Below are 72089 nucleotides of genomic sequence, written 5' to 3' on the forward strand. Positions count from 1 at the left end.
CTGCAAACTGGCAGCCGAACCGGTCAAACCGGTTCAAGTCTGTCCGGTACTGCATGAGAATAATTAGAAACAGTAAAAAACCTCAAGAAAATATTATAAATTGAAATCCAGGCATTTATTTTAAAGGTTTGGCCCAAAGTTGGACCAAGTAAGATGAACCTTAGGTTGATTGGTTATGAATTATGTGTATATATAGCTTGAAGTTGTGATTATTGGCATTTACTTGGAGCTTGGAGATTAATTGATGGCTTGATTGAGTTTGAGAACTTGTGGAAGCTTGGTTGAGGTCAAATTGCTGATTTAGTACATATTAGAAATCGGTCAAGGTTTGATTTTGGTTTCTTCTATGTAATATATAATATTTCTGGACACTTAGGCTAGTGACCCATAGGATAGGTTTGGATTCACATGGTTGTTGAATTTGGTTGGTTGATGATGTATGATGAACTGATGTCGTTGACGTTGTTAAATAATGTTGTTGATGTATGGTGTATGATGAATTTGGATGAGTAATATTGTTGATGTTGATTAATAATGTTGATTATTTGTGTTGAGAATGAATGAGATTGATGTTGAAGATTGATGATAATAGAGTGACTATTGATGAGTTTGTGGGATGAGAAGGGGTTTAGTGTGCAACCATGGATAATTGGGAGTTGAGAATTATATGATATGGGTAGTAAATTATGAAACAAAGGGTAAAAATTTGATGTGGGATGGAGTTGATATGGTTTTAGTTTGGTTTTGGTTGTGAAAATAGAAAATTGAGAACCTTGTGAAATTTTGGTAAAAACAGATTTTTAGTGAACTTTGACGGATCATAACTTGAGCCTCAGTTTTCAAAATTTGTTGAAATTTACTTTAAATTAAAGTTCATTGAAAAATCTTTAAATGGATATAAAGTTGATAGGAAATGTATTTTTGTGGAGGAAATTATGATCATTCAAGTTTGGTGTCAAAATCTGAATTCTGTGCATGCTGCAAAATTTGTAATTTCTGGTTTGTGTGCGCACGCACACCCCTGAGTTTTTGAACCTGTGCGCATGCACAGTCTTGTGTGCCCGTACACACAAGGGAAGGCTTACTATTGATAGCGCTAGCATGACCTGTGCGCACACACAACCAATGAAGTTTTGCAAGCTGTGTGCACGCACAGCTGGGGTGCACAAATTCCCACACTTTCGTACTGTGAATAATCTTCTTCCATGGCAGGCTGTATGTGATCAAAGCCATTGCCCTTGGTCATTGATCTCCTCTGCTACAGATCAAACGCCATTGCCCGTGGTCATTCAATCTAACGGAGGGTGAAGCTCTAGCAGTTCACTCTCTTGGCGATCCTACTCAAAACGTCATAGACAAGGTCGAATCTTCCAGATCAGGGAATGCTACTTCTATGGATTCAAGCCTATACCACAGACACCCTAATCTTCCCAAAAATCATCTGAAATGGTGTCTCGAGAAGTCCCCAACGAAGTCGTGGATTAACCGTCTGAGAGATGTATAAACATAGCTGTTGGCTCGTGCTTTCCTGCCAAGTATTCCCACGAACTCAAGTACACGCGGGTGTTTGTCAGGCACGTCCGTCTTAATGTGATAAACAGAGCTAATTTTCCAGATCATCGTATTCACCACGATGAAGATTGGATATACATCTTAGAAGTAAATCAAACACGGATCGAAGAAGAAACAGTAATACTTTTATTAATTCATAGGACTGAGCAGGGCTCCTGCCCTCAACCTAAGAGGTTTAGAAACTCATATTGAAGTAAAAATACAATATAAAAATGAAAATAGGGCTTAATGATGGTAAAGATGTACGAATAACATGAATCTAATCCCTTAAATACTAAACAAATGACTAGTAAGGGTAAAACAATCTTTTTAGTGCTAAAATATACTTATGTGCTATGATGCTCCTTGGCGTGGAACACCAGCTAGGGGGTCCTCTCTGGGTGTTTAGATGCTGGGCTCTGCTCTTTGGGCGTTGGACGCCTAGAAGGGGGCAGGAAGCTGGCGTTGAATGCCAGTTTTGAGCCTTCTAATCCAAAGTAAAGTATAAACTATTATATATTTTTGGAAAGCTCTGGAAGTCAGCTTTCCATAGCTTTCAAGAGCACTTCATTTGGATCTCTGTAACTCCAAAAAAGCTCTACTGAGTCCAGGTAGGTCAGATCTGGACAGCATATGCAGTGCTTTCTCTGTCTCTAAATCAGACTTCTGCTCCAACTCCTCAATTTCAACCAGAAAATACCTAAAATTCTAAAAAAGCACAAAAACTCATAGTAGAATCCAAAAATGTGAATTTAACACTAAAACCTATAAAAACTCAATAAAAATTAAAACAAAACTACTAAAAACTATATGAAAGTGATGCCAAACGTATAAAATATCCGCTCATCACAACACCAAACTTAAACTGTTGCTTGTCCCCAAGCAACTAAAAACACTGTAGGATAAAAAATAAAATTAAGATACAATAAATTTCTAAGTTTCAAATGAAGCTTAGTAAAAGTCAGATGAGCAGGAATTAGTAGCTTTTTGCTTCTGAATAGTTTTTGCATCTCACTATCCATTGAAACTCCAAGATGTTCGTATCTTTAAGAACTTAGAATCCAGATGATATTATTGACACTCCTAGTTAAGCTTATTTTGATTCTTGAATATAGCTTTTTAAGTCTTGGCCGTGACCCTAAGCACTCTGTTTTCCAGTATTACCACCGGATACATTCACGCCACAGACACTTTACCTGGGTGAACCTTTTCAGATTGTGACTCAGCTTTGCTAGAGTCCCCAGATAGAGGTATCTAGAGTTCTTAAGCACACTCTTTTTGCTTTGGACCACGACTTTAACCTCTTAGTCTCAAGCATTTCACTTGACACCTTCACGCACAAGCACATAGTTAAGGACAGCTTGGTTCAGCCGCTTAGGCCATGATTTTATTCCTTTGGGCCCTCATAACCACTGATGCTCAAAGCCTTAGGTCCTTTTACCCTTACCTTTTGGTTTAAAGGTTTACTAACTTTTTCAATCAGTCCTCCTTTTCCTGCATTTTTGGGCAGTAATGGATTTTTCTGCTTTTTTTTTTATTTTTTTCACCATTTTTTTCTTGCTTGCATATATATATATATATATATATATATATATATATTCTTCTGCAACATGCTTTTTCTTTTTCTTTTTTTTGCTGCTTTTTTTTCTTTAAGAATCAATTTTTAAAATTTTCAAATTATTAATATTACTTTTCCTTTTTTCTTATTCTTTCAAGAGCCAACATTCTAAAGTTACAAATTCAAATATGCACTGTTTAATCATACATTCAGAAAACAAAAGCAAATGACACCACATCAAACTAATTAAACTAATCTTATTTTAAACTTGAAATTCATGCATCTCTTAGTTCTTTTCAAATAAAAATTTCTCATTTAAGCAAGGTGAGAGATATATGAAACATTTTACAATTTAAAGACATCAGTGCAAATGATCATGCAACTAGAACAAGAGAACAGATAATAAAACAGACAAAAAATAGAAAAATAACAGAGAAGGAGATAAAGAGAATGAATCCACCTTGATGATGATGGCTACTCCTCCTCCTTGAGGACCCAATGTGATGCTTGATCTCTTTAATGTCACTCCTTTGTCTTTGTTGAGGCGGCTGCACAGGTTCATGCACATGCTTTCTAGTTTGTTCCATCCTCTTCTTCTATATTTAAGAGTGGTAGAAGTCACAAAGTAAAGTTGTTGCAACACCAAACTTAAGAGTTTTGCTCATCCTCGAGCAAATATGATCAATAGGGAAGAAGAAGGTAGTGTAGGTGGAGCTTCTGTGGGACCCACTAGTCTTGAGAGGCTAGGGAATTCCAGATTCTCTTCTCTCTTACACTGACATTTGAACGCCCAGGGACTGCTCCCTGGCTGGCACTTAACGCCAGCAATGCTCCCCTATTAGGGCGTTGAATGCCTAGCAGGGATACCCTGGCTAGCATTCAACTTTGACAATCCATCTGGAGTATTCTATTTTCACTATTGCGAATTCTGTCTCTGTTCTGACTGCTGTATATGATCATGACCCTAAAAGAAAAACAAAATAAAATAAAAAGAAATAAATAATTAATTAAGGTTGGGTTTCCTCCCAACAAGCGTTTCTTTAATGTCATTAGCTTGACGGACAACTCCTTTCAAGGAGGAAGATAATAATAGAGGAATAAATCCCTACTCCTTACTGGGAGCTTCCTTCTTGTGCTCTCATGGAATAGCGTAATACGCTCAAGAGACAGGAGTTTGTTCACTGCCTAAGGCCGGGTTTTGGGCTTGCAGCAACATCCTAGTGTCCCTTTTTGTCACTTTCCTCTTCCATGGTGAATACCATGATGAGATAAGTGAATACCACCAAATTCCATGGTGAAAATCCCTCAGTAGGGATATTATTGTTTTTCCAGTCCCTAGGTATCTTCCTTTTGAGGCCTTCCTCCTTTGTGGATAGTGTATATCCAACACCAAACTTACGTTTGGTCTTAGGAGGGATTGAATTAGTTCCATCCAAGGGAGGAAACTTGGATGCTGAATCTTTTATGCAAGTGCCTCTCTTGTCAGGGATTAATAGAGGGTCAAGAACCTTGAATACCATCCAGTCCTTATGAAAGGTAATCCTTGTTTCCTCTTGGATTCTCGGCTTCTCCATTACTATACTTGACCCTAGGTCACACAGAGTCTTCTTAAAGGTCATGGTGCCTATGGTGCAAGGAATCAGAAAGCGTCCAGGATCTGGAAGCTTCTGAGGTAGCTTCTGCTGAACCAAAGTACTGAATTCTTTGGAAAGCAATGGAGGTTCTTCTTCCAAAGGCTTTTGTACCAAATTTATTGGCATTCAGCTTTATTAGAGCTCCTAGGAAACGAGCAACTTGCTCTTCCCTAGTGTCTTCATCCTCATCTGAGGATGAGTAGTCAATAGAACTCATACACTGTAAAAGTGCATTCAAGGGAACCTCAAAGGTCTTTATGGTTTTCTTTGGTTCTGGGCTAGAGGGTTCTTGCGTGGGATTTAGGCACTCAAAGGGTGTGCTTTCATTGGCGTTCAACGCCAGCTCTGTCAGCTTATTGGGCATTGAACGCCCTTGCAGGACCACCCTGACTGGCGTTAAATGCCACTCCCACTAGTGTTTTAGGCGTTGAACGCCCAACAGGGATGTCCTTGCTAGCATTCAATGCTAGCTTTCCTGGGTGAGTGGGCGTTAAATGCCCAGTGAGGGGTTTCTCAGTGGCATTCAGTGGCAGGCTTGCTGCCATTATGGACATTGAACGCCCAGTGAAGGCTTCCTCACTAGCGTTCAATGCTTTTCTAGTCTCTCCAGATTTGGCCTCTGCCTAAGTGTAAGGTATCAGATTTAAACTTAAGCCAAGATCATATAGGACTTTGTCAAAAATTATCTTTCCAATAGTCCATAGGATCTGAAAGCTCCTTGGATCTAGCATCTTCCTTGGGAGCTCATGCTGAATTAGGATACTGTATTTCTTAGTAAGTATCTCTATTTCATCTCCCCTTAGGTCCTTCTTTTAAAAAAGAATGTCTTTTAGACAGGTCGTATAGGAGGTCCTTTTCCCCAATACCTCTGTAAAAGAGACATTGACTTGTATCTCCTTAAAGGCTGCTGGGAAATGAGCTAACTGCTCATCTGTAAATTCTTTCTGCACGCCAAGGAAAGGTAGCTCTTGAGGCTCCTTCACTTTTGCAAAGGTGTGCTCTGTGGGAGTCACAGGCTCCTCTTGCATGCCCAGAGAAGAATCAACTTGAGGTTCCTTCTCCTCTGTAGGGGCGTGCTCAATGGCATTCTCAGAATCATTATTGTCCATGATCGCCTTAAGTCTCTCAGTAGCATGTTCCGGAGGTTCGGCCTCCTCGGTACTAATGTGGGCCAGACACTCTTCTCTTGGATTCACTTCTGTGGCTCTGAGATAAGTGTTAGGGTGTCTCTGCAGTTTCTGAGGAAAGTTTCTCTGAATGACTGCATTGTACTCCTTAACAAGAGCTATTATCTCTACTTCCCTCCAATCCCTCTTGTTTTTCAGTATTCCTTCATGAACTTATTGTATAAAGGCATTTGTTCAAGAGCCTCTGCAAAGGGGATTTTGATCTCCAGCTTTTTAAAAGATTTTAAGAATTCGGCAAATTGCCTATCCTTTTCTGCTTTCTAGAGTCGTTGAGGGTATGGTAACTTGGCCTTGTACTCATCAACCTTGGTTGATGAAGGTCGAGTACCTTGTGTATTGGATGGGGGTTACTAGCTTGCTTAGAAGGGCTGTTATCATTATGTGACTGACCTCCCTTGCTTAGGCATTCAATGCATATGCCGCTATCCCCTTAGGCATTTGAACACCCAACATCTGCCCTTTCCTGGCATTCAACGCCTAGAGGGATACCTTTTTGGGTGTTTGAACGCCCAGTCTCTACCCTTTCCTGGCGTTCAATACCAAGAGGGATGTCTCTCTGGGTGTTTAAATGCCTAGAGTCATTTTGTGCAGAGACCTGGGTATCCTCAATGGGCTTTTCGTTTTTATTGTACTGAGATTGGGTGCTTAAGGTTTTCCCACTCCTCAGTTGGATAGCCTGGCATTCATCTGTTATCTGTTTAGATATATAACTTCTACCTTGTTTGACTCAACTGGGCTTCTACTTTTCTGTTAGAAGCCCGAGTTTCTCACAAAGCCTCTTACAGTTCCGGCATTTGCTGGGCAAGGGCTTGCAGTTGCTGAGTCAATGGGCCATCCTGCTCTAGAGGGTTAAGTTCAGCAACTACTGCCTTAACCTCTCCTCTTATAAGGGTCTCAGGAAATGAGTACAGATGTTGATTAGTGGCAACTATCTCAATAAGCTCTCGAGCCTCTCCAATGGTCTTTCTCATGTGTATGGAACCACCAACAGAGTAGTCCAAGGACATTCTAGCCATGTCTGAAAGCCCATGGTAGAAGATGTCTAATTGTATCCATTCTGAAAATACTTCGGTGAGATATTTTCTTAGCATCCTCCTAAACCTCTCCCAGGCATCATAAAGAGATTCACCATCTCCTTGTTTGAAGCCTTAGATGTCCAGTCTCAGCTGGTTTATCTTTCTTGGGGGAAAGTATTGGTTTAAAAACTTGTCCACTAACTGTTTCCAAGTTTTTAAACTACCTTTAGGCTGGTTATCCAACCACCTTTTTGCTTGGTCCTTTACTGTAAAAGGAAAAAGTAATAATCTATAGACATCTTGCTCTACACCCTCACTGTGTAATGTGTCAGCAATCTTTAAGAAATCTGCCAGGAATTCTGTAGGTTCTTCCTGAGGAAGCACAGAATACTGGCAGTTTTGCTACACTAGAGTAATAAGTTGAGGGTTGAGTTCAAAGCTACTAGCTCTTATGTGAGGTATGCTAATACTTCTTTCATAGAAGTCAGCAGTGGGATTTGTATAAGATCCCAGAGTTCTCCTGAACTCTTCATTCCCACTTTGGTTCATGATTAAGAGAGGTAGAAGATGAAGAATGAAGAAAATAGAAAGAGTAGAAAAAGAGATAGAAGTAAAGAAGGTAAACAATAATTAAAATTTTTTTATTTTTATTTTATTTATTTAGTTAAACAGAAATTAAAATTAATTAATTAAAAAGAATTTAAAATTTTATTTCAAAAATAGAAGAAAGAGAAGAGAAAGAGAATTTTCGAAAATTAAAGAGAAGAAGTTAGTTAGGAAGTTTTGAAAAAAAGGAGAGATAAGATGAGTAGTTAATTAAGAAAAGATTTGATTTTAAAATAAGATAAGAGATAAGATAAGAGAAGATTTGAAATTAAAATTTAAAATTAGAAAAGAGATAAGAAAAGATAAAATAAGAAATTAAAAAGATTTGAAAAAGATTTGATTTTAAAATTTAAAGAAAGATATGATAGAAAAGATAAGGCAGAAAAGATAAGAAAGATAAGATAAAGAAGTTAAGAAAAGATAAGTTTTAAAAAAAATTTTGAATTTAAAATTTGAAATTTTAAAATTGAAATAAGATAAAATAAGATTTTGAAAAAGATATAATTTTTTATTTTGAAAAGATTTGATTTTTGAATTTTAAAGTTAAGATAAGATAAGATAAAAAATTTTTAAAATTAAAATCTGAATTTTTTTTGTGAAAATTTTGAAAATTAATAAAAAAATAGAAAAGATTTTTTTTATTTTTGGATTTATTGGTGAAAGAGAAAAACATAAAAAAGACACTAGACTTAAAATTTTTAGATCTAGCACTCTTGTTTTTTTGAAAATTTGGAGGGAAACACAAGGGGATACCAAACTTAAAAATTTTAAGATCAAAACACGTACAAGATTCAAGAGCACTTTGAAGACTCACAAGAACACAAAGAACAAAAATTCAAAGACTCAAAGAACACAAGAACATAAAAAGAACACCAAACTTAAAATTTTTAGAAAACCAAAAATAAATTTTCGAAAATTAATGAAAATAAATAAGAAAACACCAAACTTAAAAATTGAAATAAGATTTAACCAAAGAAAAATTATTTTTGAAAAATTTTTAGAAAGAAAGACTCAAAGGAACAATAGTTACGAAGAACAAAAGCTAATGCTGTAATCAATTGAGCAAAGAAAATAAAATATTTTTGAAACAACCCTTTTTAATTTTTTCGAAAATTAGAAGAGGAAGAAAACAAAAATAAAAGACTCAAATGAAGAACACAAATTAAATAAAGAAAAGAAAAATATTTTTTGAAAAGGTTTTTAATTTTTCGAAAATTTGAAGAAGAAAATAAAAATAAAAGACTCAAACAAACAAAAAAGATGACTTGATCTAGGGAACAAGACAATCCTTTAGTTTGTGCAAACTCAACAATCCCTAGCAACGGCGCTAAAAACTTGGTGCGCACGAATCCCCACACTTTCGTACTGTTGTACCAGCAAGTGCACTGGGTCGTCCAAGTAATAACTAAGCGAGTCAGGGTCAATCCCACGAGGATTGTGGTTTAAAGCAAGCTATGGTTATCTTGCAGGTCTTAGTCAGGCAGATCAGAAGGTTGTTGGATTATGGAGTTTAGGATTTTTATAACAGGGTGCTAATACTTTACGGATGAAGTTGCTTTGTCTTTCTGAATTAACTCTGATACTATTGTCTTCTTTGCTTGTGAATGATCTTCTTCCATGGTAGGCTGTATGTGATCAAAGCCATTTCCCGTGGTCATTGATCTCCTCTGCTACAGATCAAACAACATTGTCCGTGGTCATTTAATCTGACAGAGGGTGAAGCTCTAAGAGTTCATCCTCTTGGTGATCCTACTGGTGCACAAAATTGTGATCATCAATGGCGCCATCAACATGGTACGCGCAATTGCAATCTCAACTCTTTATCACAACTTCGCACAACTAACTAGCAAGTGCACTGGGTCGTCCAAGTAATAAACCTTACGCGAGTAAGGGTCGATCCCACGGAGATTGTTGGTATGAAGCAAGCTATGGTCATCTTGTAAATCTCAGTCAGGCGGATTCAAATGGTAATGGAGGATTAATGATTAAAAGATAAATAAAATATAAAAAAGATAGAGATACTTATGTAATTCATTAGTAAGAATTTCATATAAGCGTATGGAGATCCTTTGTCCCTTCTGTCTCTCTGCTTTTCTACTGTCTTCATCCAATCCTTCTTACTCCTTTCCATGGCAAGCTGTATGTTGCGCATCACCATTGTCAATGGCTACAGTCCCGTCCTCTCAGTGAAAATGTTCAACGCGCTCTGTTACAGCACGGCTAATCATCTGTCGGTTCTCAATCAGGTTGGAATAGAATCCAGTGATTCTTTTGCGTCTGTCACTAACGCCCAGCCTTCAGGAGTTTGAAGCTCATCATAGTCATTCAATCCTCGAATCCTACTCAGAATACCACAGACAAGGTTTAGACATTCCGGATTCTCTTGAATGCTACCATCAATTCTAGCTTATACCATGAAGATTCTGATTAAGGAATCCAAGAGATATCCACTCAATCTAAGGTAGAACGGAGGTGGTTATCAGGCATACGTTCATAGGTGAGAATGATGATGAGTGTCACGGATCATCACATTCATTAAGTTGAGGATCAAGTGATATATTAGAATAAGAATAAGCCGAATTGAATAGAAGAACAATAGTAATTGCATTAATACTCGAGGTACAGCAGAGCTCCACACCTTAATCTATGGTGTGTAGAAACTCTACCATTGAAAATACATAAGAACAAGGTCTAGGCATGGCCGAATGGCCAGCCTCCCATAATCTAAGAACTAGACGTCCAAAGATGATCTAAAGATCTAAAGTGATCAAAAGATGAAAATACAATAGTAAAAGGTCCTATTTGTAGAGAACTAGTAGCCTAGGGTTTACAAAAATGAGTAAATGACATAAAAATCCACTTCCGGGCCCACTTGGTGTGTGCTTGGGCTGAGCATTGAAGCTTTCATGTGTAGAGACTTTTCTTGGAGTTAAACGCCAGCTTTTGTGCCAGTTTGGGCGTTTAACTCCCATTCTTGTGCCAGTTCCGGCGTTTAACGCCAGAATTCTTGAGCTGATTTGGAACGCCGGTTTGGGCCATCAAATCTTAGACAAAGTATAGACTATTATATATTTCTGGAAAGCCCAGGATGTCTACTTTTCAACGCAATTGAGGGCGCGCCAATTAGGTTTCTTTAGCTCTAGAAAATCCACTTCGAGTGCAGGGAGGTCAGAATCCAATAGCATTTGCTGTCCTTTTCAGCCTCTAAATCAGATTTTTGCTCAGGTCCTTCAATTTCAGCCAGAAAATACCTGAAATCACAGAAAAACACATAAAATCATAGTAAAGTCCAGAAAAGTGAATTTTAACTAAAAACTAATAAAAATATAATAAAAACTAACTAAAACATACTAAAAATAATGCCAAAAAGCGTATAAATTATCCGCTCATCACAACACCAAACTTAAATTGTTGCTTGTCCCCAAGCAACTGAAAATCAAATAAGATAAAAAGAAGAGAATATGCAATAAATTCTAAAAACATCTATGAAGATCAGTATTAATTAGATGAGTGGGGCTTTTAGCTTTTTGCCTCTGAACAGTTTTGGCATCTCACTCTATCCTTTGAAATTCAGAATGATTGGCTTCTATAGGAACTCAGAATCCAGATAGTGTTATTGATTCTCCTAGTTAAGTATGATGATTCTTGAACACAGCTACTTTATGAGTCTTGGCTGTGGCCCAAAGCACTCTGTCTTCCAGTATTACCACCGGATACATACATGCCACAGACACATAACTGGGTAAACCTTTTCAGATTGTGACTCAGCTTTGCTAGAGTCCCCAATTAGAGGTGTCCAGGGTTCTTAAGCACACTCTTTTTGCCTTGGATCACGACTTTATTTTTACCCTTGCCTTTTGGCTTTTTTTCTGCTTGCTTTCTCTCTCTTTTTTTTTTCGCACATAATCTCTCTTTTTTTTTGTATTCACTGCTTTTTCTTGCTTCAAGAATCATTTTTATGATTTTTCAAATCCTCAGTAACATGTCTCCTTTTTCATCATTCTTTCAAGAGCTAACATTCATGAACAACGAATTCAAAAGACATATGCACTGTTCAAGCATACATTCAGAAGTCAAAGTATTGCCACCACATCAAAATAATTAATCTGTTATAAAATTCAAAATTCATGCAATTCTTCTCTTTTTCAATTAAGAACATTTTTCATTTAAGAAAGGTGATGGATTCATATGACATTCATAACTTTAAGGCACAGACACTAAGACACTAATGATCATAAGACACAAACATAGATAAACATAAGCATAAAAATTTGAAAAACAGAGAAATAAAGGACAAGGAGATTAAAGAACGGGTCCACCTTAGTGATGGCGGCTTGTTCTTCCTCTTGAAGATCTTATGGAGTGCTTGAGCTCCTCAATGTCTCTTCCTTGCCTTTGTTGCTCCTCTCTCATGATTCTTTGATCTTCTCTAATTTCATGGAGGAGGATAGAATGTTCTTGGTGCTCCACCCTTAGTTGTCCCATGTTGGAACTCAATTCTCCTAGGGAGGTGTTGATTTGCTCCCAATAGTTTTGTGGAGGAAAGTGCATCCCTTGAGGCATCTCAGGGATTTCATGATGAGGAATTTCCTCATGTCCATGAGTGGGATCTCTTGTTTGCTCTATCCTCTTCGTAGTGGTATCCATGAGGACTTGGTCCAACCTTTGATCAAAGTTGACCCTTTTTGAGTTTGAAAGGGACCTCGGGGGTCACCTTCTTCTTGGCCACAACATCATAGAAGTGGTCTTGATGCACCCTTGAGATGAATCTCTCTATCTCCCATGACTCGGAAGTGGAAGCTTTTGCCTTCCCTTTCCTCTTTCTAGAGGTTTCTCCAGCCTTAGGTGCCATAAATGGTTATGGAAAATCAAAAAGCAATGCTTTTACCACACCAAACTTAGAAGGTTTGCTCGTCCTCGAGCAAAAGAAGAAAGAAGAGAGTAGAAGAATAAGAAATAGAGGAGATGGAGGTGGCTTTGTTTTTCGACCAAGGGGGAGAAGTAGTGTGTAGGTTATGTGAAAATGAAGGAGTAAAGATGGGTTTATATAGGGGTGGAGAGAGGGGTAGGGTTCGGCCATTATGGGTGGAATTTGATAGGTGAGGGGCTTTTGGGGAAGAGGTATTGAGGTGATTGGTGAATGGGTGAAGAAGAGAGAGAGTGGTGGGGTAGGTGGGGATCCTATGGGGTCCACAGATCCTGAGGTGTCAAGGATAACTCATCTCTGCACCAAGTGGTGTGCAAAACGCCCCTTTCTGCCAATCCTGGTGTTAAACGCCAGAAAGGGGCACCAGACTGGCGTTTAATGCCAGCTTCTTGCCCATTCCTGGCGTTAAACGCCAGTCTGGTGCCCCTTTCTGGCGTTAAACGCCCAAAATAGTGCCAGACTGGGCGTTAAACGCCCATTTGCTGTCTTCACTGGCGTTTAAACGCCAGCAAGTTTTCCTCCAGGGTGTGCTGTTTTTCTTTCTATTTTTCATTCTGTTTTTGCTTATTTTTTCAATTGATTTTGTGACTTTCCATGATCATCAACCTATAGAAAACATAAAATAACAAAAGGAAAATAGATAAATATAACATTAGGTTGCCTCCCAACAAAGCGCTTCTTTAATGTCATTAGCTTGACAGTGGGCCCTCATGGAGCCTCACAGATACTCAGAGCAATGTTGGAACCTCCCAACACCAAACTTAGAGTTTGAATGTGGGGGTTCAACACCAAACTTAGAATTTGGTTGTGGCCTCCCAACACCAAACTTAGAGTTTAACTGTGGGGGCTCTGTTTGACTCTGTTTTGAGAGAAGCTCTTCATGCTTCCTCTCCATGGTTACAGAGGGATATCCTTGAGCCTTAAACACAAGGGATTCTTCATTCACTTGAATGATCAATTCTCCTCTGTCAACATCAATCATAGCCTTTGTTGTGGCTAGGAAGGGTCTGCCAAGGATGATGGATTCATCCATGCACTTCCCAGTCTCTAGGACTATGAAATCAGCAGGATGTAATGGTCTTCAATCTTTCCCAGAACATCCTCTACAAGTCTATAAGCTTGTTTTCTTGAATTGTCTGCCATCTCTAGTGAGATTCTTGCAGCTTGTACCTCAAAGATCCCTAGCTTCTCCATTACAGAGAGAGGCATGAGGTTTATGCTTGACCCTAGGTCACATAGAGCCTTCTTGAAGGTCATGGTACCTACTGTACAAGGTATTGAGAACTTCCCAGGGTCCTGTCTCTTTTGAGGTAATCTCTGCCTAGTCAAGTCATCCAGTTCTTTGGTGAGCAAAGGGAGTTCATCCTCCCAAGTCTCATTACCAAATAACTTATCATTTATCTTCATGATTGCTCCAAGGTACTTAGCAACTTGCTCTTCAGTGACATCTTCGTCCTCTTCAGAGGAAGAATACTCATCAGAGCTCATGAATGACAGAAGTAAATCCAATGGAATCTCTATGGTCTCAGTGTGAGCCTTAGATTCCCATGGTTCCTCATTAGGGAACTCATTGGAGGCCAGTGGTCGTCCATTGAGGTCTTCCTCAGTGGTGATCACTGCCTCTTCCTCCTCTCCAATTTTGGCCATGTTGATGGCCTTACACTCTTCTTTTGGATTCTCTTCTGTATTGCTTGGAAGAGTACTAAGAGGGAGTTCAGTAACTTTCTTACTCAGCTGACCCACTTATGCCTCCAAGTTTCTAATGGAGGACCTTGTTTCAGTCATGAAATTTTGAGTGGTTTTGATAAGATCAGAGACCATGGTTGCTAAGTCAGAGTGGCTCTGCATAGAATTCTCTGTCTGTTGCTGAGAAGATAATGGAAAAGGCTTGCCATTGCTAAGCCTGTTTCTTCCACCATTATTGTTGTTGAAACCTTGTTGAGATCTCTGTTGATCCTTCCATGAGAGATTTGGATGATTTCTCCATGAAGGATTATAGGTGTTTCCATAGGGTTCTCCCATGTAATTCACTTCTTCCATTGAATGGTTCTCAGGACATAAGCTTTTTCTTCAGATGAAGCGTCCTTAGTACTGCCTGGTGTAGCTTGCATTCCAGACAGACTTTAAGAAATCATATTGACTTGCTGAGTCAATATTTTGTTCTGAGCCGATATGGCATTCAGAGTATCAATCTTAAGAACTCATTTCTTTTGATTCGTCCCATTGTTCACAGGATTCCTTTCAGAAGTGTACATGAATTGGTTATTTGCAACCATTTCAATGAGTTCTTGAGCTTCTGCAGGCATCTTCTTCAGATGAAGAGATCCTTTAGCAGAGCTGTCCAATGACATCTTGGACAGTTCAGACAGATCATCATAGAAGATACCTATGATGCTCCATTCAAAAAGCATGTCAGACGGACACTTTCTGATCAATTATTTATATCTTTCCCAAGCTTCATAGAGGGATTCACCTTCCTTCTGTCTGAAGGTTTGGACTTCCACTCTAAGCTTACTCAATTTTTGAGGTGGAAAGAACTTTGCCAAGAACGCATTGACTAGCTTTTTCCAAGAGTTCAGGCTTTCTTTAGGTTGTGAGTCCAACCATATCCTAGCTCTGTCTCTTACAGCAAAAAGGAATAGCATAAGTCTGTAGACCTCAGGGTCAACCCCATTGGTCTTGATAGTGTCACAGATTTGCAAGAATTCAGCTAAAAACTGATGAGGATCTTCCAATGGAAGTCCATGGAACTTGCAATTCTGTTGCATTAGAGAAACTAATTGAGGCTTAAGCTGAAAGTTGTTTGCTCCAATGGCAGGGATAGAGATGCTTCTCCCATAGAAGTCGGGAGTAGGTGCAGTAAAGTCACCCAACACCTTCCTTGCATTGTTGGCATTATTGTTGTTTTCGGCTGCCATGTCTTCTTTTTTGAAGATTTCTGTTAGGTTCTCTATAGAGAATTGTGCTTTAGCTTCTCTTAGCTTTCACTTCAAGGTCCTTTCAGGTTCAGGGTCAGCTTCAACACGAATGCCTTTGTCTTTGTTCCTGTTCATATGAAAGAGAAGAGAACAAAAAAGTATAGAATCCTCTATGTCACAGTATAGAGATTCCTTGATGTGTCAGAGGAAAAGAAAAATAGAAGGAGAAGGTAGAAGAATTCGAACTTATCAAAAGAGATAGAGTTTGAATTATGCATTGAGGAGGAGTGTTAGTCCAATAAATAGAAGGATGTGAGAAGAGGGAAAGAAATTTTTGAAAATTAAAGTGAATTAATTAAAAGAAATTTTGAAAAATGGTGATTGATTTTTGAAAACTAAGATTGGGAAAGAAATTAAGTGAAATTTGAAAAAAATTTTGAAATTAGAAATCAAAAAGATATGATTGAAAACTATTTTGAAAAAGATATGATTAAGAAGATATGATTGAAAAGTTATGGTTTTAAAAAGATTTGATTGAAAAGATATGATTGAAAAACAATTTAAAAAGATTTGATTTTTTTAAAATTAATGACTTGGCTAACAAGAAAATATATGATTCAAACATTAAACCTTTCTCAACAGAAAAGGCAACATACTTGAAATGTTGAATCAAATCATTAATTGTTAGCAAGTATTTTTGAAAATGGAAAGAAATTGATTTTGAAAATATATGATTGAAAAGATATGATTTGGAAAAGATTTGATTTTGAAAAATTATGAAAACATGAAAAAAAATTGAATTAAAAACAGAATCTTCCCTCTTGTGCCATCCTGGCATTAAACGCCCAGAATGGTATCCATTCTGGCGTTTAACGCCCAAAATACTACCCTTTTGGGCGTTAAACGCCCAGCCAGGTACCCTGGCTGGCGTTTAAACGCCAGTTTTCCTTCTTCACTGGGCGTTTTGAACGCCCAGCTTTTTCTGTGTAGTTCCTCTGCTGAATGTTCTGAATCTTCAATTCTCTGTATTATTGACTTGAAAAGACACAAATTAAGATTTTTTTTTGAATTTTTAATGATGAGGAATAATCAAAATGCAACTAAAATCAAATAAACAATGCATGCAAGACACCAAACTTAGAAGTTTGTATACTACTTACACTAACAAATTGAGAATGCATATGAGAAACAACAAAATACTCAAGACAAGAGAATTTAAAGATCAGAGCAAGGAAATCATCAAGAACAACTTGAAGATCAATGAAGAACATAATGCATGTGATTTTCGAAAATTAGACACTAGACTCAAACAAGAAACATAAAATATTTTTTTGATTTTAAGATTTTATAATTTTTTTGTGCTTTTTCGAAAATTATATGGAAAAGAAAATAAAGAGATTCAAAATTTTTAATAAGAATTCCAAGAATCATGCAATGTTAGTCTAAAGCTTTAGTCTAAAAAGATTAGACATGGCTAGCCAAGCTTCAACAGGACATTACATTCAAGAGCTGAATTGATGAAAATCAATCAGCTTTGGTGATGATAAAAACATCACCTTGAAACTCTAGAATTCATTCTTAAAAATTCTGAAGAAAAGTACCTAATCTAAGCAACAAGATGAACTGTCAGTTGTCCAAACTCAAACAATCCCCGGCAATGGCGCCAAAAACTTGGTGCACGAAATTGTCATCAATGGCGCCATTAACATGGTACGCTCAATTGCAATCTCAACTCTTTATCTCAACTTCGCACAACTAACCAGCAAGTGCACTGGGTCGTCCAAGTAATAAACCTTACGCGAGTAAGGGTCGATCCCACGGAGATTGTTGGTATGAAGCAAGCTATGGTCATCTTGTAAATCTCAGTCAGGCGGATTCAAATGGTAATGGAGGACTAATGATTAAAAGATAAATAAAACATAAAATAAAGATAGAGATACTTATGTAATTCATTGGTGAGAATTTCATATAAGCGTATGGAGATCCTTTGTCCCTTCTGTCTCTCTGCTTTCCTACTGTCTTTATCCAATCCTTTTTACTCCTTTCCATGGCAAGATGTATGTTGCGCATCACCGTTGTCAATGGCTACAGTCCCGTCCTCTTAGTGAAAATGTTCAACGCGTTCTGTCACATCACGGCTAATCATCTGTCGGTTCTCAATCAGGTTGGAATAGAATCCAGTGATTCTTTTGCGTCTGTCACTAACGCCCAGCCTTCAGGAGTTTGAAGCTCGTCACAGTCATTCAATCCTCGAATCCTACTCAGAATACCACAAACAAGGTTTAGACCTTCCAGATTCTCTTGAATGCTGCCATCAATTCTAGCTTATACCATGAAGATTCTGATTAAGGAATCCAAGAGATATCCACTCAATCTAAGGTAGAACGGAGGTGGTTGTCAGGCACACGTTCATAGGTGAGAATGATGATGAGTGTCACGGATCATCACATTCATTAAGTTGAGGAACAAGTGATATATTAGAACAAGAATAAGCCGAATTGAATAGAAGAACAATAGTAATTGCATTAATACTCGAGGTACAGCAGAACTCCACACCTTAATCTATGGTGTGTAGAAACTCCACCGTTGAAAATACATAAGAACAAGGTCTAGGCATGGCCGAATGGCCAGCCTCCCATAATCTAAGAACTAGACGTCCAAAGATGATCCTCAGATCTAAAGTGATCAAAAGATTCCAGGATTTAAAATACAATAGTAAAATGTCCTATTTGTAGATAACTAGTAGCTTAGGGTTTACAAAAATGAGTAAATGACATAAAAATCCACTTCCGGGCCCACTTGGTGTGTGCTTGGGCTGAGCATTGAAGCTTTCATGTGTAGAGACTTTTCTTGGAGTTAAACGCCAGCTTTTGTGCCAGTTTGGGCGTTTAACTCCCATTCTTGTGCCAGTTCCGGCGTTTAACGCCAAAATTCTTGAGCTGATTTGGAATGCCGGTTTGGGCCATAAAATCTCGGGAAAATATGAACTATTATATATTTCTGGAAAGCCCAAGATGTCTACTTTCAAACGCAATTGAGAGCGTGCCAAGTGGGCTTCTGTAGCTCCAGAAAATCCACTTCGAGTGCAGGGAGGTCAGAATCCAACAGCATCTGCAGTCTTTTTCAGCCTCTAAATCAGATTTTTGCTCAGGTCCCTCAATTTCAGCCAGAAAATACCTGAAATCACAGAAAAACACACAAACTCATAGTAAAGTCCAGAAAAGTGAATTTTAACTAAAAACTAATAAAAATATAATAAAAACTAACTAAAACATACTAAAAACATACTAAAAACAATGCCAAAAAGCGTATAAATTATCCGCTCATCACCTACTTAAAACGCCAGAGACAAAGTCGAATCTTCTGGATCAGAGAATGCTATTTCTATGGATTCTAGCCGATACCAAGGAGACACTAATCTCTCCGGAAATTGGCTGAACTGGTGTCTCGAGAAGTCCCCAATGAAGTCTTGGATTAACCGTCTGAGAGATGTATAAACATAGCTGTTGGCTCGTGCTTTCCTGCCAAGTATTCACACGAACCCAGGTAGAGGCGGGTGTTTGTCAGGCACGTTTGTCTTAATGTGATAAACAGAGCTAATTTGTCAAATCATTTTATTCACCACAATGAAGATCGGATATACATCTTAGAAGTAAATCAAACACGGATAGAAGAAGAAACAGTAATACTTTTATTAATTCATAGGACTCAGCAGCGCTCCTTGGTGCACGAAATTGTGATCTCAATGGTGCCAACAACTTGGTACGCAGAATTGTAATATCACTCTTTTTTACAACTTCGCACAACTAACCAGCAAGCGCACTGGGTCGTCCAAGTAATAAACCTTACGTGAGTAAGGGTCGATCCCACAGAGATTGTTGGCTGGAAGCAAGCTATGGTCACCTTGTAAATCTCAGTCAGGAGGATTCAAATGGTTATGGAGTTTTAATAATTAAAAGATAAATAAAACGTAAAATAAAGATAGAGATACTTATGTAATTCATTGGTGGGAATTTCAAATAAGTGTGTGGAGATGTCTCATTCCTTTTGAATCTCTGCTTTCCTACTGTCTTCATCCAATCTTTCATACTCCTTTCTATGGCAAGCTGTTTGTAGGGGGATCACCGTTGTCAATGGCTACCGTCCATCCTCTCAGTGAAAATGGTCCAGCTACGGGTTACGTAGGACTAATCATCTGTTGGTTCTCGATCGTGTAGGAATAGGATTTTCTATCCTTTTGTGTCTATCACCACGCCCTACAGTCGCGAGTTTGAAGCTCGTCATAGTAATCCCATCCCAGATCCTACTCGGAATACCATAGACAAGGTTTAGACTTTCTGGATCTCAAGAATGCTGCCAATTGATTCTAGCTTATACCACGAAGACTCTAATCGCAAGGAATTGAAGGCTCTGTTGTCAGGAGAGGAAATCAAACACATGGACCAGGAATCCAGAAGATACACATTCTAACTTGTTTTCATGTATAACGGAAATGGTTGTCAATCACGCATTCATAAGTGAGAATGGTGATGAGCGTCACATAATCATCACATTCATCATGTTCTTGTGTGCGAATGAATATCTTAGAATAAGAATAAGCATGAATTGAATAAAAGAACAATATTACTTTGCATTAATACTCGAGGAACAGCAGAGCTCCACACCTTAATCTATGGTGTGTAGAAACTCCACTGTTGAAAAAATATAAGAACAAGGTCCAGCCATGGCCGAGAGGCCAGCCTCCAAAACGTGATCAAAGGATCAAAAGGTAATCCAAAGATGATCCAAAGATGTGAGTACAATAGTAAAAAGTTCTATTTATACTAAACTAGTTACTAGGGTTACAGAAATGAGTAAATGATGTAGAAATCCACCTCCCAACCCACTTGGTGTGTGCTTGGGCTGAGCATTGAAGCTTTCACGTGTAGAGGTCTTCCTTGGAGTTAAGCGCCAGTTTGTAACTTGTTTCTGGCGTTTAACTCTTCTTTGCAACTTGTTTCTGGCGTTTAACGCCAGAATAGGGCAGAAAGCTGGCGTTAAACGCCAATTTACGTCATCTTAACTCGAGTAAAGTATAAACTATTATATATTGCTGGAAAGCCCTAGATGTCTACTTTACAATGGAACGCTGATAGGCAAAATTGTGATTTAATCTTTTTATAACTTGAACAATTCTTAGCAATGGCTCCAAAAACTTGGTGCCCACTACTATGGTTCACTCACATTCTTCACAACTTCACACAACTAACCAGCAAGTGCACTGGGTCGTCCAAGTAACAAACCTTACGTGAGTAAGGGTCGATCCCACGGAGATTGTTAGTATGAAGCAAACTATGGTCATCTTGTAAATCTCAGTTAGGCGAATTCAAATGGTGGTAATGGTTTTCGAATATAAAGATAAATAAAGCATAAAATAAAGATAGAGATACTTATGTAATTCATTAGTGGGAATTTCAGATAAGCGCATGAAGATGCTGTGTTCCTTCTGAATCTCTGCTTTCCTCCTGCTTTCATCCAATCATTCTTACTCCTTTCTGTGGCAAGCTGTATGTAGGGCATCATCGTTGTCAATGGCTACTTCCCATCCTCTCAGTGAAAATGGTCCAAATGCTCTTATCACAGCACGACTAATCATCTGTCGGTTCTCGATCATGTCGGAATAGAATCCATTGATTCTTTTGCGTCTGTCACTAGACCCAACAATCGCGAGTTTGAATCTCATCACAGTCATTCAATCCCTGAATCCTACTCGGAATACCACAGACAAGGTTTAGACTTTCCGAATTCTGATTAAGGAATCCAACAGATACACGCTCGGTCTAAGGTAAAACGGAAGTGGTTGTCAAGCATGCGTTCATAAGGATGGATGATGATGAGTGTCACGGATCATCACATCCATTAGGTTGAAGTGCAACGAATATCTTAGAACAAGAATAAGCTCAAGTGAATAGAAAATAGTAGTAATTGCATTAAAACTCGAGGTACAGCAGAGCTCTACACCCTTAATCTATGGTGTGTAGAAACTCTACCATTGAAAATACATAAGTGATGGTCCAGGCATGGGCAAATGGCCAGCCCCCTTTGAAGGTCTAAAATCGCATACACTGATTAAAGATCAATCAAAAGACAAGACGCCTAGTACAATAGTAAAAAGTTCTATATATACTAAACTAGCTACTAGGGTTTATAGAAATAAGTCTAAGTGTAGAAATCCACTTCCGGGGCCTACTTTGGTGTGTGCTTGGGCTGAGCTTGAGCTTTACACGTGCAGAGGCTTCTCTTGGAGTTAAACGCCAAGTTGTAACGTCTGTTTGGCATTTAACTCTGGTTTGTGACGTGTTTCTGGCGTTTTACTCCAGAATGCAGCATGGAACTGGCATTGAACGCCAGTTTGCGTCATCTAAACTCGAAAAAAGTATGGACTATTATAAATTGCTGGAAACCCTGGATGTCTACTTTTCAACGCAGTTGAGAGCGTGCCATTTGGAGTTCTGTAGCTCCAGAAAATCCATTTCGAATGCAGGGAGGTCATAATCCAATAGCATCAGCAATCCTTTTTCAGCCTGAATAAGATTTTTGCTCAGGTCCCTCAATTTCAGCCAGAAAATACCTGAAATCACAGAAAAACACACAAACTCATAGTAAAGTCCAGAAATGTGAATTTTGCATAAAAACTAATGAAAACATCGCTAAAAGTAGCTAGATCCTACTAAAAACTACCTAAAAATAATGCCAAAAAGCGTATAAATTATCCGCTCATCACAGCACCAAACTTAAATTATTGCTTGTCCCCAAGCAACTGAAAATCAAATAGGATAAAAAGAAGAGAATATACTATAAATTTCAAAATATCAATGAATATTAGTTCTAACTAGATGAGCGGGGCTTGTATCTTTTTGCTTCTGAACAGTTTTGGCATCTCACTTTATCCTTTGAAGTTTAGAATGATTGGCATCCATAGGAACTCAGAGCTCAGATAGTGTTACTGATTATCCTTGTTAAGTATGTTGATTCTTGAACACAGCTACTTTATGAGTCTTGGCCGTGGCCCTAAGCACTTTGTTTTCCAGTATTACCACCGGATACATAAATGCCACAGACACATGACTGGGTGAACCTTTTCAGATTGTGACTCAGCTTTGCTAAAGTCCCAGTTAGAGGTGTCCAGAGCTCTTAAGCACACTCTTTTTGCTTTGGATCACGACTTTAACCACTCAGTCTCAAGCTTTTCAGTTGGACCTGCATGCCACAAGCACATGGTTAGGGACAGCTTGATTTTGCCGCTTAGGCCTGGATTTTATTTCCTTGGGCCCTCCTATCCATTGATGCTCAAAGCCTTGGATCCTTTTTACCCGTGCCTTTTGGTTTTAAGGGCTATTGGCTTTTTCTGCTTGCTTTTTCTTTTTTTCTTTTATATTTTCACCACTTCTTTTTTTTGCAAGCTTTTGTTCTTCACTGCTTTTTCTAGCTTTAAGAATCAATTTTTTTTTATTTTTCAGATTATCAATAACATTTCTCTTATTTATCATTCTTTCAAGAGCCAACAATTTTAACATTCATAAACAACAAGATAAAAAATATGCACTGTTCAAGCATCCATTCAGAAAACAAAAAGTATTGTCACCACATCAATATAATTAAACTAATTTCAAGGATGAATTCGAAACTCATGTACTTCTTGTTCTTTTGTATTAAAAACATTTTTCATTTAAGAAAGGTGAAGGATTCATGGAATTATTCATAGCCTTAAGACATAGTTACTAGACACTAATAATCATGTAATAAAGACACAAACATAGACAAACATAGAGCATAAAAACTGAAAAACAGAGAGATAAGAACAAGGAAGTTAAGGAATGAGTCCACCTTAGTGATGGTGGCGCCTTCTCCTTGAAGGACCAATGGTGTTCTTAAGCTCCTCTATGTCTCTTCCTTGCCTTTGTTGCTCCTCCCTCACAGCTCTTTGATCTTCTCTAATCTCATTGAGAATGATGGAGTGCTCTTGGTGTTCCATCCTTAATTGGTTCATATCATGACTCAATCCTTCTAGAGAAGTGTTGAGTTATTCCCAATAGTTGTTTGGAGGAAAATGCATCCCTTGAGGCATCTCAGGGATTTCTTGATGATGAGCTTCCTCATGCGTCTCTTGAGATCCATGAATGGGCTCTCTTGTTTGCTCTATCCTCTTCTTAGTGGTGGGCTTATCCTCTTCAATAAGGATGTCTCCTTCTATGTAACTTCAGCTGAGTAGCATAGATGGCAAATAAGATGAGGAAAAGCTAGCCTTGCCAAGGTGGAGGGCTTTTCGGCTATTTTGTAGAGTTCTAGAGGGATGACTTCATGAACTTCTACTTCCTCTCCAATCATGATGCTATGGATCATGATGGCCCGATCTACAGTTACTTCGGATCGGTTGCTAGTGGGAATGATGGAGCGTTGGATGAACTCCAACCATCCTCTACCCACAGGCTTAAGGTCCAGTCTTCTCAATTGAACTAGCTTGCCTTTTGAGTCTCTTTTCCATTGAGCTCCTTCCACACATATGTCCATGAGGACTTGGTCCAACCTTTGATCAAAGTTGACCCTTCTAGTGTAGGGGCATGTGTCTTCTTGCATCATGGGCAAGTTGAACGCCAACCTTACATTTTCCGGACTGAAATCTAAGCATTTCCCCCGAACCATTGTAAGATAATTCTTTGGATTCGGGTTCATACTTTGATCATGGTTCCTAGTGATCCATCCATTGGGATAGAACTCTTGAACCATTAAGATTCCGACTTGTTGAATGGGGTTGGTAAGAACTTCCCAACCTCTTCTTTGGATCTCATGTCGGATCTCCGGATACTCATTTTTCTTGAGCATGAAAGGGACCTCAGGGATCACCTTCTTCTTGGCCACAACTTCATAGAAGTGGTATTGATGGGCTTTTGAGATGAATCTCTCCATCTCCCACGACTCGGAGGTGGAAGCTTTTGTCTTTCCTTTCCTCTTTCTAGAGGTTTCTCCGGCCTTAGGTGCCATAAATGGTTATGAAAAAACAAAAAAAGCTATGCTTTTACCACACCAAACTTAGAATGTTGCTCATTCTCGAGCAAGAGAAGAAAGAATAGAAGAAGAAGAAGATATGGAGGAAAGGAAGAGATGTGTGGGTTTCGGCCAAGTGGGAGAGGAGAGGGTTGTGTTGTGTGAAAAATAAAGAAGGGTTGTGTTGTGTTGTGTTAGGTGGGAAAGAGATTTTGAATTTGAAGGTAGGTGGGGTTTAGGGGGAGGAGTGGATGGATGTTAGTGGTGAAGAGGTGATGGGGAAGAGAGATTGAGGTGATTGGTGAAGGGTGTTTGGAGAAGAGTGTTATTGGATTGTGTGAAGAAGAGAGAAAGTGAGTTGAGCTAGGTGGGGATCCTGTGGGGTCCACAGATCCTGAGGTGATCCTGTGGGGTCCACAAATCCTGAGGTGTTAAGGATTTACCATCTCTGCAACAATTAGGCGTGTAAAATGCTTTCTGTATGCAATCTTGGCGTTTAACGCCAGATTGATGCTTGTTTCTAGCATTAAACGCCCAAATGTAGCATGTTTCTGGCATTTAACGCCAGCCTGATGCTTGTTTCTGGCGTTAAACGCCAGCTTTCCGCAGGGTGCAATCCTGGCGTTTAAACGCCAAACTGCTGCTTGTTTATGGAGTTCAACGCCAGATTCATGCTCTGTTCTGGCGTTGAACGCCAGCCAGATGCTCCTTATTGGCGTTTAGACGCCAATAAACTCTTCCTCCAGGGTGTGATTTTTCTTCTGCTGTTTTTGGTTCTGTTTTTAATTTTTGCAATTATTTTTGTGACTCCACATGATCATGAACCTAATAAAACATAAAAGAACAATAGAAAATATAGATAAATAAAAATTGGGTTTCCTCCCAATAAGCACTTCTTTAATGTCAATAGCTTGACAGTAAGCTCTCATGGAGCTTCATAGATCATCAGAGCATTGTTGGGACCTCCCAACACCAAACTTAGAGTTTGAATGTGGGGGTTCAACACCAAACTTAGAGTTTGGTTGTGGCCTCCCAACACCAAACTTAGAGTTTGATTGTGGGGGCTTTGTTTGACTCTGTATTGAGAGAAGCTTTTTATACTTCCTCTCCATGTTTACAGAGGAAGATCCTTGAGCTTTAAATACAAGGTAGTCCCCATTCAATTGAAGGACTAACTCTCCTCTGTCAACATCAATCATAGCTCCTGCTGTGGCTAGGAAGGGTCTTCCAAGAATGATGGATTCATCCTCATCCTTCCCAGTATCTAAGATTATGAAATCAGCAGGGATGTAAAGGCCTTTAACCTTTTCCAACACGTCCTCTACCAATCTATAAGCTTGTTTTATTGACTTGTCTGCCATCTCTAATGAGATTCTTACAACTTGTACCTCAAAGATCTCCAGGTCACATAGAGCCTTCTCAAAGGTCATGGTGCCTATGGTACAGGATATTAAGAATTTACCAGAATCTTGTTTCTTTTGAGGTAGAGTTTGCTAAACCCATGTATTTAGTTCACTAACGAGCAAGGGAGGTTCATCTACCCAAGTCTCATTACCAAACAACTTAGCATTCAACTTCATGATGGCTCCTAGATATTGAGCAACTTGCTCTTCAGTTACATCTTCATCCTCTTCAGAGGAAGAATAGTTCTCAGAGCTCATGAATGGCAAAAGGAAGTTCAATGGAATCTCTATGGTCTCTAGGTGAGCCTTAGATTCCTTAGGTTCCTCAGTTTGGAACTCCTTTTTTTTCAGAGGACGTCTCAGGAGGTCTTCCTCACTGGGATTCACGTCCTTCTCCGCCTTTGTGCATTCGGCCATATTGATTATTGATGAGCGGATATTTTATACACTTTTTGGGGGTAATTTCATGTAGATTTTAGTGTGTTTTAGTTAGTTTTTAGTATATTTTTATTAGTTTTTAAGCAAAATTCATATTTCTGGACTTTAATATGAGTTTGTGTATTTTTCTGTAATTTCAGGTATTTTCTGGCTGAAATTGAGGGAGCTGAGCAAAAATCTGATTTAGGCTAAAAAAGGACTGCTGATGCTGTTGGATTCTAACCTCCCTGCACTTGGAATGGATTTTTTGGAGCTACATGAGTCCAATTGGCGCGCTCTCCATTGGGTTTGAAAGTAGACATCTAGGGTTTCCAGCAATATATAATAGTCCATATTTTGCACGAAGATAGATGACGTAAACTGGCATTCAACGCCAGTTCCATGTTGCAGTCTGGCGTTCAGCGCTAGAAACAGGTTGCAAGTTGGAGTTTAATGCCAGAAATAGGTTACAACCTGGCATTCGACTCCAGAAACAGCCCAGGCACGTGAGAAGCTTAAGTCTCAGCCCCAACACACACCAAGTGGGCCCCAAAAGTGGATTTCTGCACTATTCATCTTAGTTTACTCATTTTCTATAAACCTAGGCCACTAGTTTAGTATTTAAACAACTTTTAGATACTTATTTTGTATCTCATGACATTTTAGATATGAATTTTGTACTTTTTGACGGCATGAGTCTCTAAACTCCATTGTTGGGGGTGAGGAGCTCTGTAGCGTCTCGATGAATTAATGCAATGATTTCTGTTTTCCATTCAAACACGTTTGTTCCTATCTAAGATGTTCATTCGTGCTTCACTATGAAGAAGGTGATGATCTGTGACACTCATCACCTTCCTCAATCCATGAACGTGTGCCTGACAACCACATCCGTTCTACATTAGATTGAATGAGTATCTCTTAGATTCCTTAATCAGAATCTTCGTGGTATAAGTTAGAATCCATTGGCAGCATCCTTGAGAATCCAGAAAGTCTAAACCTTATTTGTGGTATTCCCAGTAGGATTCTGGGATTGGATGACTGTGACGGGCTTAAAACTCGTGAGTGTTGGGCGTAGTGACAGACGTAAAAGGATCAATGGATCTTATTCTAACATGATCGAGAACCGACAGATGATTAGCCGTGCTGTGACAGAGCATTTGGACCATTTTCACTGAGAGGATGGAAAGTAGCCATTGACAACGGCGATTCCCTACATACAGCTTGCCATGGAAGGAGCCTTGCATTTATGAAAGTGAGAAAGCATTATGTTGCAAGAATTCAGAGGATAAATGATGCGTGAAAACTTGTCTCTCAACAAATTTCCCTTCGGCAAGTATACCGAATTGTCGTCAAGTAAAACTCACAGTAGAGTGAGGTCGAATCCCACAGGGATTGATTGGTCAAGAAATTTTAGTTAGAAGAAAGTGCAAGTTGAGCTGAGCAGAAATTGGATTTGGAATTTACAGAAAATTAAATGACTGGAAAGTAAATAGCAGGAATTAAGGTGCAGAATCTTAAATAGGGAGTTGGGGTAATAAGCATGAAATTAAATGGCAGAAAGTAAAGAGAATGGGTAAGATAAGATATGGGGAAATCATTGGGTTCAGGAGATGTTGTATTCTTCGGATCAAGTTCATTCTCATCTCTTTTTCAATCAATGCATTCATTGATCTCCTTGGCAATCTTAAGTGATTGGATCCCAATTCCTTGGCAATCCAATCTCTATAAGCTTGAACAATTGCCCAATTCCTTGATTTAATTGCTCATGGGAAGAGATGAAGTGTGGTCACTGATTATACCACATGTATTCCCAAATCAAAGTGTTGGTAGGATTACATGTCACAATATCCATCCAAACCCCAATTTGGTCCAACATGATAAAGCATTTCTAGCATGATCTCCTCATCCCTTTTCCAAGGCTCAAAGGAGATCCAATTATGGAGAGTTTCTTTTCCAAGACAACTAACCAATTGAGTTAAGATTGAAAGCTTTCTAGTAAGATCAAGAGAAAAGAAAGAAGAAGAAGAATGAAAACTATAATTGATCCATCAAATTACAACAGAGTTCCCTAACCCAATGAAAGGGGTTTAGTTGTTCATAGCTCTAGAAATGAAAAATAGTAGAAAAGAAGAATCCATGCTAAAGTGCAGAAAAAGTAAATCTATAGAGAGTAGTGCCCAGAAGTGCCAAGTTGCTCTCTAGTTCAAAACTACTCCTATATATACTACTCCTCATGATCTTCTAGTGAGTTCTTCAAGTCTTGGATGTGGGCTCTGGACCTTGAGTTGAAGCAGTTCTCATCTTTAGTGGGCCCAGCTTGCAGAGAAATATGAGTTAGGCTTGGGCATTTAGTGGGATTAACATTGAGTCAAATTTTTGGGTGCGAGAACGTTAGTGGCATTCACTTTTTCCACTAACGTTCCACCCTTATATACCCACGTTAACTCCAACGTTAGTGATGAGCGGATATTTTATACGCTTTTTGGGGGTAATTTCATGTAGATTTTAGCATGTTTCAGTTAGTTTTTAGTAAAATAATATTAGTTTTTAGGCAAAAATCATATTTCTGGACTTTACTATGAGTTTGTGTGTTTTTCTGTGATTTCAGGTATTTGCTGGCTGAAATTGAGGGAGTTGAGCAAAAATCTGACTTAGGCTGAAAAAGGACTGCTGATGCTGTTGGATCCTGACCTCCCTGCACTTGAAATGGATTTTCTGGAGCTACAGGAGCCCAATTGGCGCGCTCTCAACGGCGTTGGAAAGTAGACATCCAGGGCTTTCCAGTAATATATAATAGTCCATACTTTGCGCAAGGATAGACGACGTAACTTGGCGTTAAACGCCAAGTTCATGCTGCTGTCTGGAGTTAAACGCCAGAAAAACGTCATTATCCGGAGTTGAACGCCCAAAACACGTCATAACCTGAAGTTTGACGCCAAGAAAGGCCTCTACACGTGGAAAGCTTTAGTCTCAGCCCCAGCACACACCAAGTGGGCCCCAGAAGTGGATTTCTGCACCAATTATCTTAGTTTATTCATTTTCTGTAAACCTAGGGTACTAGTTTACTATTTAAACAACTTTTACAGACATTTCTTGTACCGGATGACATTCTCAGATCTGAATTACATACTTTGTGACGGCATGAGTCTCTAAACTCCATTGTTGGGGGTGAGGAGCTCTGCAGCGTCTCGATGATTTAATACAATTCCTTTGTTTTCCATTCAAACACGCTTGTTCTTATCTAAGATGTTTATTCGCGCCTAACTGTGGAGAAGGTGATGATCCGTGACACTCATCACCTTCCTCAATCCATGAACGTGTGCCTGACAACCACCTCCGTTCTACATCAGACTGAATGAATATCTCTTAGATTCCCCAACAGAATCTTCGTGGTATAAGCTAGATGGATGGCGGCATTCATGAGAATCCGGAAAGTCTAAACCTTGTCTGTGGTATTCCGAGTAGGATTCTGGGATTGAATGACTGTGACGTGCTTCAAACTTTAACCTGCTGGGCGTTAGTGACAGACGCAAAAGAGTGATTCTATTCCAGTAGGAGCGGGAACCAACCGGTGATTAGCCGTACTGTGACAGAGTGCGTGAGCATAGTTTTCACTGCGAGGATGGGAAGTAGCCACTGACAATGGTGACACCCTACATAGAGCTTGCCATGGAAGGAACCTGCGTGTGAGAAGAGGATTTCAAGGAAGAGTTGAAATCGGAGGACAAAGCATCTCCAAAACTCCAACATATTTCTCAGTGCTGCAAATCAAAGTAACATTGTTCCCTCTTTTATCAATTTCAGTAATTTCACTTTTAATCCAAATAATCCTATTGATATCCTAACTAAGATTAATAAAATAAATATTGATTGCTTCAATACCAATAATCTCTGTGGATTCGACCCTTACTCACGTAAGGTATTACTTGGACGACCCAGTACACTTGCTGGTCAGTTGAACGGAGTTGTGAGCTTCTCTAATCAGTTAGTTAAATTAGTTCTCCTTGGCACATGCCAAGGAGCCATTAATTAAGGATCACAATTTCGTCCACCAAGTTTTTGGCGCCGTTGCCGGGGATTATTGAGTTTGGACAATTGAAGGTTTATTTTATTTCTTAGATTAGGAATAATTTATTTTTATTTTTATTCTTAATTTTCGTGAGTTTTAGTGTCTTGTTCTAAGTTTGGTGTCAATTGCATGTCTCATATTTTTCTTTAAAATTTTCGACTTGTGTCTTTGTTCTTCATTGATTTTCAAGTTGTTCTTGTTTATTTTTCTTGTTTGATCTTGAGTTTTTTTTGCTTTGTGTCTTTTCTTGTTTTACTTGTGTTCCTTTTAAAGCATTAATTGGAACATCTGCATCAAGTGTCATATTTATTCCCAATTGGCTTATATTCTTGATGAGGAAGCACCAGTACTTTTGAAAATCTTTTTCAAAAATAATTTTTCTTGATTTAATCTTGTGCCAAACTCCAAGTTTGGTGTTTTATTATTAATTTTTATAATTTTCGAAAATTTATTTTGGTTTTCTAAAAATTTTAAGTTTGGTGTTCTTCCTTGTGTTCTTGGTGTTCTTGTGAATCTTCAAAGTGTTCTTGAGTTTTTCTTGTGTCTTGATCTTAAAATTTTTAAGTTTGGTGTTCCTTGGTGTTTTCCCTCCAAAAATTTTCGAAAATTAAGGAGCATTAGATCTAAAAATTTTAAGTCTTGTGTCTTTTGTGTGTTTTTCTCTTTCATCATAAAATTCAAAATTCAAAAAATTTTATTTTTCTAACTAATTTTGAACAATTTTTTTTCGAAAATCTTTTATAAAAATTCAATTTTCAATTTCAAAATATTTTCACTTTCTTTTATTTATTTCGTTTTTATTTTATTAAAAAAAAAAATATTTTTAACTTCTTTTTATTTATTCCATTTTTATTTATTCCATTACTATAAATTCTCAACTTGTATTCAATAATGGAAGCAAGTAGGAATGAACAGTCCAAGAGGACTTTGGGGTCATATGCTAACCCCATTACTGCTTCATATGGGAATAGTATCTGTATACCCTCCATTGGAGTTAGTAGCTTTGAGCTGAATCCTCAGCTCATTATCATGGTGCAGCAAAACTGTCAGTATTCTGGTCTTCCACATGAAGAACCTACAGAGTTTCTGGCACAATTTCTGCAAATTGCTGATACAGTACATGATAAGGAAGTGGATCAGGATGTCTACAGATTACTACTGTTTCCATTTGCTGTAAAAGATCAAGCTAAGAGGTGGTTAAATAACCAGCCTAAGAACAGCATAAAAACATGGAAACAGCTGTCAGAAAAATTCCTGAATCACTATTTCCCTCCAAAAAGGATGACACAGCTAAGGCTAAGCATCCAAGGCTTCAAACAAGGAGATACTGAATCTCTTTATGATGCCTGGGAGAGATACAGAGAGTTGCTAAGAAAATGCCCCTCTGAAATGTTTTCGGAATGGGTGCAATTAGACATCTTCTATTATGGGCTTACAGAAAAAGCTCAGATTTCTCTAGACCACTCAGCTGGTGGATCTATACATATGAGAAAAACAATTGAAGAGGCTCAAGAGCTTATTGATACAGTTGCCAGAAATCAACATCTGTACTTAAGCAATGAATCTTTCATGAAAGAAGAAGCTAAAACAGTAACTGCAGAACTCAGTCCAGTGGATCAGGCTAATGAATTCAATCAGCAATTGGACTTTCTAACTCAACAGCTAGCCGAATTCAAGGAAATATTACAGGAAACAAGAATGGCTAACAGGAACATGGTAGTACAATTAAAGCAGACAGAAAAACAACTGTCAAGACAAATAACAGAAGAATGTCAAGCAGTTCAATTAAGAAGTGGGAAAACATTAAATACCTCACTTCAAAGCAGCAGGAAACCAAGAAATGAACAAGTGGATACTCAAAATCCTCCTGAAGACAGTCCGAGCCCAGAAAGGGACAAAGCTGGCGTTCAAACGCCAGTAACAAACAAGGAAGGGGCGTCTAACGCCACTCCAGCTCCCACCACTGGCATTCAAATACCAGTGGGGAATCAGTCACATACAAGTGCTGATAACAACCCTTCTAAAAAGGCTTCCCAACCCACTTCTGTAGGTAATAAACCTGCAGCAACTAAGGTTGAGGAATACAAAGCCAAAATGCCTTATCCTCAAAAACTCCGCCAAGCGGAACAGGATAAGCAATTTGCCCGCTTTGCAGACTATCTCAGGACTCTTGAAATAAAGATTCCGTTTGCAGAAGCACTTGAGCAAATACCCTCTTATGCTAAGTTCATGAAAGAGATCTTAAGTCATAAGAAGGATTGGAGGGAAACTGAAAAAGTTTACCTCACTGAAGAATGCAGTGCAGTCATTCTGAAAAGCTTACCTGAGAAGCTTAAAGATCCTGGGAGCTTTATGATACCATGCACATTAGAGGGCACTTGCACCAAGCAAGCTTTATGTGATCTTGGAGCAAGTATCAACATAATGCCTGCATCTACTATCAGAAAGCTTGGTTTAACTGAAGAAATCAAACCAACCAGGATATGTCTTCAACTTGCTGATGGCTCCATTAAATACCCATCAGGCGTGATTGAGGACATGATAGTCAAGGTTGGGCCATTTGCCTTTCCTACTGACTTTGTGGTGCTGGAAATGGAGGAGCACAAGATTGCAACTCTCATTCTAGGAAGACCTTTCCTAGCAACTGGCCGAACCCTCATTGATGTCCAAAAAGGGGAAGTAACCTTGAGAGTCAATGAGGAAGAGTTCAAGCTGAATGTTGTTAAAGCCATGCAACATCCAGACACCCCAAATGACTGCATGAGTGTTGATATTATTGACTCTCTGGTAAGAGAGGTCAATATGGCTGAGAGTCTCGAATCAGAGCTAGAGGAATTTAGATTCAATGCTTTCGAAAATGCAAAGATTTACAAAGAGAAAGCAAAAAGATGGCATGATAAGAAATTGTCATCCAGAGTCCTTGAGCCGGGGCAGAAAGTTCTGCTATTCAATTCTAGGCTCAAATTATTCCCTGGGAAATTAAAATCTCGGTGGAGAAGTCCATATGTCATTACAAACGTATCACCATATGGATACATAGAGCTTCAGGATAATGACTCTAACAAAAGGTTCATTGTTAATGGACAAAGAGTCAAACATTATCTTGAAGGCAATTTTGAGCAAGAATGCTCAAAACTGAGACTTGATTAAAACTCAGTCCAGCTAATGACATTAAAGAAGCGCTTGCTGGGAGGCAACCCAACCATTCACAAAATTTTATTTTATTTTATTTTATTTTTGATCAAGTTTTACAGGTAGATGCTAGAGTCTCTTCAAAGGTGAAATAGCAATTGGTTGAAGTCACAGAGTTACAGAGAAATTTGGAAGCTCACTGGCGTGAAAAAGCCAGTAAGAAATACTTTGGGCGTTAAACGCCCAAAAGAAGCACCCACTGGGCGTTTAACGCCAGTAAGGGTAACCTTCTGGGCGTTAAACGCCAGAAAGGAGCATCTTCTGGGCGTTAAACGCCAGAAAGATGCACCTTCTGGGCGTTTAACGCCAATCTGCTAGCATTCTGGGCGTTTAGAAAAACGCCCAGTAAAGAAGGACTTCCTGGCGTTCAACGCCAGAAAGAAGCATCACATGGGCGTTGAACGCCCAGGAGAAGCAACATGTGGGCGTTAAACGCCCAAACCATGCACCATGTGGGCGTTTAACGCCAGGATGATGGGAGGAGGTACAATTCATTTTTCTTCATAATTTTTCAAAGTTTTTAAGTTTCAATTCATGATTTCTTGCATAAACATGTTTCAAAATGTCATCCTTCAAAATCAAATTGGTTTTCTAAAGAACCCTAATTTCTAAAATCCCTTTTTCAAAAATATCAAATGTATCTTAACTCATAAACATAAATCTTTTTCCAATCCAATTCTTTTTCAAATATTTTTAATTTCTTCTCATATCTTTTTCAACTCATCTTATCTTTATTTGAAAAATGCCTTTCCTTCTACTCCTCTCCTTTCCTTTCTTTTGCTTGAGGACAAGCAAACCTCTAAGTTTGGTGTGATTTGCCATGATCACTGAGCTAAAACTCATTAAGATCATGGCACCTAAGAGAACAGGAAGAGCAAGGATGTGAACTTAAGGGAGCTGAAGCGCCAGAAATTAATTCTTGAAGGCACCCCACAGACTAGAGGAACATCCACTTCCCAAAATACAGGTTGTTAAGTTCTAATTCCAGCTTTAACTCTGTGATAGTATGATTATAGGATTTTACCTTAGAAGTTATATAGTAGTAGTAGTAATTAGTATGTCTATTTTGATTTTATTTCCAATTAAGCTATAATTTATTTTTCTCATCATCATTAGGCATGAATAAAGTAGTAGATTTTTTTTAGAATAAAGAAGTAATCTATATTTTTCGAGTTCTTAATAATAAAATTTATAATTAATTATATGTGGTGGCAATACTTTTTGTTCTCTGAATGAATGCTTGAACAGTGCATAATATGTACTTTGAATTTGATGAATATTGGCTCCTGAAAGGATGATGAACAAAGAGAAATGTTATTGATGATCTGAAAAAAATCATGAAATTGATTCTTGAAGCAAGAAAAAGCAGTGAAAAAAAAAAAAAAAAAAGAGGCGAAAAAAAAAGAAAAGAAAGAAAAAGAAAAAGCAAGCAGAAAAAGCCAATAGCCCTTAAAACCAAAAGGCAAGGGTAGCAAGGATCCAAGGCTTTGAGCATCAATGGATAGGAGGGCCCAAGGAAGTTAAATCCAGGCCTAAGCGGCTAAATCAAGCTGTCCCTAACCATGTGCTTGTGTCATGAAAGTCCAAGTGAAAAGCTTGAGACTGAGTGGTTAAAGTCGTGATCCAAAAGAGTGTGCTTAAGAGCTCTGGACACCACTAACTGGGGACTTTAGCAAAGCTGAGTCACAATCTGAAAAGGTTCACCCAGTTATGTGTCTGTGGCATTTGTGTATCTGGTGGTAATACTGGAAGACAAAGTGCTTAGGGCCACGGCCAAGACTCATAAGTAGCTGTGTTCAAGAATCAACATGCTTAACTAGGAGAGTCAATAACACTATCCGAAATTTTATACGCTTTTTGGGGGTAATTTCATGTAGATTTTAGCATGTTTCAGTTAGTTTTTAGTAAAATAATATTAGTTTTTAGGCAAAAATCATATTTCTGGACTTTACTATGAGTTTGTGTGTTTTTCTGTGATTTCAGGTATTTGCTGGCTGAAATTGAGGGAGTTGAGCAAAAATCTGACTTAGGCTGAAAAAGGACTGCTGATGCTGTTGGATCCTGACCTCCCTGCACTTGAAATGGATTTTCTGGAGCTACAGGAGCCCAATTGGCGCGCTCTCAACGGCGTTGGAAAGTAGACATCCAGGGCTTTCCAGCAATATATAATAGTCCATACTTTGCGCAAGGATAGACGACGTAACATGGCGTTAAACGCCAAGTTCATGCTGCTGTCTGGAGTTAAACGCCAGAAAAACGTCATTATCCGGAGTTGAACGCCCAAAACACGTCATAACCTGAAGTTTGACGCCAAGAAAGGCCTCTACACGTGGAAAGCTTTAGTCTCAGCCCCAGCACACACCAAGTGGGCCCCAGAAGTGGATTTCTGCACCAATTATCTTAGTTTATTCATTTTCTGTAAACCTAGGGTACTAGTTTACTATTTAAACAACTTTTACAGACATTTCTTGTACCGGATGACATTCTCAGATCTGAATTACATACTTTGTGACGGCATGAGTCTCTAAACTCCATTGTTGGGGGTGAGGAGCTCTGCAGCGTCTCGATGATTTAATACAATTCCTTTGTTTTCCATTCAAACACGCTTGTTCTTATCTAAGATGTTTATTCGCGCCTAACTGTGGAGAAGGTGATGATCCGTGACACTCATCACCTTCCTCAATCCATGAACGTGTGCCTGACAACCACCTCCGTTCTACATCAGACTGAATGAATATCTCTTAGATTCCCCAACAGAATCTTCGTGGTATAAGCTAGATGGATGGCGGCATTCATGAGAATCCGGAAAGTCTAAACCTTGTCTGTGGTATTCCGAGTAGGATTCCGGGATTGAATGACTGTGACGTGCTTCAAACTTTAACCTGCTGGGCGTTAGTGACAGACGCAAAAGAGTGATTCTATTCCAGTAGGAGCGGGAACCAACCGGTGATTAGCCGTACTGTGACAGAGTGCGTGAGCATAGTTTTCACTGCGAGGATGGGAAGTAGCCACTGACAATGGTGACACCCTACATAGAGCTTGCCATGGAAGGAACCTGCGTGTGAGAAGAGGATTTCAAGGAAGAGTTGAAATCGGAGGACAAAGCATCTCCAAAACTCCAACATATTTCTCAATGCTGCAAATCAAAGTAACATTGTTCCCTCTTTTATCAATTTCAGTAATTTCACTTTTAATCCAAATAATCCTATTGATATCCTAACTAAGATTAATAAAATAAATATTGATTGCTTCAATACCAATAATCTCTGTGGATTCGACCCTTACTCACGTAAGGTATTACTTGGACGACCCAGTACACTTGCTGGTCAGTTGAACGGAGTTGTGAGCTTCTCTAATCAGTTAGTTAAATTAGTTCTCCTTGGCACATGCCAAGGAGCCATTAATTAAGGATCACAATTTCGTCCACCAGTTAGTAGTCTTAACGTGACTACTAACGTCTCCTATTCAATCCTTGGCCAACGTTAATGGGACTCACTTTTCCCATTAACGTTGGCTTGTGCCCCTTTTTGCAAACGTTAATGGGACTCACTTTTCCCATTAACCTTGGCTTGCCTCTTGCCCCTACGTTAAGTCTCACGTTAGCTTAGCTAACGTGGCTCTTAACGTGGGTGTTCTTCACCTTCGAGAGCATTAGTGACACTCACCTTTGTCACTAACGCTCCGATTGCCTAAAGTTCCTACGTTAGGACTCACGTTAACTAAGTTAACGTGGCTCTTAACGTAGTAAATGAAGCCATCTCCCAACGTTAGTGACAAAAGTCAGTGTCACTAATGTTGGTTCTTTGAATTCAACTCCACGTTAACTTTCACGTTAACAATCTTAACGTGAGAATTAACATAGGCAATGCTAATGATCCAACGTTAGTGACAATAGTGAGTGTCACTAACGTTGGCGTTGTTGCTCCTCTTCCACGTTAGAGTTCACGTTAACTAAGTTAACGTGACTCCTAATGTGGGACATTGCCTAGTTTCCCAACGTTAGTGGTGTTCATTTTTCTCGTTAACGTGGAGTTCCCCTTTTTCTTCTACGTTAACTACCACGTTAACTTAGTTAACGTGGCTATTAACGTAGTAAATGAATGGCTTCGCAGGCGTTATTGGTGATCACTTTTCTCATTAATGTTGCAAGCTCCTTGCCATTCCACGTTAGTATTCTCGTTAACTAAGTTAACGTGAATGCTAACGTGGTTCTTCCATGCTTCATTTGTCCTGAAATCAAGCAATTAAAGTGCATCAAAGCTCTAGCCAAAGTCATGAGATTATGCATCATCAAATTATCATGCAATTCTAGCAAAAATCTCATGAAATCATGCAAAATTCACAATAGTTGCTTGAATCAATGTGTAAGTGTATTTTCCCCCAAAACTTGCCTTATTCACTAAGAAAATGCATGAAACTACCTTAAAACAGTAAAGAAAAGGTCAGTGAAACTGGCCTAGATGCCCTGGCATCACAACACCAATCTTAAAGCTTGCTTGTCCCTAACCAAGTACTGAAGCATAAGAAAAATGAAATGAAAGAACAATAAGATAAAATAGAAGTGGCATTCCTGGTTCATGGAGTTTCATGCATAGCAACTTAGGTTCTTCTTTCCCTTTAGGTTTCAAGTCTTTATCAAATCCCTAGTCACTCTCTTGATTGCATCCCTGGAGGCTTCTTTCTTAGTGATCCTTCCTTCCTTTTCAAAGTTTATTTTTCTTTTTGCTAAGTGCTTTGTAAGAGGGCGACTCTTTATGATAAGCTTTCAGCCAACACTCCCAAACCAGTTGGTTTTAGGGTGTTAGGTGTTAAGGCACCCCTAATGACTTACTCCCTCAAGTCTCTTTTCCTTATACATACACACCACAGGCACATGGTTTGTTATTCTTTCTTTCTTGAGACCTTGGTGTCCAGCACCTCTTTGGGTTACTAAGTGCTCTGTAGCAAAGGTTACTCTTGATAGTGGACTTTCAGCTGATAATCCCGGATTAGTTAACCCAAGTTACCAAGTGATAAGGCACCCCTAAAAGCTTATTCATCCAAGTATATCCCTTGTACATAAACACCACAGACACATGCCTCAATTTTTGAAATCCTTGGTGCCTAGCATTGTTTCTTATTGTGTTCCTTTTCTTATTTTCAATTGTATTGCTCTTTTTCTTTTCTTGTTAGGACCTTATTGTTTAGCTAGCCTCAAAGAATGTGTCTCAAACATAGGACTTAGGATGGATAGTTGCTTTCTTTCCTTTCTTGGTGAACCAACTTAGCTTACTAATCAACCTACCACAAACATTCAGAATGCACTTCACAAAATGACTCCACTCTTGTTCTTCCCATAACATTTTCTTTTAGATAAACTTAGAGAGACAAGCATACAAGTAAGGAAGATGAAAGTGAGCATTCAAGACATTAGGCTCAATAACATAGACCTAAGCAATGAAACTTAAATGCATAATTGAAAGTTCTAAACTACCATGGAAGCATGTTCTATTTCATACATGATTTTCCTTATTTAAAGCTTTGAAAAAGAAAGTAAACTAAGGAGGAACTTCACCACCTTTCACTTATTGGTATGCTCATTCTCTTCTGCTCCCTTGGGATTCTCCTTGATTACTTGAGTCTCCATTTCCCTTGCACTTCCCCATCAACTTTTTCCAGAAACCGGCATCCTCCATCTTCTTCTTTAACGCTTCCTTTTGCTGTTTCACCTTCCCCTCTTCTTGTTCAGTTAAATTCTTGTGCACTCGGCTTTTGTGACTTGAAAGCCTAGTTCATAAATGATTTCCTTCTCAGTCATCCACCCATACTGAAGTGCATGATAGAAGGTTCTAAATCGCACTTTATCAAAAGGAGGATGCTCTATGGGTCCCTTCCCATTTTGCCTCTTGGAGCTTGATGATGCCATGAATGAGGATTGGTTTACGAAGATGGTGAAAGCTATGAAGTTGAAGATGGAATTTGGTTGATGTGAGGCAGAATGTGTCTTAGAGGAATGTGTTTTGAGAGAAGAAAGAAAGGTGAGGATATAAGGTGTACGTGAAGTACGTATAGCCAAGAGAAAGAAGTGAAAAAGATGAGGATATAGGGTGTGTACGGAAAGGTTGTGTGAAGAGGTTTATATAGAGAGATGGCAATTGTTGAAGGGTGTGGATTGATGGTGTTGTTTGATAGTGGACGGTTGGGGTTTTGAGATTGAATGAGCACAAAGATCACCTCTTTTATGAGGGTCTTGGTTCGGTCTTGGTGCACGAAATTGCAATCACACTTTTGCAACCCCGCACAACTAACCAGCAAGTGCACTGGGTCGTCCATGTAATACCTTGCGTGAGCAAGGGTCGATCCCACGGAGATTGTCGGCTTGAAGCAAGCTATGGTTATCTTGTAAATCTTAGTCAGGATATCAGAAATTATCAGGATTGATTGTGAAAAGCAAAAGAACATGAAATGATTACTTGTTTTGCAGTAATGGAGAATAGGTTGAGGTTTGGAGATGCTCCATCTTCTGAATCTCTGCTTTCCTACTGTCTTCTTCTTCAAACACGCAAGTCTCCTTCCATGGCAAGCTGTATGTAGGGTTTCACCGTTGTCAATGGCTACCTCCCATCCTCTCAGTGAAAACGATTGCATATGCTCTGTCACAGCACGCGGAATTCATCTGTCGGTTCTCGGTCAGGCCGGAATAGAATCCAGTGATTCTTTTGCGTCTGTCACTAACGCCCCACCTGCTAGGAGTTTGAAGCACGTCACAGTCATTCAATCATTGAATCCTACTCAGAATACCACAGACAAGGTTTAGACCTTCCGGATTCTCTTGAATGCCGCCATCAATTCTAGCTTATACCACGAAGATTCCGGTTAAAGAACCCAAGAGATAACTACTTAGTCTACGGTAGAACGGAGGTGGTTGTCAAGCACGCGTTCATAGTTGAGAATGATGATGATTGTCACGGATCATCACATTCATCCGGGTTAAGAACAAGTATTATCTTAGAATGGAAGCAAGCATGATTGAATGAGAAACAGTAGTAGTTGCATTAATCCATCAAGACACAGCAGAGCTCCTCACCCCCAACCATGGGGTTTAGAGACTCATGCCATGGAAAGTACACAAAGAAAACGTGTAAAGTGTCATGAGGTACAGATACAATGTCTAATGATCCTATTAATAGTAAACTAGTAGCCTAGGGTGTACAGAAATGAGTAAATGACGTAAAAATCCACTTCTGGGTCCACTTGGTGTGTGCTTGGGCTGAGCATTGAAACTTTTATGTGTAGAGACCTTTTCTGGAGTTAAACGCCAGCTTTTATGCCAGTTTGGGCGTTTAACTCCAAGTTTTATGCCAGTTCCGGCGTTTAACGCTGGAATTCCTGAGGGTGACTTTGAACGCCGGTTTGGGCCATCAAATCTTGGGCAAAGTATGGACTATCATATATTGCTGGAAAGCCCAGGATGTCTACTTTCCAATGCCGTTGAGAGCGCGCCAATTGGGCTTCTGTAGCTCCAGAAAATCCACTTCGAGTGCAGGGAGGTCAGAATCCAACAGCATCTGCAGTCCTTTTCAGTCTCTGAATCAGATTTTTGCTCAGGTCCCTCAATTTCGGCCAGAAAATACCTGAAATCACAGAAAAACACACAAACTCATAGTAAAGTCCAGAAAAGTGAATTTTAACTAAAAACTAATAAAAATATACTAAAAACTAACTAAATCATACTAAAAACATACTAAAAACAATGCCAAAAAGCGTATAAATTATCCGCTCATCACAACACCAAACTTAAATTGTTGCTTGTCCCCAAGCAACTGGAAATCAAAAAGGATAAAAAGAAGAGAATATACTATAGACTCCAAACTATCAAGGAAACATAGCTCCAATTAGATGAGCAGGACTAGTAGCTTTTTGCCTCCGAACAGTTTTGGCATCTCACTCTATCCCTTGAAGTTCAGAATGATTGGCATCTATAAGAACTCAGAAATCAGATAGTGTTATTGATTCTCTTAGTTGAGTATGATGATTCTTGAACATAGCTAGTGTATGAGTCTTGGCTGTGGCCCAAAGCACTCTGTCTTCCAGTATTACCACCGGATACATATATGCCACAGACACATAATTGGGTGAACCTTTTCAGATTGTGACTCAGCTTTGCTAGAGTCCCCAATTAGAGGTGTCCAGGGTTCTTAAGCACACTCTTTTTGCCTTGGATCACAACTTTATTTCTTTCTTTTCCTTTTTTTTCTTTTCCTTTCTCTCTCTCTTTTTTTTTCGAAATTTTTTTTGAATCACTGCTTTTTCTTGCTTCAAGAATCAATCTGATGATTTTTCAGATCCTCAATAACAGTTCTCTTTTTCCTTCATTCTTTCAAGAGCCAACAAAATTTTTTTAACATTCTCAAAACAACAAATTCAAGAGACATATGCACTGTTCAAGCATTCATTCAGAAAGCAAAAAGTATTGTCACCACATCAAACTAATTCAACTAGTTTCAATGATAAATTTCGAAATCCTGTACTTCTTGTTCTTTTGTGATTAAAGCATTTTTCATTTAAGAGAGGTGATGGATTCATAGGACATTCATATCTTTAAGGCATAAAATTTCAATTTTATTAATTATGAATTAAGAACAAGACTCAAAAATAGATATAAGACTAAAAAATAAAAATAGAAAACAAAACAAAAGAAAAAGAAAACGCAAAAACATAGGCTCCTAATGATAGAGATTTTCACAGAGTTAGGACTCAACAACCTTGATTTTGAGAAGTGGATGCTCCCTCAGCTTGAGAGGAGAGCTTTTGGCGTTTCAACTCTTGGAGTTCACGCCCTTGCTTCTCTTGTTCCTTCAGCAATTTGCAGAGCATGCAGTTCTGATTCTGCTGTTCTTCCTTCAGTTGCTCCATAGTCTCTTGCAACTTGGTGATAGATGCTTCTAGGCTGGTCCAGTAGTCAATTCTTGGGAATTCAGGGAGGAATTCCTGCGCCCTCCTCTTGATAGAGTTGTCTTGCACTTGTCCTTCCATTGACTTCTTGGTGATTGGGTGTTCAATGGGTATGAACTCATCTACTCCCATCTTCACCCCAGCCTCTTTACAGAGCAAGGAGATCAGGCTTGGATAAGCCAATTTGGCTTCAGTGGAATTCTTATTTGCAATTGTGTAGATCTCACAAGCAATCACATGATGAACCTCCACTTCTTTTCCAAGCATAATGCAATGAATCATCACTGCTCTCTTGATGGTGACCTCAGAACGGTTGCTAGTGGGCAATATGGAACGCCCAATAAAGTCTAGCCAACCTCTTGCAATTGGTTTGAGGTCTCCCCTCTTGAGTTGGTTTGGGACACCCTTTGAATTGGTTATCCACTTAGTTCCAAGGAGGCATATGTCCTCTAGAACTTGATCCAACCCCTTATCTACTCTCACCATCCTCCTATTGAAGGAATCAGGATCATCTTGCAGTTGAGGTAGTTTGAAGATTTCTCTTATTTTGTCCAGATGGAAGTACATAACTTTCCCTCTGACCATGGTTCTGTAGGTATGGTAAGCAGTTCCAGTCATTCTTTGCTTATCTGTTAGCCACAGATTATAGTAGAATTCCTGAACCATGTTCCTTCCAACCTTTATTTCAGGATTGGTCAGAACTTCCCATCCTCTATTTCAAATTTGCTCTTGGATCCCCGGATATTCATCTTCTTTCAGATCAAATTTAACTTCCGGGATCACTGACCTCAGACCCATTATTTTGTGATAATGGTCTTTATGTTCTTTGGTTAAGAACTTCTCTTGATTCCAAAGATTCTTTGGATTATTCTCTTTCTTTCCTCTTAAATTGGTTTGTTTTCCCTTAGGAGCCATGATTTTGAAGAATCTTGGCTTAGTGATCACGGAAAAGCACACCAAACTTAGAGGTTTGCTTGTCCTCAAGCAAAAGAAAGGAAAGAAGAGAGAGAGAGGAAGAGGAAATTCGAATGGTGTGGTGGGAAGAGGGAGCCAAACATGTATTTATAAGGTGGGGAGGGGAGTTTTCGAAAAAAAAGAAATTTGAAAAGAGATTTGAGAAGATATGGAAAGAAATTGAGAGAAAGGTGAGTTTTTTGAACAAAATTTGGGAATGATTTGAAAGATTTGAAGAATGAATTTAGATATTTGAAAATTTGAAAGTGAATGATGAGAGATTGAAATGTGTTTTTGTAGAAAAATATGGGAAGGAAAAGGAAAGTTTGAAAAAATCTGAGTTGAAAACAAAATTGTGGTCCCCCCACCTTTCTGGCGTTAAACGCCCAGAATGGCACCCATTCTGGCGTTTAACGCCCATTTGGTGCCCCTTTTGGGCGTTTAACGCCCAGCCAGGTGCCCTGGCTGGCGTTAAACGCTAAAAATCCTTCATCACTGGGCGTTTTTCTGAACGCCCAGGATGCTGCACACCTGGCGTTAAACGCCCAGAATGGTGCCCATTCTGGCATTTAACGCCCAAAATGGCACCATTCCTGGCGTTAAACGCCCAGAATGGTACCCATTCTGGCGTTTAACACCCAAAATGCCCTTTACTGGCGTTTTTTCGCCAGTAAGCCCTTTTTCTCTGCTTTTTGAGCTGAATCCTTCTGTAACTCTGTGAATTCCTTTATTTTTGATACTTGCCTCTGTAAGAACAATTCATACAACTTCCTAATGACTGGGTTGCCTCCCAGCAAGCGCTTCTTTACTGTCTTTAGCTGGACCCTTACTGAGAATCATTCAAGTCTCAGTTTTGAGCATTCCTGCTCAAAATTGCCTTCAAGATAATGCTTGATTCTCTGTCCATTAACAATGAACTTTTTGTCAGAATCAATATCCTAAAGCTCAACATATCCATATGGTGACACTCCTGTAATCACATACGGACCCCTCCACCGGGATTTGAGTTTTCCTGGAAACAGTCTAAGCCTAGAGTTGAAGAGCAGGACTTTTTGTCCTGGCTCAAAGACTCTAGTTGACAACTTCTTGTCATGCCATTTCTTTGCCTTTTCCTTATAAATTTTTGCATTTTCAAAGGCATTGAGTCTGAACTCCTCTAGCTCATTTAGCTGGAGCAATCTTTTTTCACCAGCTAACTGTGCATCCATGTTTAGGAATCTGGTTGCCCAGTAGGCTTTATGTTCCAGTTCCACAGGCAAATGACAGGCCTTCCCATACACCAGTTGGTATGGAGAGGTTCCTATAGGAGTCTTGAATGCTGTTCTGTATGCCCACAGAGCATCATCCAAGCTCTTTGCCCAATCCTTTCTTCGGGCTATCACAGTCCGTTCCAGGATTCTCTTTAGTTCTCTGTTAGAGACTTCAGCTTGCCCATTTGTCTGTGGATGATACGGAGTTGCCACTTTGTGGCTAATTCCATATCTAACCATAGCAGAGTATAGCTGTTTGTTGCAGAAATGAGTGCCTCCGTCACTGATTAATACTCTGGGAACACCAAATCTGCTGAAGATGTTTTTCTGGAGGAATTTCAGCACAGTCTTGGTATCATTAGTGGGTGTAGCAATTGCTTCTACCCACTTAGATACATAGTCCACTGCCACCAGAATGTAAGTGTTTGAGTATGATGGTGGGAATGGTCCCATGAAGTCAATTCCCCATACATCAAACAATTCTATCTCTAATATCCCTTGTTGAGGCATGGGATATCCATGAGGCAAGTTGCCAGCTCTTTGGCAACTGTCACAGTTACGCACAAACTCTCGGGAATCTTTATAGAGAGTAGGCCAGTAGAAGCCACATTGGAGGACTTTAGTGGCTGTTCGCTCACTTCCAAAATGTCCTCCATACTGTGATCCATGGCAATGCCATAGGATCCTTTGTACTTCTTCTCTGGGTACACATCTGCGGATCACTCCGTCAGCACATCTCTTAAAGAGATATGGTTCATCCCAGAGGTAGTACTTGGCATCTGAAATTAATTTCTTTCTCTGCACGTAGCTGTACTCCTTGGGAATGAACCTCACAGCTTTATAATTTGCAATATCTGCAAACCATGGAGCTTCCTGAATGGCAAAGAGTTGCTCATCTGGGAAAGTCTCAGAGATCTCAGTAGAAGGGAGGGACGCCCCAGCTACTGGTTCTATTCGGGACAGATGATCAGCTACTTGGTTCTCCGTCCCTTTTCTGTCTCTTATTTCTATATCAAACTCTTGCAGAAGCAGCACCCATCTTATGAGCCTGGGTTTTGAATCCTGCTTTGTGAGTAAGTATTTAAGAGCAGCATGGTCAGTGTACACAACCACTTTGGACCCCACTAGATAGGATCTAAACTTATCAATGGCATAGACCACTGCAAGTAACTCTTTTTCTGTGGTTGTGTAGTTCTTCTGTGCGTCATTTAGAACACGGCTGGCATAGTAAATGACGTGCAGAAGCCTGTTATGCCTCTGTCCCAACACTGCACCAATGGCATGGTCACTGGCATCACACATTAGTTCAAATGGTAATGTCCAATCTGGTGCAGAGATGACTGGTGCTGTGACCAGCTTAGCTTTCAGGGTCTCAAATGCCTGCAGACACTGTGTGTCAAACACAAATGGTGTGTCAGCAGCTAACAGGTTACTCAAAGGTTTTGCAATTTTCGAAAAATCCTTTATAAACCTTCTGTAGAATCCTGCATGCCCCAGAAAGCTTCTGATTGCCTTAACATTGGCAGGTGGTGGTAATTTTTCAATTACCTCTACCTTTGCCTTATCCACCTCTATTCCCCTGCTTGAAATTTTGTGCCCAAGGACAATTCCTTCAGTCACCATAAAGTGACATTTCTCCCAGTTTAAAACCAGGTTAGTCTCTTGGCACCTTTTCAGGACAAGTGCTAGGTGATTAAGACAGGAGCTAAATGAGTCTCCATATACTGAAAAGTCATCCATGAAGACTTCCAGAAATTTCTCTACCATATCTGAGAAGATAGAGAGCATGCACCTCTGAAAGGTTGCAGGTGCATTGCACAAACCAAAAGGCATCCTCCTATAGGCAAACACGCCAGAAGGGCAAGTGAATGCTGTTTTCTCTTGGTCCTGAGGATCTACTGCAATTTGGTTGTAGCCTGAATAACCATCCAAAAAGCAGTAATAATCATGGCCAGCTAGTCTTTCTAGCATTTGGTCTATGAATGGTAAAGGAAAATGATCCTTTCTGGTGGCTGTATTGAGCCTTCTGTAGTCAATACAAATGCGCCACCCTATGACTGTCCTTGTAGGAACCAGTTCATTTTTTTCATTATGAACCACTGTCATGCCTCCCTTTTTGGGAACAACTTGGACAGGGCTCACCCAGGGGCTATCAGAAATAGGATAAATAATCCCAGCCTCTAGTAATTTAGTGACCTCTTTCTGCACCACCTCCTTCATGGCAGGATTTAGCCTCCTCTGTGGTTGGACCACTGGTTTGGCATTATCCTCCAATAGGATCTTGTGCATGCATCTAGCTGGGCTAATGCCCTTAAGATCACTTATGGACCACCCAAGAGCTGTCCTGTGTGTCCTTAGCACTTGAATCAGTGCTTCCTCTTCCTGTGAATTTAAAGCAGAGCTTATAATCACTGGAAAAGTGTCACCCTTTCCCAGAAATGCATATTTCAGGGATGGTGGTAGTGGTTTGAGTTCAGGCTTGGGAGGCTTATCCTCCTCCTGAGGAATTTTCGAAAATTCCTTTGCCTCCTCTAGTTCTTCTTGATCAGGCTGAGCATCCTTGAAGATGTCTTCAAGCTCTGATTCTAGGCTTTCAGCCATATTGATCTCTTCTACTAGAGAGTCAATAATGTCAGCGCCCATGCAGTCATTTGGTGTGTCTGGATGCTGCATGGCTTTTACAGCATTTAACTTGAACTCATCCTCATTGACTCTCAAGGTGACTTCCCCTTTTTGTACATCAATGAGAGTTCGTCCAGTTGCTAGGAAGGGTCTTTCTAGAATGAGAGTTGTACTCTTGTGCTCCTCCATTTCCAGCACCACAAAGTCAGTTGGAAAGGCAAATGGCCCAACCTTGACAATCATGTCCTCAATTATGCCTGATGGGTATTTAATGGAGCCATCAGCAAGTTGGAGGCATATCCGGGTTGGTTTGACTTCTCCAGTCAACCCAAGCTTTCTGATAGTGGATGCAGGTATTAGATTGATGCTTGCTCCAAGATCACATAGAGCTGTCTTGGTGCAAGCACCTTCTAGTGTGCATGGTATCATAAAGCTCCCTGGATCTTGAAGCTTTTCTGGTAAGCTCTTTAATATGACTGCACTGCATTCTTCAGTGAGAAACACTTTTTCAGTTTCTCTCCAATCCTTCTTATGACTTAAGATTTCTTTCATGAATTTAGCATAAGAAGGTATTTGCTCAAGTGCCTCTACAAACAGAATCTTTATTTCAAGAGTCCTTAGATAGTCTGCAAAGCGGGCAAATTGCTTATCCTGTTCCGCTTGGCGGAGTTTTTAAGGATAAGGCATCTTGGCTTTATATTCTTCAACCTTAGATGCTGCAGGTTTATTCCTTACAGAAGTGGTTGAAGAAGCCTTGTTAGAGGGATTACTGTCAGCACTCTCAGGTGTCTGATTCTCCCCAGGCGTCTGAACGCCAGGATTGGGTGGAAATTGGGCGTTTAACGCCAACCTTTCCCCCTTTTCTGGCGTTTGAACGCCAGAACTGGGCAAGGAATGGGCGTTTAACGCCAGCTTTCCTTCCCTTTCTGGGGTCTGAACGCCAATGACATTCCTCTCTGGGCTCTTACTGTCCTCAGAGGGATTTTGAACAGTGGTTTGGTTGTCCTCTGTCAATTGTTCCTTGTTTGGCTTTTTACTCTTTTGAGCAGTGTTATTCAGGGTCTTCCCACTCCTCAATTGAACTGCTTGACATTCCTCTGTTATCTGTTTAGATATTTGCTGTTTTGCTTGATTTAACTGCAGTTCTATGCTCTTGTTAGCAACTTTAGTTTCATGGAGCATCTCTTTAAAGTCTGCTAACTGTTCTGTCATCAGGAGCAATTGTTGATTAAGCTCAATTATTTGTTCTTGAGGACTAGGGTCAGTGACTACTGCCATGGCTTCCTCTTTTGGAGAGAACTCATTGCTAGAGTACAAATATTGGTTTCTAGCAACAGTGTCTATAAGCTCTTGAGCTTCTTCAATTGTCTTCCTCAGGTGTATAGATCCACCAGCTGAGTGGTCTAAAGACATCTGAGCTTTTTCTGTAAGCCCATAGTAGAAAATGTCTAACTGTACCCACTCTGAAAACATTTCAGAGGGACATTTCCTTAGCATACCTCTATACCTCTCCCAGGCATTATAAAGGGATTCATTATCCTCTTGTTTAAAGCCTTGGATGTCCAGTCTTAACTGTGTCATCCTTTTTGGAGGGTAAAAATGATTCAGGAATTTGTCTGACAACTGTTTCCATGTCTTTATACTTGCTGTAGGTTGGTTATTGAACCACCTTTTAGCTTGATCTTTTACAGCAAATGGAAACAGTAATAGTCTGTAGACATCCTGATCTACCTCTTTATCATGTACTGTGTCAGCAATTTGTAAAAACTGTGCCAGAAACTCAGTAGGTTCTTCCTATGGAAGACCGGAATACTGGCAATTTTGCTGCACTATGATAATGAGTTGAGGATTTAGTTCAAAGCTGCTTGCTTTGATGGGAGGTGTACAGATGCTACTCCCATATGCAGCTGTAATGGGGTTAGCATATGACCCCAGAGTCCTTTTGGACTGATTAATCCCACTTGAGTCCATAATGGACAAAAGGGAAATGATAATGATTGCAAGGAGATAAATTTTGTTGTTTTTTTTGAATTAACGAAAAAAAATAAAATAATAAAAAAGAAAATTAAAATAAAAATTCGAAAATCAAAAAAGAAAATAAGATCAAAGCAAATTGAAAACTGAATCAATTAGTTAATCAAAAAGATTTTGAAAACAGCAATTAAAAAGATATGATTGAAAAATTTTTATGAAAAAGATTTGATTTTGAAAATAGGAAAGAGAAAAACACAAAAAGACACCAAACTTAAAATTTTTAGAAAATCAAACACTAATTTTTCGAAAAATTTTTAAGAGAAAAACACAAAGAGGACACCAAACTTAGAATTTTTATGAATCAAAAAGGGACTAAGAACATGCAAAAAAAATCGAAAATTAAAAGAAAAGCAAAAGCATGCAATTGACACCAAACTTAAAATATGAAACTAGACTCAACTAAAAGACTCTAAACCACAAAAATAAAACAGTCCTAATCTAAGCAACAAGATAAGCCATCAGTTGTCCAAACTCGAACAATCCCCGGCAACGGCGCCAAAAACTTGGTGCACGAAATTGCAATCACACTTTTGCAACCCCGCACAACTAACCAGCAAGTGCACTGGGTCGTCCAAGTAATACCTTGCGTGAGCAAGGGTCGATCCCACGGAGATTATCGGCTTGAAGCAAGCTATGGTTATCTTGTAAATCTTAGTCAGGATATCAGAAATTATCAGGATTGATTGTGAAAAGCAAAAGAACATGAAATGATTACTTGTTTTGCAGTAATGGCGAATAGGTTGAGGTTTGGAGATGCTCCATCTTCTGAATCTCTGCTTTCCTACTGTCTTCTTCTTCAAACACGCAAGTCTCCTTCCATGGCAAGTTGTATGTAGGGTTTCACCGTTGTCAATGGCTACCTCCCATCCTCTCAGTGAAAACGATTGCATATGCTCTGTCACAGCACGCGGAATTCATCTGTCGGTTCTCGGTCAGGCCGGAATAGAATCCAGTGATTCTTTTGCGTCTGTCACTAACGCCCCGCCTGCTAGGAGTTTGAAGCACGTCACAGTCATTCAATCATTGAATCCTACTCAGAATACCACAGACAAGGTTTAGACCTTCCGGATTCTCTTGAATGCCGCCATCAATTCTAGCTTATACCACGAAGATTCCGGTTAAAGAACCCAAGAGATAACTACTTAGTCTACGGTAGAACGGAGGTGGTTGTCAAGCACGCGTTCATAGTTGAGAATGATGATGATTGTCACGGATCATCACATTCATCCGGGTTAAGAACAAGTATTATCTTAGAATGGAAGCAAGCATGATTGAATGAGAAACAGTAGTAGTTGCATTAATCCATCAAGACACAGCAGAGCTCCTCACCCCCAACCATGGGGTTTAGAGACTCATGCCGTGGAAAGTACACAAAGAAAACGTGTAAAGTGTCATGAGGTACAGATACAATGTCTAATGATCCTATTAATAGTAAACTAGTAGCCTAGGGTGTACAGAAATGAGTAAATGACGTAAAAATCCACTTCTGGGTCCACTTGGTGTGTGCTTGGGCTGAGCATTGAAGCTTTTATGTTTAGAGACCTTTTCTGGAGTTAAACGCCAGCTTTTATGCCAGTTTGGGCGTTTAACTCCAAGTTTTATGCCAGTTCCGGCGTTTAACGCTGGAATTCCTGAGGGTGACTTTGAACGCCGGTTTGGGCCATCAAATCTTGGGCAAAGTATGGACTATCATATATTGCTGGAAAGCCCAGGATGTCTACTTTCCAAAGCCGTTGAGAGCGCGCCAATTGGGCTTCTGTAGCTCCAGAAAATCCACTTCGAGTGCAGGGAGGTCAGAATCCAACAGCATCTGCAGTCCTTTTCAGTCTCTGAATCAGATTTTTGCTCAGGTCCCTCAATTTCAGCCAGAAAATACCTGAAATCACAGAAAAACACACAAACTCATAGTAAAGTCCAGAAAAGTGAATTTTAACTAAAAACTAATAAAAATATACTAAAAACTAACTAAATCATACTAAAAACATACTAAAAACAATGCCAAAAAGCGTATAAATTATCCGCTCATTAGGTCTCCAAAGCCATCCACTCCCAATGTTGCATGGCAACACTTCCAAGGACATTCCCTATGAGGACAAGTGTGAAATTCCCTTGGTGTAGTGGCCGAATCCCTCTTCCTCATTTGTCCTATCAAGTACCATCAATGTCCTTTTTGATTCCCTATACACGAAAAAGAGAGAATGTGAAAATTAATTGAAAAATTGGTGGAAAATTCAAGGGGTGAGCTAACTAAACAAAAATCTTCTCTTTTTTTTGTGACTAATTTCTTTCCATGAATTCATGAATACACATCAATCAACCATTAAGCTGCTTATGCATGCAACGTTGGTACACCAAACTTGTTTGTGGTCATATGGTGCAACAAGTTTGGGGAATAAATTGCTTTTTTCAAAAAGTGTGTTCAAACCCACTTGGTGTGCTTTGAACACGAAACTTATCATGTACTATACTTTGCATGTAAAGGAGTCTTATATTGGTTGTCAAAATTAATCTGAAAATCCATGAACTTTGCATTATTACTATTATTAGAGATTTAAGAGAGAGAGAGTTATAGAACATGGGTTGCCTCCCATGAAGCGCCTCTTTAGCATCACTAGCTTGACGTTTGGTTCTTGTCAAGGTGGCTGATAGTGCTTGAAGTCCTCCCCTCTTGCAGTGAACTTATGTCCATTAGCTTTGTTGATAAGCTCCATATGCTCTAAAGACATGATTTTCTTGATGGTATACACTGGGGGCAGCTGAGATGGAATAGTGGGAAGGTGAGGTGGTATGGTTGGGAAGTATGTAGAGATCACTTCATCACCTGGAGAGAAATCTTCTGTAGGAATTTTCTTGTTTCTCCATCTTCTGGGTACTTTCTTCCTTGTTTCTCTTAGTGCTATCTTGCTTTCTACATATTCTTCCTCTAAGGGATTTTTGTTGCTAGCTTTGCATGGCTCTGGTGGTTCTGGTTTCTTTTGGATCCCCTTTTGATGTGGTTCTTCCTAAGCACATGGCTTTCCAACTAATGGAGCTTCTATTTGTATTGTCTTTGCTTCACTGCTTGTTTCTTGCATCAATTCTTCCTTGGTTGGCTCCTCCATCAACTTTCTGTTATCATGATCTGATTCTTGTGAGGGTTTAAAGACATTGAAGGTGAGCTGCTCATCATGTATCCTCAGTACCAGCTCTCCTCGCTCTACGTCTATGAGTGCTCTGGCTGTGGCTAGGAATGGTCTTTCCAGAATGATGGGGTAGATAGGATTTTCATCCATTTCCAGAACAACAAAATCTGTGGGAAGGTAGTAGCTCCCAACCTTTATCAGCACATTTTCAACCACTCATATTGCTTGTCTTTGAGTTTTGTCAGCCAATCTGATAATTACATCAGTAGGAGTTAGTTCATTGATTTGGAGCCTCTTCATGAAGGAGAGAGGCATTACATTGATGCTTGCTCCCAAGTCACAAAGCCCTTTGTCAATCATTGTTTCTCCTATGGCACAAGGAATGTGGAAACTCCCTGGATCCTCCTTCTTTGTAGGTGCCCTTGGTTGAATGAGGGCACTGCAGTCCTTGTTCATCTTTATGGTTTGTCCACCTTTCAATGGACTCTTTCTGGCTAGTAGCTCCTTTATATACTTGATGTAGAAAGGCATTTGCTGGAGGGCTCTAATGAATGGTATATTTACATCAAGAGATGCAAACATATCTAGGAACCTTGAGTACATTCTCCCTACTACACCACCTTTAAGCCTGTGGGGAAAAGGTGCATATGGGTTCAACACATCCTTCTTCCTTAGCTCTTCCTTGGATGTAGGTTGAGTTGTATAACTTCCTTCTTCCTGGCTTTCTTTGTGATTGTTTTGAAGGTGTTCTACTCCATTCATACTCTCTCCATCACTTGTGGTTATCATTTTACATTCTTCCCATCTTACTTTCCTTGTTTCTCCTCTTGGATTCTTCTCTGTGTCACTGGGGAATCTATCAGTGGACTTGGGAAGTTGTTGAGATAGGTACCCTACTTGGGACTCCAACCTCTTGATGTTCTCTCATTGGTTTTTGATGTTGGCTCGTACCTCTTCCTTAAACACCTTGTTGTCTTGAACTTCTCTGCATAAGCTTTCAAGTAGAGCTTCAATCCTTGAGAGCCTATCCTCGGTGATTGATGCGGGGTTGAGATTAGGTGGTTGTGAAGATTGGTTGGATGGGTGTTGGTAATGTCTCTGTGAGGTGTTTTGATGAGTTGCATGGTTATTGGAGTTGAGGTTGTGGCATCTCTGATCTTGTCCTTGATCTTGTTGATTTCCCCATCCAAAGTTGGGGTGATTTCTCCATCCAGAGTTGTAAGTTTTGGAGTACGGATCAAGGCTTTGTCTTGGTGAGTTTCCAACATAGTTGGCTTGCTCCCAGTCACCTTCTTCTCCTATGTTTGGTCCTTCTTGAGCTGGTGATGAAGTGATGGCTGCTGCAATTTGGTTCTCCTCCACCTTCTTGGTAAGATCTGCTAGCTGCTTGGTGATCATCTTGTTTTGAGCTAGCAAGGCATCCATGTGGTTCAGCTCCATGACTCCTCTGGTGTTACTTCTTTCGGATGCATAGAAGTAGTCATTTTCAGCAACTGTTTCAATGACATCTATGGCTTTTTCAATGGTTTTCTTCTTGTTTAGAGAGCCTCCTGATGAATGATCCACAGCCTTCTTTGACTCATATGAAAGACCTTCATAGAAGATGTGAAGTTGGATCCGCTCATTAAACATCTCTGGTGGGCATCTCCTTGTTAGATCCTTGAACCTTTCCCAAGCTTCATAAAGTGTCTCCCCATCTTGCTGTCTGAACGTCTGCACTTCAGTTCTCAGCCTATTGATCCTTTGAGGTGGGTAAAACCTTGCCAAAAATGTATTCACTACTTCTTCCCAATTAGTCAAGCTCTCCTTTGGAAAGGATTCAAGCCACTTGGATGCCTTGTCCCTGAGTGAAAAGGGGAACAAGAGCAACCTATAGACATCAGGGTGGACTCCATTGGACTTCACCGTGTCACAAATCCTCAAGAAGGTGGTCAAGTGTTGGTTAGGGTCTTCTTGAGCACCTCCTCCAAATGAGCAATTATTTTGCACCAAAGTGATGAGCTGGGGTTTTAGCTTGAAATTGTTGGCATGTATAGTGGGTTTCTGAATGCTGCTCCTATAGTTTCCAAGATTAGGATTGATATAGGATCCTAAGACCCTCTTTTCTTGTCCAGCACGGTTGGCATGACCTTGATTATGAGCCTCCTCTTCATGGTTATTCTCCAAATTCTCTTCCATGTTGGGTTCAAAATATTCTTCCTCTGCTTCCTCAGCACCAATAATCCTTTTTCCTCTTGTTTCCCTTCGTCATCTCCAAAGGGTTCTTTCAGGTTCTGAATCAAAGGATGTTGAAGCTCCTTCTCTTTTCCCTGTCATACACATTGCACAGTAGGAGATGAAATGCTGAAACTAGTTTTGTTAGAGTAATTGTTAGTTTGAGTGATGCAAATTATCAAACAGTTAGTGGGTTAGTGAGCAGAATTATAATAAACAAAGAAATGAAGAACGAAACAAAACTAAGGGGGTGCAGGGGTGAGGAAAAAATCAAAACAACTAACAGAAATTGACTGAATAAACTAAACAAAAAGGAAAAATGCTTAATCTAGTGATCTTCAAACTTAATCATTGTTGATTCAAAATCAATCTCCGGCAATGGCGCCATAAACTTGATGCGTGAAAACTTGTCTCTCAACAAATTTTCCTTCGGCAAGTATACCGAATTGTCGTCAAGTAAAACTCACAGTAGAGTGAGGTCGAATCCCACAGGGATTGATTGGTCAAGCAATTTTAGTTAGAAGAAAGTGCAAGTTGAGCTGAGCAGAAATTGGATTTGGAATTTGCAAAAAATTAAATGACTGGAAAGTAAATAGCAGGAATTAAAGTGCAGAATCTTAAATAGGGAGTTGGGGTAATAAGCATGAAATTAAATGGCAGAAAGTAAAGAGAATGGGTAAGATAAGATATGGGGAAATCATTGGGTTCAGGAGATATTGTATTCTCTGGATCAAGTTCATTCTTATCTCTTCCTCAATCAATGCATTCATTGATCTCCTTGGCAATCTTAAGTGATTGGATCCCAATTCTTTGGCAATCCAATCTCTCTAAGCTTGAACAATTGCCCAATTCCTTGATTTAATTGCTCATGGGAAGAGATGAAGTGTGGTCACTGATTATACCACATGTATTCCCAAATCAAAGTGTTGGTAGGATTACATGTCACAATATCCATCCAAACCCCAATTTGGTCCAACATGAGAAAGCATTTCTAGCATGATCTCTTCATCCCTTTTCCAAGGCTCAAAGGAGATCCAATTATGGAGAGTTTCTTTTCCAAGACAACTAACCAATTGAGTTAAGATTGAAAGCTTTCTAGTAAGATCAAGAGAAAAGAAAGAAGAAGAAGAATGAAAACTATAATTGATCCATCAAATTACAACAGAGCTCCCTAACCCAATGAAAGGGGTTTAGTTGTTCATAGCTCTAGAAATGAAGAATAGCAGAAAAAAAGAATCCATGCTAAAGTATAGAAAAAGTAAATCTATAGAGAGTAGTGCCCAGAAGTGCCAAGCTGCTCTCTAGTTCAAAACTACTCCTATATATACTACTCCTCATGATCTACTAGTGAGTTCTTCAAGTTTTGGATGTGGGCTCTGGACCTTGAGTTGAAACAGTTCTCATCTTTAATGGGCCCAGCTTGCAGAGAAATATGAGTTAGGCTTGGGCATTTAGTGGGATTAACATTGAGTCACATTTTTGGGTGTGAGAGCGTTAGTGGCATTCATTTTTTCCACTAACGTTCCACCCTTATATACCCACGTTAACTCCAATGTTAGTAGTCTTAACGTGACTACTATCGTCTCCTATTCAATCCTTGGCCAACGTTAACGGGACTCACTTTTCCCATTAACGTTGGCTTGTGCCCCTTTTCGCAAACGTTAATGGGACTCACTTTTCCCATTAACGTTGGCTTGCCTCTTGCCCCTACGTTAAGTCTCACGTTAGCTTAGCTAACGTGGCTCTTAACGTGGGTGTTCTTCACCTTCGAGAGCATTAGTGACACTCACCTTTGTCACTAACACTCCAATTGCCTAAAGTTCCTACGTTAGGACTCACGTTAACTAAGTTAACGTGGCTCTTAATGTAGTAAATGAAGCCATCTCCCAACGTTAGTGACAAAAGTGAGTGTTACTAACGTTGGTTCTTTGAATTCAACTCCACATTAACTTTCACGTTAACAATCTTAACGTGAGAATTAACATAGGCAATGCTAATGATCCAACGTTAGTGACAAAAGTGAGTGTCACTAACGTTGGCGTTGTTGCTCCTCTTCCACGTTAGAGTTCACGTTAACTAAGTTAATGTGACTCTTAACGTGGGACATTGCCTAGTTTCCCAACGTTAGTGGTGTTCACTTTTCTCGTTAACGTGGAGTTCCCCTTTTTCTTCTACGTTAACTACCACGTTAACTTAGTTAACGTGGCTATTAACGTAGTAAATGAATGGCTTCGCAGGCGTTATTGGTGATCACTTTTCTCATTGATAAAGTTGTCAAAAATCAGCATCTGTATCTAAGCAGTGAACCTTCCATGAAAGAAGAGGCTAAAACAGTAACTGCTGAACTAAGTCCTACAGAACAAGCTACTGAATTCAATCATCAATTAGATTTTCTAACAAAACAGCTAGCCGAATTCACGGAGATATTGCAAGAAACAAGAATGGCTAATATGAATATGGAAGTGCAGTTGAAGCAAACAGGACAACAATTGTCAAAATAAATAATAGAAGAGTGCCAAGCAGTTCAATTAAGAAATGGGAAAATATTAAATACCTCACTTCAAGGCAGCAGAAAGCCAAGAAATGAGCAAACTACTACCCAAAATTCCTCTGAGGACAATCATAGCCCAGAGAGGAATAATTCTGGCGCTCAAACGCCAGAAAAAGGGTGGAGAGATGGCGTTGAATGCCCAACCCATGCTCAGTCCTGGCGTTCAACGCCAGAAACAGGCAAGGAATTGGCGTTGAACGCCCAAAGGAAGCACAGTTCTGGCGTTCAGACGCCAGAAACAGGTAAGGAGTTGGCATCTAACGCCACTCCAGCTTCCACCCCTGGCATTCAAACGCCAATGGGAGATCAGACACATACAAGTGCTGATAGCAGCCCCTCTAGAAAGGCTTCTCAACCCACATCTGTAGGCAATAAACCTACAGTAAGTAAGGTTGAGGAATACAAAGCCAAAATGCCTTATCCTCAAAAACTCCGTCAAGCGGAACAGGAGAAGCAATTTGCCCGCTTTGCAGACTATCTCAGGACTCTTGAAATAAAGATTCCGTTTGCAGAGGCACTTGAGCAAATACCCTCTTATGCTAAGTTCATGAAAGAGATCTTAAGTCATAAGAAGAATTGGAGGGAAACTGAAAAGGTTTACCTCACTGAAGAATGCAGTGCAGTCATTCTGAAAAGCTTACCTGAGAAGATTAAAGATCCTGGAAGCTTTACGATACCATGCACATTAGAGGGTACTTGTACCAAGCAAGCTTTATGTGATCTTGGGGCAAGTATCAACCTAATACCTGCATCTACTATCAGAAAGCTTGGTTTGACTGAAGAAGTCAAACCAACCCAGATATGTCTCCAACTTGCTGATGGCTCCATTAAATACTCATCAGGCGTGATTGAAGACATGATTGTTAAGGTTGGGCCATTTGCCTTTCCCACTGACTTTGTGGTGCTGGAAATGGAGGAGCACAAGAGTGCAACTCTCATTCTAGGAAGACCTTTCCTAGCAACTGGACGAACCCTCATTGACATCTAAAAAGGGGAAGTGACCCTGAGAGTCAATGAGGACGAGTTTAAGTTGAATGTTGTCAAAGCTATGCAGCATCCAGACACCCAAAATGATTGCATGAGCATTGATATTATTGACTCTCTGGTAAAAGAGGTCAATATGAATGAGAGTCTCGAATCAGAGCTAGAGGATATCTTTAAAGATGCTCAGCCTGATCTAGAGGAACCAGAGAGAATAATAGAACCTCTGAAAATCCCTCAGGAAGAGGAGAAACCTCCCAAACCCGAGCTCAAACCATTACCACCATCCCTGAAATATGTATTTTTGGGAGAAGGTGATACCTTTCCTGTAATCATAAGCTCTACCTTAGAGCCACAGGAAGAGGAAGCACTAATTCAAGTGCTAAGGACACACAAGACAGCTCTTGGGTGGTCCATCAGTGATCTTAAGGGCATTAGCCCTGCCAGGTGCATGCACAATATCCTATTGGAGGGTGACGCTAAGCCAGTGGTTCAACCACAGAGGCGGCTGAATCCAGCCATGAAGGAGGTGGTGCAGAAGGAGGTCACTAAATTAATAGAGGCTAGGATTATTTATCCCATTTCTGATAGCCCCTGGGTAAGCCTTGTCCAAGTTGTCCCTAAGAAGGGTGGTATGACAGTGGTTCATAATGAAAAAAATAAACTGGTTCCTACAAGAACAGTTACAGGGTGGCGTATATGTATTGATTACAGAAGGCTCAATACAGCTACCAGAAAGGATCATTTTCCTTTACCATTCATAGACCAAATGCTAGAAAGACTAGCAGGTCATGAATACTACTGCTTCCTGGATGGATATTTAGTTTATAATCAAATTGCAGTAGATCTCCAAGATCAAGAGAAAATAGCATTCACATGTCCATCCGGCGTATTTGCATACAGAAGGATGCCATTTAGCCTGTGCAATGCACCTGCAACCTTTCAAAGGTGCATGCTCTCTATTTTCTCTGATATGGTGAAAAAATTTCTGGAAGTCTTCATGGATGACTTTTCAGTATTTGTAGACTCATTCAGCTCCTGTCTTGACCATCTAGTACTTGTTTTAAAGAGGTGCCAAGAGACTAACCTGGTTTTAAACTGGGAAAATGTCACTTTATGGTGACTGAAGGAATTGTCCTTGGGCACAAAATTTCGAACAAGGGAATAGAGGTGGATCAAGCTAAGGTAGAGGTAATTGAAAAATTACCACCACCTGCCAATGTTAAGGCAATCAGAAGCTTTCTGGGGCATGCAGGATTCTATAGGAGGTTTATAAAAGATTTTTCAAGAATTGCCAAACCTCTGAGTAATCTGCTAGTAGCTGCTGACACGCCATTTATCTTTGATAAGGAATGTCTGTAGGCATTTGAGACTCTGAAAGCTAAGCTGGTCACAACACCAGTCATCTCTGCACCAGACTAGACATTACCATTTGAACTGATGTGTGATGCCAGTGACCATGCCATTGGTGCAGTGTTGGGACAAAGGCATGACAAGCTTCTGCACGTCATTTACTATGCCAGTCGTATTTTAAATGACGCACAAAAGAACTACACAACCACAGAAAAAGAGTTACTTACAGTGGTTTATGCCATTGACAAGTTCAGATCTTATTTAGTAGGATCAAAAGTGATTGTGTACACTGACCACGCTGCTCTTAAATATCTACTCACAAAGCAGGATTCAAAACCCAGACTCATCAGATGGGTGTTGCTTCTGCAAGAGTTTGATATAGAAATAAGAGACAGAAAAGGGACAGAAAACCAAGTAGCAGATCACTTGTCCCGAATAGAACCAGTAGAAGGGGCGTCCCTCCCTCCTACTGAGATCTCTAAAAACTTTCCAGATGAGCAACTCTTTGCCATCCAGGAAGTGTCATGGTTTGCAGACATTGCAAACTACAAGGTAGTGAGATTCATACCCAAAGAGTACAGTAGGCAGCAATCTAAGAAATTGATTACTGATGCAAAGTACTATCTTTGGGATGAACCATATCTCTTCAAGAGATGTGCAGATGGAGTAATCTGTAGATATGTGCCTAAAGAAGAAGCACAGAAGATCCTCTGGCACTGCCATGGATCACAGTATGGAGGACATTTTGGAAGTGAGCGAACAGCCACAAGAGTTCTCTAATGTGGCTTCTACTAACCTACTCTCTATAAAGACTCCTGAGTGTTTGTACTTAATTATGACAGTTGCCAAAGATCTAGCAATCTGCCTCACAGTTATGCCATGCCTCAACAAGGGATCTTAGAGATTGAGTTGTTTGATGTATGGGGTATTGACTCCATGGGGCCTTTCCCACCATCATACTCAAACACTTATATTCTGGTGGCAGTGGATTATGTATCCAAATGGGTTGAAGCTATTGCAACACCTACTAATGATACTAAGACAGTGCTGAAATTCCTCCAGAAATACATCTTCAGCAGATTTGGTATCCCTATATTACTAATCAGTGATGGGGGCACTCATTTCTGCAATAAACAGCTCTGCTTTGGTTCGATATGGAGTTAGCCATAGGGTGGCCACTCCATATCATCCACAGACAAATGGACAAGCTAAAGTCTCTAATAGAGAACTTAAAAGAATCCTGGAATGGACTGTGAGTAACCGTAGAAGGGATTGGACAAGAAGCTTGGATGATGCTCTGTGGGCATATAGAACAGCATTCAAGACTCCTATAGGGACCTCTCCATACCAGCTTGTGTATGAAAAAGCCTGTCACTTGCCAGTGGAACTGGAACATAAGGCCTACTGGGTAACCAGATTCCTAAACTTTGATGCCAAATTAGTTGGAGAAAAACGATTGCTCCAGTTAAATGAGCTAGATGAATTCAGACTCAATGCTTTCAAAAATACAAAAATTTACAAAAAAAAAGCAAAAAGATAGCATGACAAGAAGCTGTCATCCAGAGTCTTCGAGCCAAGGCAGAAAGTTCTGCTGTTTAATTCTAGGCTTAGATTATTCCCCGGGAAATTGAAATCCCGGTGGAGAGGACCATATGTGATTACAAGTGTGTCACCATATGGTTACGTAGAGCTTCAGGATAATGATTCTAACAAAAAGTTCATTGTTAATGGACAGAGAGTCAAACATTATCTTGAAAGCAATTTTGAGCAAGAATGCTCAAGACTGAGACTTGATTAAAAGCTCAGTAATAGTCCAGCTAAAGACAATAAAGAAGCGCTTGCTGGGAGGCAACCCAGCCATTAACAAAACTTATTTTTCAATTAATTGATTTTTATAGGTTTATGTCAATTATCTTCAAAGGTAAAATAGCAATTGCTTGAGTTCACAGAGTTACAGAAGGATTCAGAGGATAAAACAGCAAAAAGGAAGCTCACTGGTGCGAAAAAGCCAATAAGAGCTGTTTTGGGCGTTGAACGCCCAAAAGAAGCATCTACTGGGCGTTCAACGCCAGTAGAGATAGCCATCTGGGCGTTCAACGCCAGAAAGAAGCACCTTCTGGGCGTTGAATGCTAGATTTACAGCGTCCTGGGCGTTCAGAAAAACGGCTAGTAATAAAGGAATTCCTGGCATTTAACGCCAGCCAGAAGCAACAGCTGGGCGTTAAACGTCCAGGAGAAGCTACAGATGGGCACTAAACGCCTAAACCATGCAGCGTTTGGGTGTTTAACGCCAGGATTATGGGGAGGAGGTGAATTTGTTTTCAACTCAAATTTCTTTCATTTTTCATGTTTCAATTCATGATTTCTTGCATAAACATGTTACAAATTCTCAACTTTCAACTTCAAAATGCAAAAGAATTCTTAATCCTAAAAATATTTCTTCATTCTTCTTCAATCTCTTTTCAAATCTTTTTCAAAACTCATCTATCTTTTTGAATTCTTGTCAAATCTTTTTCAAAATCTCATCATACCTTTTGAATTTTTGAAATTTCCTCTCCTTCCATTCTTTTCTTTTCCTTTTTGTTTTTGCTTGAGGACAAGCAAACCTCTAAGTTTAGTGTGTTTTTACGTGATCACTGAGCTAAAACTCATCAAGATGATGGCACCTAAGGGAAAACAAACCACTTCAAGAGGCAAGAAAGAGAATATTCCAAAACCACTTTGGAATCAAGAGAAGTTCTTAACCAAAGAACATGCAGACCATTACCACAAAATAATGGGTCTGAGATCAGTGATCCCGGAAGTTAAATTCAATCTGACGAATATCCAGAGATATAGAAGCTGAAGCGCCAGAAGCTGTCTCTTGAAGGACTAGACACCCCATAGGTTGAAGGAGCACCCATCATCTTCCAAACTAAAGGTTGTTGAGTTCTAATCTTAGCCTTAACTCTGTGATAATTGTTCTTATTAGGAATTTACTTTAGAAGTTATATATGAGTAGTAGTAATTAGTATATCTATTTTGATTTTATCTCCAATTAAGATATAATTTATTTTACTCATCATCATCAAACATGAATAAAATAGTAGATTTTTAGAATAAAGAGGCAATATTTTTTTTGAGTTCTTAAAAAAAAAAGAAAAAAAGCAAAAGAGATAGAAAAATCCAATAGCCCTTTAAACCAAAAGGCAAGGGTGAAAAGGATCCAAGGCTTTGAGCATCAATGGATAGGAGGGCCCAAGGAAATAAATCCAGGCCTGAGCGGCTAAATCAAGCTGTCCCTAACAATGTGCTTATGGCATGCAGGTCCAAGTGAAAAGCTTGAGACTGAGTGGTTAAAGTCGTGATCCAAAGTAAAAGAGTGTGCTTAAGAACTCTGGACACCTCTAATTGGGGACTCTAGCAAAGCTAAGTCACAATCTGAAAAGGTTCACCTAGTTATGTGTCTGTGGCATTTATGTATCCGGTGGTAATACTGGAAAATAAAGTGACTGTGTTCAAGAATCAACATACTAACCTAGGAGAATCAATAATACTATCTGAACTCTGAGTTCCTATGGATGCCAATCATTTTGAATTTCAAAGGATAAAGTGAGATGCCAAAACTGTTCAGAAGCAAAAAGCTACTAGTCCCGCTCATCTAATTGGAATCTGAGCTTCACTTAAAACTCTGAGATATTATTGCTTCTTAATTTCTTTTTATCCTATTTTATTTATCTAGTTTCTTGGGGACAAGCAACAGTTTAAGTTTGATGTTGTGATGAGCAGATATTTTATACGCTTTTTGGGGGTAATTTCATGTAGATTTTAGTGTGTTTTAGTTAGTTTTTAGTATATTTTTATTAGTTTTTAAGCAAAATTCATATTTCTGGACTTTACTATGATTTTGTGCGTTTTTTTGTGATTTCAGGTATTTTTTGGCTGAAATTGAGGGAGCTGAGCAAAAATCTGATTTAGGCTAAAAAAGGACTGCTAATGTTGTTGGATTCAGACCTCCCTGCACTCAGAATGGAATTTTTGGAGCTATAGGAGTCCAATTGGCACGCTCTTAATTGGGTTTGAAAGTAGACATCCAGGGCTTTCCAGCAATATATAATAGTACATCTTTTGCACGAAGATAGACGACATAAACTGGCGTTCAACGCTAGTTCCAGGTTGTAGTCTGGCGTTCAGCGCCAGAAACAGGTTGCAAGTTGGAGTTTAACGCCAGAAACAGGTTACAACCTGGCGTTCGACTCCAGAAACAGCCCAGGCATGTGAGAAGCTTAAGTCTTAGCCCCAGCACACACCAAGTGGGCCCCAGAAGTGGATTTCTGCACTATTCATCTTAGTTTACTCATTTTCTGTAAACCTAGGCCACTAGTTTAGTATTTAAACAACTTTTAGAGACTTATTTTGTATCTCATGACATTTTAGATCTGAATTTTGTACTTTTTGATGGCATGAGTCTCTAAACTCCATTGTTGGGGGTGAGGAGCTCTGCAGCGTCTCAATGAATAAATGCAATGATTTCTATTTTCCATTCAAACACGCTTGTTCCAATCTAAGATATTCATTTGCGCTTCACTATGAAGAAGGTGATGATCCGTGACACTCATCACCTTCCTCAATCCATGAACGTGTGCCTAACAACCACCTCCATTCTACATTAGATTGGATGAGTATCTCTTCGATTCCTTAATCAGAATCTTCGTGGTATAAGCTAGAATCCATTGGCAGCATCCTTGAGAATTCAGAAAGTCTAAACCTTGTCTGTGGTATTCCGAGTAGGATTCTGGGATTGGATGACTGTGACGAGCTTAAAACTCGCGAGTGTTGGGCGTAGTGACAGACGCAAAAGGATCAATGGATCTTATTCCGACATGATCGAGAACCGACAGATAATTAGCCGTGCTGTGACAGAGCATTTGGACCATTTTCACTGAGAGGATGGGAAGTAGCCATTCACAACGGCGATGCCCTACATACAGCTTGCCATGGAAGGAGCCTTTCATTTATGAAAGTGAGAAAGCATTATGTTGCAGGAATTCAGAGGACAAAGCATCTCCAAAACTCCAACATATTCTCCATTACTGCATAATAAGTATTTATTTCATGCTCTTTTACTTTTTACAATTAAAACTAAAAATTATTATTGATATTATATCCTGACTAAGAATAATAAGATAACCATAGCTTGCTTCAAGCCAACAATCTCCGTGGGATTTGACCCTTACTCACGTAAGGTATTACTTGGACGACCCAGTGCACTTGCTGGTTAGTTGTGCGGATTGCAAAAGTGTGATTGCAATTTTGTGCACCAGTTATATCAATGGCCTTGAACTCTCTTTTTGGATTCTCTTCTGTGTTGCTAGGGAGAGTACTAGGAGGAGTTTCAGTGATTTTCTTACTCAGCTGGGCCAGTTGTGCCTCCAAATTTCTAATGGAGGACCTTATTTCACTCATGAAACTTAAAGTGGCCTTAGACAGATCAGAGACTATGTTTGCTAAGCTAGAGGGGCTCTGCTCAGAATTCTTTGTCTATTGCTAAGAAGATGATGGAAAAGGCTTGCTCTTGCTAAGCATGTTTCTTCCACCATTATTAAAGCCTTGTTGAGGCTTCTGTTGATCCTTCCATGAGAAATTTGGATGATTTCTCCATGAGGAATTATAGGTGTTTCCATAAGGTTCACCCATGTAATTTACCTCTGCCATTATAGGGTTCTCAGGATCATAAGCTTCTTCTTCAGGAGATGCCTCTTTAGTACTGTTGGATGCATTTTGCCATCCATTCAGACTTTGAGAAATCATGTTGACTTGCTGAGTCAACATTTTGTTATGAGCCAATTTGGCATTCAAAGCATCAATTTCAAGAACTCCCTTCCTCTGAGGCGTCCCGTTACTCACAAGATTCCTCTCAGAAGTGTACATGAATTGGTTGTTTGCAACCATCTCAATAAGTTCTTGAGCTTCTGCAGGCGTTTTCTTTAGGTGCATGGATCCACCTGCAGAATGGTCCAGTGACATCTTAGAGAACTCAGATAGACCATAATAGAATATATCCAGAATGGTCCACTCTGAAAGCATGTCAGAAGGACACCTTTTGGTCATCTGCTTGTATCTTTTCCAAACTTCATAGAGGGATTCACCATCTTTTTGCTTAAAGGTTTGAACATCCACTCTAAGTTTGCTCAGCTTTTGAGGAGGAAAGAACTTGGTCAAGAAGGCCGTGACCAGCTTATTCCAAGAGTCCATGCTATCTTTAGGTTGAGTCCAACCATGTTCTAGCTCTCTCTCTTACAGCAAAAGGGAAAAGCATGAGCCTGTAGACTTCAAGATCTACTCCATTAGTCTTAACAGTCTCACAGATCTGTAAAAGCTCAGTTAAAAACTGGTAGGGATCTTCTGATAGAAGTCCATGAAACTTGCAGTTCTGTTGCATTAGAGCAACTAGTTGAGGCTTCAGCTCAAAATTGTTTGCTCCAATGGCAGGGATTGAGATGCTTCTTCCATCAAATCTGGAAGTAGGTATAGTATAGTCACCAAGCATCCTCCTTGCGTTATTGTTGTTGTTATTATTTTCGGCTGCCATCTCCTCTTCTTTTTCGAAAATTTCTGTCAAGTCCTCTCCAGAGGGTTGTGCTTTAGCTTCCCTTAGCTTCCTCCTTAGGGTCCTTTCAGGTTCAGGATATTCTTCAACAAGAATATCCTTGTCCTTGCTCCTGCTCATATGAAAAAGAAGAGAACAGAAAATAATAATAGGGATCCTCTTTATCACAGTAGAGAGATTCCTTTATGCTAGTAGAAGAAGAAAAGAATAGAAGAAGGAAAAGAGGAAAATTCGAACTCAGAGAGGAAGAGGGGGTTTGAATTTTAAGATGAAGAGAAGTGTTAGTAAATGAATAAATAAATAAAAAGAGATGAGAGAGAAGAGTTTTCAAAAATTAACTAAAATAAAAAATATTAAAGTTAAAATTCAAAAATTAAGAAAAGGAATAAAATAAAAATTAAAATTTGAAACAATTAGTTAAAAAAAGAATTTTTAAAAAGAGGGAGGTAATTTTCGAAAATTAGAGAGAGAAAAGTAGTTAGGTGGTTTTGAAAAAGATAAGAAACAAACAAAAAAGTTAATTAGTTAGTTGAAAAAGATTTGAAAATCAATTTTGAAAAGATAGGAAGTTAGAAAAGATTTTTGAAATCAGTTTTGAAAAAGATATGATTTTGAAAAAGATAAGATTAAAAAGATATGATTTTTTAAAATTAAAATTGATTACTTGACTAACAAGAAACTAAAAGATATGACTCTAGAATTTAAAGATTGAACCTTTCTTAACAAGAAAGTAACAAACTTCAAATTTTTGAATTAATCACATTAATTATTAGTAAAGTTTTCGAAATTTTGAAATAAAGATAAGAAAAAGATTTTGAAAATAAATTTCAAAAATTTTCGAAAATAATAAAAAAATGAAAAAGATTTGATTTTTTGAAAAAGATTTTGAAAAGATAGGATTTTTTTTAAATTAAAAATTTGACTTAACTTATAAGAAATAGCTAAGTTTTAAAAATTTTTGACTAAGTCAACTCAAATTTTCAAAAATTATGAGAAAAATAAGGAAAAGATATTTTTTTATTTTTGAATTTTTAATGAGGAGAGAGAAAAAACACAATTATGACCCAAAACATGAAAATTTTGGATCAAAACACTTAATGCATGCAAGAACACTATGAATATCTAGATGAACACCAAAAACACTTTGAAGATCAAGATGAACATCAAGACTTATTTTTGAAAAATTTTCAAGAAAAGAAAAACATGCAAGATACCAAACTTAGAAATTTTCATATTTAGACACTAAGAATTCAAAAATGCATATGAGAAACAACAAAAAACACAAAACAAGAAAATATCAAGATCAAACAAGAAGACTTACCAAGAACAACTTGAAGATCATGAAGAACACCATGCATGAGTTTTCGAAAAAATGCAAAAGTTTTTAAAACATGCAATTGACACCAAACTTAAAAATTGACACTAGACTCAAACAAGAAATATAAAATATTTTTAGTTTTTATGATTTTATTAATTAATTAAATTTTTTTTGGTTTTTTCGAAAATAATCTTTAGAAAAACGAAAAAGAGAAAAAAATTTTTGAAATATTTTTGAAAACTTTTTGAAAATAAAATTACCTAATCTGAGCAACAAGATGAACAATCAGTTGTCCAAACTCAAATAATCCCCGGCAACAGCGCCAATAACTTGATAGGTAAAATTGAGATTTACTCTTTTCATAACTTGAACAATTCTTAGCAATGACTCCAAAATCTTGGTGCCCACTACTATGGTTCACTCACATTCTTCACAACTTCACACAACTAACCAGCAAGTGCACTGAGTCGTCCAAGTAATAAACCTTACGTGAGTAAGGGTCGATCCCACAGAGATTGTTGGTATGAAGCAAGCTATGGTCATCTTGTAAATCTCAGTTAGGCGAATTCAAATGGTGGTAATGGTTTTCGAATATAAAGATAAATAAAGCATAAAATAAAGATAGAGATACTTTAGTGGAAATTTCAGATAAGCGCATGAAGATGCTGTGTTCCTTCTGAATCTCTGCTTTCCTCCTGCTTTCATCCAATCATTCTTACTCCTTTCTATGGCAAGTTGTATGTAGGGCATCACCTTTGTCAATGGCTACTTCCCATCCTCTCAGTGAAAATGGTCCAAATGCTCTTGTCACAGCACGGCTAATCATCTGTCGGTTCTCGATCATGTCGGAATAGAATCCATTGATTCTTTTGCGTCTGTCACTACGCCCAACAATCACGAGTTTGAAGCTCGTCACAGTCATTCAATCTCTGAATCCTACTCGGAATACCACAGACAAGGTTTAGACTTTCCGGATTCTCAAGAATGGCTGCCAATAATTCTAGCTTATACCACGAAGACTCTAATTAAGGAATCCAAGAGATACACACTCGGTCTAAGGTAAAACGAAAGTGGTTGTCAAGCACACGTTCATAAGGATGGATGATGATGAGTGTCATGGATCATCACATCCATCAGGTTGAAGTGCAATGAATATCTTAGAACAAGAATAAGCTGAAGTGAATAGAAAATAGTAGTAATTGAATTAAAACTCGAGGTACAGCAGAGCTCCACACCCTTAATCTAAGTGCAGAAATCCACTTCCGGGGTCCACTTTGGTGTGTGCTTGGGATGAGCTTGAGCTTTACACGTGCAGAGGCTTCTCTTGGAGTTAAACGCCAAGTTGTAACGTCTGTTTGGCGTTTAACTCTGGTCTGTGACGTGTTTCTGGCGTTTTACTCCAGAATACAGCATGGAACTGGCGTTGAACGCCAGTTTGTGTGATCTAAACTCAAACAAAGTATGGACTATTCTATATTTCTGGAAATACCTGGATGTCTACCTTCCAACGCAGTTGAGAGCGCACCATTTGGAGTTCCGTAGCACCAGAAAATCCATTTAGAGTGCAGGGAGGTCAGAATCCAACAGCATCAGCAGTCCTTTTTCAGTTTGAATCAAATTTTTGCTTAGGTCCCTCAATTTCAGCCAGAAAATACCTGAAATCATAGAAAAACACACAAATTCATAGTAAATTCCAGAAATGGGAATTTTGCATAAAAACTAATGAAAATATCCCTAAAAGTTGCTAGATCCTACTAAAAAATACCTAAAAACAATGCCAAAAGCGTATAAATTATCCGCTCATCAAACGCCTAAGCTCCTCTATGTCTCTTCCTTGCCTTTGTTGCTCCTCCCTCAAAGATCTTTGATGGAGTGCTCTTGATGGAGTGTTCTTGATGCTCCACCCTTAGTTGGTCCATGTTGTAACTCAAGCCTTCCAACGAGGTGTTGAGTTGCTCCCAATAGTTGTGTAGAGGAAATTGCATCCCTTGAGGCATCTCAGGGATTTCTTGATGAGGATCCTCCTCATGCTCTTGTTGAGGTCCATGAATGAGCTCTCTTGTTTGCTCTATCCTTTTCTTAGTAATGGGCTTGTCCTCTTCAATGAGGATGTCTCCTTCTATGTCAATCCCAGCCAAATTGCATAGATGACAAATGAGATGAGGAAAGGCTAACCTTGCCAAGGTGGATGACTTGTCAGCCACCTTGTAGAGTTCTAGAGGTATGATCTCATGAACTTACACTTCCTCCCCAATCATGATACTATGGATTATGATGTCCCGATCAACAGTCACTTCAGATCGGTTGCTAGTAGGAATGATGGAGCGTTGGATGAACTCCAACCATCCTATAGCCACAGGCTTAAGGTCCGATCTTCTCAATTGAACCGAATTGCCTCTTGAGTCTCTTTTCTATTGAGCTCCTTCCACACATATGTCCATGAGGACTTGGTCCAACCTTTGATCAAAGTTGACACTTCTAGTGTAGGGACGTGCATTTTCTTGCATAATTGGCAAGTAGAACGCCAACCTTACATTTTCTGGACTGAAATATAAGTATTTCCCCTAAACTATTGTAAGCCAATTCTTTGGATTCGAGTTCATACTTTGATCATGGTTCCTAGTGATCTATGCATTCGCATAGAACTCTTGAACCATTAAGATTCCGACTTGTTGAATAGGGTTGGTGAGAACTTCCCAACCTCTTCTTTGGATTTCATGTCGGATCTCCGGATACTCATTTTTTTTAGCATGAAAGGGACCTCAGGGATCACCTTCTTCTTGGCCACAACTTCATAGAAGTGGTCTTGATGGACTTTTGAGATGAATCTCTCCATCTCCCATGACTTGGAGGTGGAAGCTTTTGCCTTTCATTTTCTCTTTCAAGAGGTTTCTCCAGCCTTAGGTGCCATAAATGGTTATGGAAAAACAAGAAGCAATATTTTTACTACACCAAACTTAAAAGGTTTGCTCGTCCTTGAGCAAAAGAAGAAAGAAAGAAGGGGAAGAAGTAGAAAATAGAGGAGATTGAGGGAGAGAGTGAATTCGGCCAAGATGGTGGAAAGGTGTATGTGTTGTGTGAATATGAAGGAGTAGTGAGGGGTTTATATAGGGGTGAGAGGAGGGTTGGGTTTCGGTCATTATGATTGGGTTTGGGAGGGAAAAGTGTTTGAATTTTAAAGTGAGGTAGGTAGGGTTTTTGGGGAAGAGATATTGAGGTGATTGGTGAGGAGAATATAGGGAAGAGAGTATGATTTGATTGCTGAGTGAGAGATAGAGAGAGGTAGAGTAGGTGGGGATCCTGTGGGGTCCACAGATCCTGAGGGGTCAAGGATCAATAAAGACGCAAAACAAGAAAATATGAAGATCAAACAAGAAGACTTATCAAGAACAACTTGAAGATCATGAAGAATGCAATGCATGAATTTTCAAATTTTTTTTAGAAAATTAAAAAGATGCAATTGACACCAAACTCAAAAATTGACACTGGACTCAAACAAGAAACACAAAATATTTTTCTTTTTTATAATTTGATCAAATTTTTTAGATTTTTTTTCGAAAATTATTTTTTTGAAAAACGAAAAAACAAGAAAATTTTTTTGAAATATTTTTGAAAACTTTTTGAAAATAAAATAAGAAGAAAATTACCTAATCTGAGCAACAAGATGAACCGTTAGTTGTCCAAACTCAAACAATCCCCTGCAACGGCGCCAAAAACTTGGTGTACGAAATTGTGATCTCAATGGCGCCAACAACTTGGTACGCACAATTATAATATCACTCTTTTTCACAACTTCGCACAACTAACCAGCAAATGTACTGGGTCGTGATAAACCCCGATTTTGTGGTTTATCTTGTGCTTAATTTGGGAGATTTATCAACTTTTCTCATATTTATTCAATGAAATAGTATGATTTTGTAATTCTCCCTAGATTTGTGCTTAAGTGTGAAAATATTCTTTTTAGGCCTTAAAATAGCTAAATTTAATTCACTTTAATTCCATTCAATGCCTTGATATATTTGTTGAGTAATTTAAGGTTCATAAGGCAAGTATTGGATGGAAGAAGTGAGGAGAAAAGCATGCAAAGTGGGAGAACTCATGAAGAAATGAAGGAATCGTAAAGCTGTCAAGCCTGACCTCTTCGCACTCAATCAACCATAACTTGAGCTACAGAGGTCCAAATGAGGCGGTTTTAGTTGCATTGGAAAGCTAACATCAGGGGCTTCGAAATGATATAAAATTTACCATATGTTGCTTCGCGTTTAGGGGCGCGCACGCGCACTCGTGGCCCACTAAAGTGAAATCGCCCCCAGCGATTTCTGAAGCCCTTTGGCCCCAACCCAACTCATTTCTAATGCTATTTTATGCAGAATTCAAGTTTGGACAATGGGGGAGCAATTGTTTGGTAGTATAGCATCATATAGGTTAGTTTCTAGAGAGAGAAGCTCCCTCTTCTCTCTAGAATTAGGTTAGGTTAGCTTAATTCCATCTTAGATCTAGGTTTTGATTATTGTTCTCATCTTATTTCTTCTACAATTTCTTGTTTCTACTACTCTATTCTTCTTAGTTCTCTTGTTAATTTTACTTTTATGTCTCTTATATGTTCATGAACACTCATGTTGGATTTAGATTTTTTTTAATGAGATTTGATGTTTGATGTTCTTT

The sequence above is a fragment of the Arachis hypogaea genome, chromosome 5 (genome assembly GCF_003086295.3).
Source record: "Arachis hypogaea cultivar Tifrunner chromosome 5, arahy.Tifrunner.gnm2.J5K5, whole genome shotgun sequence".
Lineage (NCBI taxonomy): Eukaryota > Viridiplantae > Streptophyta > Magnoliopsida > Fabales > Fabaceae > Arachis > Arachis hypogaea.